We start from the raw sequence: 72,089 nt of genomic DNA, 5'->3' as shown, positions 1-72,089 counted from the left end.
AAAAGATGTTAATAATATGTTGCATTACCCTCTTTTACAAAAAGTGCTTAGTTTTAATGGGTAATTAACTTTTTTGTTTCAAAATTTCTTTACACTGTCCGCAAAGAATTGAACTATTTTAAATTTTGCGGAAAATTTTTCTAAAAAGATGTGTCAAAAGTTATGATTGTTTTTTTAAGCAAAATCCACCCTCGCGAGCCAGGGCCGATAAACGATTCTGCGACTTAAAGAGGCCAGTACCGTATAATTGGAGGAATCGTTTAGGGCCCTGGTACTTTAGAAGAGAAAATATCAAGAATCTTGATATTTTTCGACCTTTGGACTCTGGCAGCTTGAGTGTGGGCAATATGTTGCGAAGACAAGTACAGCCGAGCTGCGAGCACACTTACTAAAATAATTTATATCAAAATGCTGTAAATAGTTCTTCTCCGTATGACCATTTGGCATGGGAAAAGAAAATAATGTTGATTTGGACATTTGGAAGCGAAATGCAAGTAGAAAATGACTGTGTTTGTTGTTTTGAAATGAGAATGGCTTTCCTCTGTCTTTTAATGGTTTTTTACTGGCTCAAAATAATGCAATAAGTGCCTTGCAATAAGTCTCAACTTCCAATTACTGTTTTTTAAATTTGGCTCTCTGATATGGATATTTTTTGTGGTGAAGTTTTAGGGTTGGTGCAGAAAACTGCTGTGAACTGGTCTTAAAACAGTTAAAGCTATAAATTAACTGGCTTTAAACACACTCAGCTAATCTAAAGAAATTTCAACCTTGAAATTGTTGCTTTCTTTCTCACTTTTAGATATGTGAAAAATAAATAAAACATTTTCAACAGCTCTAATGCTTTGCTGCTGACTCTGGCTGATGCTGCTCATCCAAAAAGTAGCTGATAGAATTTTTATATCCAGCCTCAAGAACGTAAACTCCAATTATCCACCCATATCATGTCACCACAGCTGGGAACGATGAACGACAGTGACAGTAGCAGTAGGATGAATTCAATCAGATTTTTGTACAACAACATAATGTTTTTGTGTGTAAAAACATGAAAAGTATCATGTCCTCAACATCATCATTGCATCTTGCTTTTGTGACTAATTAGCTGATTGGAATAAGCATGAGCTATAAAAACTTTGAGAGATTGCACTATTTGTTAGCCCTGGTTTTCCAGGATGCTAAATAACTAAATGCATTGCTCAGTCATCAGTGTCAGTTGAAGTTAATTTTAAACATTTGGCCACTGTATGATGTTTAACTGGTTTAAATAATAAGAAAGAAAAAATTGATGGACACTTTATGGACTGTGTAACAATTAAGAGTGAAAATGCTTGATCTTTGTTACTTTCACTTCACTGAAAAACAATTATTTAACGAAAAGGGACAATTGGAGATAAAATGGTGAAATCAGCAAGAGGCAAAAATTGCGAAAAAATAAGAATTTGGGGAATACAATTACTTTGGAGAGAACTTATTTTGGTAAGGAGCTAAATAAAATAGAATTTTTTATACTGTAAATGTGGTTTGAAGAAAATCCAATTTTTAATTTTGGCAAAAACTAATTTGGCCAAATAGCACGTAGTATATAAAGTGGTTCTTTTATGTTAAAAATTAGTGTTTCAAATAGAACTTTGTTGTTACTAGGGGCCGTCCAATGACGTACCCACTAAATGTCAAAAATTGAGTAAGATATAACCCCTCCCGATAGGCAAGCAGATGCAAATAGCTATACCCCCTGGTGAGTCGTACTTTTTTCAATTCACCCCCCCCCTGGCTGAAAAAAAATCAATTCAAAAGGCTTGGGTTTTTCCCCTTTTTCTATGAGAGAGAAACAGCTGATATTTTGTAAGGAACAAGCGAATAATAATTCTCTTTTTATTCTCTTTCAACCAATTTTACAAGCAAAAAAAGGGGCTGTGAATCTTTTTTCTGCGTACTTACTTTTTCTTTTGACCCCTCCCCCTTCCCCTCTGTACGCAAGCATATGCTTTTGAGAAGACACCCCCTCTCCCCCTTAGTGTGTACGTACTATGTGGACGGCCCCTTAGGAAAATCACTGGAAATTTTAATTCTGGCAAGGACTTATTAGGGGCCCTTATTATGGTGAGGCAGGGTGAGGAAGCAATTCTTTCAATTTTGGCGACAACTAATTTTGGTGAATTTTGTTCTGTACTATATCATCATTCATAAGATTTATTTAGTTATTTAGAGAACACATTGATTATGTAAAATACCATTTTGAAATTTTATGAAAATTTAATGCTAGCTATGAATCATTGTGTAGAGTTTGAGTTAAATTCTAATTACAGTATATGAGTTTTCTGACTAGTAAAATGATTTGATATTCTTGTGTGAATCTTTATACGTGCCATTTTTAAGATTTTTCTTGTGAATCTTTAAACGATTTTCACTCAGGGTTTTGATAATAAAAACATGGCGTATAAGTTTTTTAGAGATTTGGCAGATGATCAAAAAAATCTGCAGGAATACATTTACATGAAACTTTAATAAACTTGGAACATTTCTTTTATTCAAGTAACAAAAAAAGTTAGAAATTTACTGGTCCTATGAAAAATTTCATGGGAAGGCTTGAAAATAATATTAGATTTTGTTGAATTTTCAATATTAAAAGAGGTGGTTGAACAGGCCTACCCTTAAAGAATAAATTATGACGGAATAATTTGGCGGATTTACCAGGATCCCCATACAAATTAAATTCCCTTCATTTAATTATCTCGTGTATTCTCCAAAGTTGCTTTTCAGGCCTTAAACAATTTTTGCTTATTTGGTAGAAAAAAGTTCCAAAAAATTATCTTGTTTATCAGTCCTTTCAGCTTCAAAGTATCAGATGCTTTAAATGAAACAGCTTTGCTCCAAAGAAAAGTACATTCAAAAAAAGAGATATGTATTCATTTTTTGTAGTAATTTTCAATCATTTTGTATCAAATAAGAGAACTTGAACTGAAAGACATATATAATCTTAAAGTTCTATCGGAATTTTTGACCAAAATGTAGTTGATTGCTATCTTTGACAAGTCCAGAAATATTCATCTATAAAATTGACACTTACCGCTATGAAAAAAAATCTGTCAATGTTACTTAGACTGATCCTATTGATTTTATCCTCAAAATAGGTTAAAAACTGAAGACTCTATGGAAAACTTTCCAAAAAATTTGTTATGTAGCAAATCAGCACATGATGACGACAGTGAAACATAATCTTTAGGTCAGAATAAATTCAACTGAAATCCAAAAAAGTCTAACATGTCATAATTGATAATCTAGGACAGATTTATTATTTATATGTTTGCATAAATTTTATCCCGATAAAAAAACTACTTCCAGCTTCAACATTTTTTCATTTTTTGTCAAATTCAGTCCAATATACACACTGTACCATACTAGTTTGTATACTTTTGACATTTACGGTGGTCAATATAAATAAATTTTCAGTCTGGTAATAGGATATGTTTAAAGAATTAATTCATGGTAAACATTAAAGAAACAGATTTATTTCTTTTTCAATACTTGAAGTTTCTTGCTTTTACACATTCATCAGTTGATTAGAATTGTTCACATAATTGTATAAACCATAACCAGAACATTTTTGCAGTGAGTTTGTATTGTACGTAGTCTCAAGTTTTTCTGAAAAAGCTTCTTCACCGATCAGTTCATTTTGACTACCAGTCAAGCAATCACTGGAGATGTATGCTTTTTTCTTTTTCATACTCCTGATGCCAATGGTCAAGATAGATGCCAAAATGTATAAACATCAGTCATTCATCACGAGTGATCAGATTATAAAGAAACATGCGAACATGCAAATTGCTGTTGGAAATCAGTTCAAGCAAAACAATTATATGTGGACAGCAGAGGGTCTTTTCGAGTGAATCTTTAAACTATTTTCCATAGTCATTTTGTCTTTCTGTAAAAAATCGTTTTACAAGCAGTTCCAGTTGCTTCAGGGATAGACCAGGAGACTGCTTATCAAGGTCTCGTAGTATCTTTCTCTGCCAATCAAGTTTCATTTAAATGAAATTTTCAATTTTTCAATTGATTGGTTGCCAAGAGTTCTTCATACTCAACTTTCATGTTGAGAATCTGTCTTGACTTTAAATGTATATTTCTTCCATTCATTCATATTTACTTGTTTTTTTTTATTTTTTCAAATTCTCGGAATTGTAAAATGGCGGATTTGCTAGACATACGTTTCGCTACATGCTAAAAGTCTTTCGTTTAAGGCACAGGCTTATATCCCCCGTCACGCGTCATCAGAATCATCAATAGCGTAGGGGGTTAGATAAGCCATGGAGGAGGGTGAGCAAAATCAGATGAAAAATTGATGAAAACCACTATTTTGAAGATTCGAGACAAAGAAGCTTCAAAAATTTTCCGCAAATTTTTATTGTTCGTAAAAGATACCCATCTATGCGAAATTCTTTCAAAAGTTTTTTCTCGCCGAAACTAAGCTCTTCAAGTTGAAATACGTTCCTCGCAAAGTCCTCATTTTCTCTTCATCAAATTTTGCAATGCATTTTGAATTTCAGATTCAGGAATAGTTGTCTCAAAATGTATAACATGCCATAGTTTTTGTTAGTACACAGTCAAAACCATTTTAAACATGGCAATTATGAAAAATTCACTATGGTCAGAGCCCTTAAATGAAAACTCTCCACCCAATCCAAGAGTGCTCAAACTACAAAAGCAGTGAGCCAATATACAATGTATAAAAATAAAAATAAAAGTATAATTTTACCTATAAAATCACCCAAAACAGGAGCAAAAACTATTACGCCTTGACAAAATTGCGAGATAGAAAATAAAACGGCACAAAATGGTCGAATTCATGGATTAACATAAAATGAACATAAAATTCCCAAAACATTTGAAACATTTTGAAACATTTGAAACTATACCAAAATCTTGAAAATGTAGGAGACTGTAAAGCAATGAAATTAAAATGTGCAACCAAAATGAATTTTATTTTCACTTCGTTTTTTTGAATTTCAGGGTTGGTCGGTCGGGCCAGTAAAACAACTAATCAAATTTAATCTCGCTCACTAACCTTTATACATCTCTCGACCATGCTACATCCACCATCTTTGATCGGAGTTTTTTTTGGAATTGATAACCGACAAGAAGCTACTGCAATGTTATAGATTACCGTCTAACGGCGCTACATCATTAAAGGTATTCGAGGAAAAGTAGATCTAGCGCTCTCGATGCATTTTCACCGCTATCGAGTAGTGCCGCCATTAGGGTACCGATCAAAGATTTTTGGTTGGCCGGGATTGAGTAACTTGGTCCAGGGATATATAAAGGTCAGTGGTCTCGCCTTACAGTAGGCGGTTTGAGAAAACATGTCTCGACTTTAACTAAACTTATAGCATTGAAATTAAATCCAAAACACTCTCAGAGGCTCATTTTTATGCCCTGCAATCTTTTCGAAATATTGAATCAGGGACAGTAAATAAATTTAAGTTAGACCTTCAAGTATGGGATATACAGTGTGATTCAATAAAAACCGTACCCCTATACTTTTCCACGTAATTATTTTTCGATATAAAGCTGAAATTTTACACACATATTATGAATTTAGTAGCAAAGGAAGCGTTTGAAATTTCATAGCTCTACACAATGAATCGAAAAATACACGTTTTTTTTTTTATTAGAACCTAGTTTATAAGAACATATAGGCTGAAATTCGTCGAAAAATTAAGAACATCTTTAGAACATGCCCAGCCTCAGTTTGGAAAAAAATGACAAGAAACTACAATTTTTTCCTCTTTTTAAGCAGTTTTAACCGAATTTAGGGATGGATCTTCAAAAGTCGAGAGTCAAATATTGTCAAAATTTTGCCAAATTTAAGTGCTCTTTATTTTGTATCATATTGTCGATTTAGAGTAGTCTGAAAAATTAAGAACGCATTTCAGAACATTTTAGGCTGAAAATTGCTAAAAAAAATAAGCACATCCAGGCTCAGCCAAATTTTAGGTGTTCTAATAAAAAAAAAACGTGTAATTACGTCAAAAAGTCTAGGTGTGCGGTTTTCTATTAACCTGTATTTAGAGATTTTTAGAGAGGGGAGGGTAAATGATTAGAAAGAAGCGACCGATTTGAGATTTTTTTGTGATTTTCTTGAAGAATCATAAAATAAGCAAAATATATAAAAAGATAAAAGAAAGAAATATTATTTACAAAAAATTAAAGGAATGAAGAATCAAAGTATTTATTTTTTCGGGGAACTGGGTATAATTGAAATAGCTGGATTAAATTGCCATTCTAAGCACAGGTTTCAAAGGCTCTTCTTGGTCTTTTGGTTGGCGTGATCGAAACGCCTCTCGATCGATGGGCGTTGCTGGGCGTGGATTAGGCTGCATTCTTTGCATTTCTGCTCGAATGCTGACATTCAAATTACGCTCCTTGATTTTCTATAATTTAGAATAAGAAAAAAGTTATGTGATTTAACAGGGTATAAAACTTTAGAAGTCTTAAAAATATTTAATCAGTTTAATCTGTACATTGTCTAACTTATATGTAAGTTTTATTTATGGAAACATTTGTCTTTTCCGAAATGAACTTTCCCTCCCAGTTTAATATGGACATATGAAAATCTCTTTTACCTTAACTTTATCATTTTGGAGTTGTATTTTGTTTCGGGCTGCTTTCTCACATTTACTTTCTCCGTAACTCTTTTGAATTTGTTGGTCCAGCAGTTTAGCGTTCTCAAGGGTCTTTCTGCTTCTATGGAAACGCTCCTTGCGTGCGGTGATTGGGCGCAATCTTTTTGTCTGACTCTCAGCTCGGCGGTCAATGGCCTTTGCTAATTTTTCTTTTAGCTCATCCCGAGTGAAATTTCGTTTGTCTTTATTTAACGAAGGTGTGTCAGGGCGGTCAGGGATAAGTCCGTTTTCAGATTTGATGTCAAATCGACCGAACCCCGCATTGTCTTCATAGACGGCACAGTTCAAGTCTTTCGAGTTTTCCAGTGTGAAGTATCTTTGTGATAATATTGGAGCTTTCAGTGCCGTCTCTTCGCATTTTGGTTGGCGTGATTTGAAGGCGCCCTCATCGAAGAAAGGGGTTGAAGGGCGTTTCAGGCCATCCTGACATTTCATTTCTGCTTGGACACTTATGTTTAAATTTCGTTGCCGTAATTTCTGTAAAGACAAACGAAAATTAAAAGAATTATTTTATTATTTCAAGTTTTGATTTCCGATTGGAAGGTTCGATACTGTAATGCCTCAATGGAAATATTCGATCAGAAGCGTGATTGATTTATTTTTGAAGGAGAAGTGCTTATACAATTTTTCTCACTTACTTTGGCTCTCTTCTCCAGTTTCTCATTCCGTCTTTGAGCAGCCAGGGTTGTTTTGTTGACAATATTTTGTTGTTTGTCGTTTTTAGCCAATTCCATATCAACGACCTTTTGGTTATGTCTTCTTTTTCGTTCTTCTTTTTTCTACCAAAAGAAAAAATAAATAATAAATACACAACTGTCTCTTAAATTCAGGATATGTAGCGCTTGGAATGTTTATATATAAGGTAGACGAAGACATTGAGCCCCCTCCGAATTTTTACCCGCCCGCGCGGACAAAATTCCCACCCAACTTTTTATTTCCCGCGCGGTCACTCTTCCTTTATACGTATATATAAGGTAACTGATTATAAAGAAATATGTTGTAATTGCTTACCTCAATTTTATCGGCTTTAAATTGTAATTTAGTATTCTCGACCTTTTCAGCCTTGTTTTCAATGTTGGATTTTTTATTATTTTTGGAGATTTTAAGTTTCGTCTTGCAGTGTTGAAAACGTTCTCTTCGGGCTGTAATTGGCCGCAAGCGTTGAGTTTGTGTCTCGACCCGCCTTTCGTTGGCTTTAATCATCTTTAGTTGTAGTTCACCGCCGGTAAGACCTCTTTTTGGTTTAGTGAGTGATGGCGTGCTTGGGCGTTCAGGAATGCAACCACCCTCTCTGTTAATGTCCATACGGGCGTAATCTTTCTTTGTGTAGATAATGCACTTTAATTTTTCGTTCTTTTCCTTGGCATTTGCGATTGGTGCAAGCTTGTTGGAAACATTGGAAGTAGCCACCTTGTCTTCCAACGTTTTGAAAAAGTCATCTTTTGAACCATGAATCGGTGCTAACTTTTTATTGATTGGACGATCTGCAAGTTTTTTATCAATTCTATTGAACATTTGACTGACTTCTTGCCCATCGATTTGATCATCACCGCCATTTGTGTCCGATGTTTCATTCTTTACGCTTTGGCAATCTATATCTTTGATGAAACTGGCACATCTCTTGTTATCAATGACCACAGCAAGCGGTTGAACCTTTCGATGTTTTCGTCTCTTCAAACTTTTGAAGAAATTGAAGAAATTCCCCAACCTTTTTTTAAGTCCAATGTTTTGTTTAACAGTATCAGGTGTTTCAATCGATTCATTTTTGACCAGTTTGGTGCGGAGCCGCAAGTTTTTGAAGATAGATTTGTCTTTGGTATCGACCTCTGTTAGTACATGAAAGAGTAAGAAAATATTAAATGGACGAACAAAAGAATTTTTATCAAGCTACAACAGTATATGGCTATAGGTGCTATGGTGTAAATGTCACCAATATGCTTATGCTGTCGAATCTTTTTCATAGTGATTCACTTGACAAAGTGAAGAAACCTTCGCCTGGGTCAACCCATAATGTCAGAGGGGAAAAGGGTAGTCAGCTCAAAGCACTGACGGACGCTAGCTGATAGCGTCTAAACTTGCGGACGATATGGCGCCTCAAAAATTTAGAAATAAATAAATTGATAAGAATTAATCATTATTTCACCTTTAGCGCGAGGGTCGAAATCCAAAGGCATAACTTTACTGTTTTTACGAAAAAAGAACACTTCTTTTCCTCTCTTATAAGAGAAAACCATATTGAATATATTATCAATAAACGTTATTTCAAAATATATCTGTAAATTTACAAAATTACCAGAGTGATAGTACCGCTGTACTACCGAATCTTCTACTGAGTTCTCAAAATTTCCACATGTTGGTTATTCGTTTGGAATATTTTTTATTTGACGTCAGAAAATTAGCAGATAACGTCAATAATTCAAAAAACTAACCATTTTGATATTGTTACATTGCCGTGTTACAAAAGAAAAGCCTGCTTTAATATTGACAGAGACTGTGTAATTTTTTATTCAGTTCTGTAGTTAACACTTAATTCTCACGTTTCTGCTCAACTTCGTTTTCGAAAATGTCTACGAATGGATCATTGTCTGCATTATTGATTTCGGCTGTACTATAGAGAGTGCTGGGAAAGCCGACCGATATAGTTATGATTTAGACTGGCCGTTAGGTATTGAAATGAAACTTTTCTGTGAGCGAGAAATGATGACGTAACCCCTCATTTAATGTGAAAATATGACAGGAAGATCATTCAAGTCGTTGTAGAGGACAACTGCGGTGGCAACATTGCATGACACGTTAAACTTTAATACCACAGCTTCCTCCGAATATAACTTCCGTTTTCGCTTTTTGGACCGACCTGGAGGTCCTATAAATTAACCGTTGTCCGTTCGTTCGTTCGTTCGTCCGTCCGTCCTTCCGTTCGTCCGCTACCAGCTTTTCTCGCGATTGGCTCATTAGTTTTTTCTGATTTTTGGCACAAAGATGCAAAATGGCAATGCCTAAAATGCGACGGAGCCCGAATTTCTGGCCGTAAATACCGGAAATATGTTTTTTTGGCATTTTCTCGAGATTTTATCATTAGTTTTTTCTTATTTTTTGCTCAAAGATGCGTATTAACAATGCCCAAAACATGGCCGAGTCCGATTTTTGAGAAGCCGGAAATCGTTGTTTTTCTGGATTTTCATTGGACTTTTTCCATACAATTGGTTGTTTTTTTCATTCAAAAACATTATTAATAGCAATGCCCACCATCAAGCATGTTTCAATTTTCAATAAAATTTATTTTTGAAGCCGGAACTATTTAAAAATCGCCGGAGCAACCTATTTTCGCCGGAAAGACAGTATTTCTTGAATTTCTCGAGCTGTACTTTAGATTTTTTTATGAAATATTGCACACTGATGCAAAATGACAATACTTAAAATGTGACGGAGCCCGATTTTCGAAAAACATTTTTTTCCGGTCGAAAATGCCGGAAGTATGCCGGAAAAACCGGTTTTTGACATTTTCTCGAATTTTCATCCTTAGTTTTTTCTGATTTTTTGCAGAAAGATGCGTATTAGCAATGCTCAAATTATGGCCGAGGCTGATGTTCGAGAAAAATTATTTTCCGGTCTGAAATTCCGGAAATATGCCGTTTTTGCTGATTTTCATTGGACTTTTTCCTGATATTTCATTGTTTTTTCATGCAAAAACATTATTGATAACAATGTCACCATCAAGCATGATTTTATTGTTAATAGAACTGATTTTTATAGCTGGGACTTTCTAAAAATTGCCAGAACAGCCGAGAATCGCCAGAAAAACAGTTTTTTTGAATTTTTCAAAACATGACTGAGTCTGATTTTTGAGAAGACCATCATTCATCATTCCTCCCCCCCCCATCAACAATCAATGATAAAATTTAAGGCGTTATGTCTTCGCTAAACGCTAAACTTATTGTTTTCATTTTTCTCCTTATTGCTATCTAACTTTCATCATCAGGTAGGTCCATTCAGCATCTAGCTTGTTTTCCTCTTTAGATGAAACTCGTCTTAGACCATAGTTTATCATTTTGTGTTAACGGGATGATTTTCATTTTTGTGTTGGATATATGATCGATACTTTGGACAACCCACTTGATTTAAACTTTTCGGAAGATTTGGACAACGACTAGGGGTGACAAGCATCAAGGTTATATTGTCAGTACAATCTTCTATTTTTCTTTCAATGCTCTAAGTCATAAACGTATGCAAAGTAATGTATCATACTGAAAAAAACACTTTTTGGCGATAATTTATATCATCGATAACTCAATTTGAGTCTATAAGGCTCGCAAAAATTAAGAAGAAAGTGTTAAAAAATTATGACTTTAAAAAAAAACAAGGCCTGAATTTCTTCGTTTCAAAATTTGACGTGTATTTATGAACGTTCTTATTGGTTCACTGGGCATGATGTAACAATACAATTATTCTATTATGTTAACTTTTCCCTCTCTTGACAAAGATACTGGTTCATTTCTCCGATGATCATGTTCACTAAAAAAGGATTGTGTAGATCTTCATTCCACGTTCGAATAACTCCACCCTCGAGCACTGGTGAATCTGAGATTCTATCATCAATGATCACCTTTATTGTTTTTCCATATCCTTCAAATAGAGCTTCTTGCCAATTCTTTCCTTTATGGTCTACTACGATATGTATTTGTTTACGATTGTTCAGATCGTCCAAAATGTTCGACACTTGAGTAGGTAATATTGCATTTTTTGCAATATTGAAATTATGACTGAAGAAATTCTTAGCAGAGCTTTGGAAAAAAACTTGTTCGTAATAAGAGATGATTAAATGAACATTTGCCGCTGTGAATTTGTTTTGCAATTGACTGGTCAGGAAAAAAGTTCTTGAGTATACATACTTATGATGACGCAATGATTGCCACACGAATATTTCCAAAACCTCTGCTTCATTGCAGTTCAAGTCATTATATTGTTGATAATAATCATACGAAATATTCTCAATCAAGCCTAAAAATATCTTATGTAGAAATGGATCGAAGTGTGGTTGAAAATGGGTAGAACCACAATTAATGATTTGACGTGCTGGCAGCCAATTTCTAGCTTCATTGCATGTTGTATGTCGATCAGCCGTCAGTGGTTCCCCACACCAAAGAATCACACCAATGTTCACTTTTTGCTTTATTTTCTTCAGTTCATCAGTGATTGAAGTCTGTTTCGAATCATTTTCGTTGAGTATGACCAGTAGTATTTGCTCGCTTGTATCGTCCACAGACTGAGCATAATCTGTTAGAAACTGGCGTATGTTACTCCTATCTTTTTTGAAAGACGATTCCATCAAAGTACCCATGAGATGAGTTAGTGATTCCTCTTCCAGACGGATTGAAATTTTCCTTGCGACTGAATACATCCATACAGAAATGCAAGGTGTTTCAAATAAACTTTTAACAAGGAACGTTAACTGGAGTGTTGAACTTTGAAAAAAGTTTGCATTGCTTGTAGGTTCCATGTTTCGAAGGATTGTAACATTTTTTGTACCATTGCAAGAAAAGAATTCGGAGAAAGATCCATCCACCGTAATACTGAGTAACAAGAATACTGCAACCGTCTCTATGATAAATCTTCTAGCCATTCTTTTGTGTTGTTTTGTTACAAAAATTAATCAATAATTTGCGCCCATCCTGACAAAAAACAACAACTCTCAGGCTCTGACTTTTTGCATCTAATCGATCCATACCAAAAATATTTCTCTCTTTCTTACAACAGTTAATCAGGTTTTAAGAACATACATCTCTCTATGAAATGATGATTGCCGTCGCCTTTTGATTTGTATCGCCTCAATTAAAGTTGCTTTTGAAATGCTTAATCCGCTTTTGAAGTCTACATAAAAACCATTTGATAGAGATATTTCATTTCTACTGAAAGTACAAAACCTCTACAACACTTAATCTCCCCACGTGAGTTTCATTGAAAAGTTCCATCAGTACACCCCCTTCTCACAGACCCGGTAGGTTTTTTTCAGCCAGTGGGGGTAAGAATCACGGACTGAAACTCGATGGGGATTTATATACCCACATTCAGAGTCAGAAAATCCAGTGGGGATGTGAAAAATAGCACACTATTTTGTAGTGAGGAATGGTTTATTGGATTATTTTCGATGGGTACTAAATTTGGAGGATAATTTTCCTTCGGGACGATATTTTGGCCAATTTTTCCAATGGGAAGGGGTGGTGTCTGTGAGAAGGGGGTGTATTATTGAAAATAATCTTCATATGAATCTAAACCAGTACAAAACCACATGTAAAGTCTTTTAAAAAGAAATTGACAATCCGATATATTATGCTTGAAGGACAAAAAGATATGATTAAAAACGATTACACCTCTTTTGATACATACTTTTGAGTGGATGGTTTTTGAAAATTTGAAAATGAGGACATAAAATGAAACCTAAGACATCATGTTGTTTAGTGAGGCGGCGGTATACCCAAAAAACGTAAAAATTACTACCACGAAGTACTGAAATACTAACAAGGTAATATCAGACAAAATTTTGAGAATTTTTTTAGTACTGGATTTAGGCAAAAAACCTGATAAAATTGATGAAAATATTGAACTTTATCTAAATCAGTCTCCTTTCCTCTCCCCTACCTAACAGAAATTTGCTTTGAAGTTAATTCTACAAGTATGCCCGAGGGGAGGGGGTGTGTGGATGTGGTTCGAAAAATGGACCCTACGTTGGACTCTTCTTTTTTGAAAAACAGTGACCCTGAATTGGACTGAAATTCCAAAATAGGTAAAAATGTACCCAGATTTTTCTATTTTGGTATTCTTGCGGCCTACCTGAGACTCATCGAGGTCAAAAAGTTTCCCTGATCAGCAGTACATCCTTGTACTATTTTTTTTGCCCATGGGCAAGTATGGGAGATGTCAAAGATGGAGCATAATAATTTCAAACTGAAGTTTTTACTGGCCTTGAATCCTCCTTCAGATTCCACTTGAGCATAATTATTAGCGAATGTGGGGTAGTATGATCATAGTATCAAAGCCGCGGCTTTCTTATACTATGGTATGATAAAGAAAAAACGAAGTGGAAATAATTACTGCTAGGCCAAAATAAAGAGACCCGTACAGTTTGAAATTTGTGATGACCTGGCCTGGTTAAAAAAATTTGAGTTTTTTTGAGCAACATAATGCCGACATAGCCAAGGACTATAATTTTGAGTTGAACATTGTAGAATAGTTATTTTTCAATATCGAAAAGTTTGTAACTATTCATTTTTTTTTCATTTCAAACTATCTAATGCAATGTCTCTGTAGAAAATTATAAATTTCTGGCAAATAGGTCGAGATTTCGCATGTCGTCGTTTGCCGATATCGGCAAAGAAATCGAAAATGCTTATGCCCAGTGGCGTTGTGGGATAAATTTTCTGGAGGGGCCAAAGTCAATTTTTTTAAAATGGTGCCCCCCAATTTTCCAAAGTGGCACCCCACCCACCAGTTTCAAAACCTTTACTAATTCATTTGCCTAGGCATAATGAGGAAGGGAATATTTAGTGGATGGGAGTAGATATATCTTTGATGAATGGAAAATGGGAAAACAGGCCCTGTTAATATTGCTACGCGGAAACTCCATGGAATGGGCATACCGGATAAGTGGGATGGGGGAACCCGGGAACCTAAAGTGGGAACCTAAATGAACACCTGAAAAGTGGGATGGGGGAACCTAAGTGGGAACCTAAATGGACACCTGAAAAGTGGGATGGGGGAACCTAAGTGGGAACCTAAATGAGTACCGGAAAAGTGGGATGGGGGAACCTAAGTGGGAACCTAAATGAACACCGGAAAAGTGGGATGGGGGAACCTAAGTGGGAACCTAAATGAACACCGGAAAAGTGGGATGGGGGAACCTAAGTGGGAACCTAAATGGACACCTGAAAAGTGGGATGGGGGAACCTAAGTGGGAACCTAAATGAACACCGGAAAAGTGGGATGGGGGAACCTAAATGAACACCGGAAAAGTGGGATGGGGGAACCTAAGTGGGAACCTAAATGAACACCGGAAAAGTGGGATGGGGGAACCTAAGTGGGAACCTAAATGAACACCGGAAAAGTGGGATGGGGGAACCTAAGTGGGAACCTAAATGAGTACCGGAAAAGTGGGATGGGGGAACCTAAGTGGGAACCTAAATGAACACCGGAAAAGTGGGATGGGGGAACCTAAGTGGGAACCTAAATGAACACCGGAAAAGTGGGATGGGGGAATCTAAGTGGGAACCTAAATGAGTACCGGAAAAGTGGGATGGGGGAACCTAAGTGGGAACCTAAATGAAAAATAAAAGGTATAGTATAGTAACTCCAAAAATGTTCATTCTGTATGCAATGAAAGAAAGACTTTCACAATAGATTACCAGTTTTCTTCGTACATTAAGGTCCGCAAAAACTATATTATCTCGCTAGTGTGTTTACCCTTTAACAAAGGGTTCTATTATACAATATAAATTAACAAAAGGACGATAACACTCGTGGAAGAAAAAACTGACGAAAAACTTTTGATTCGAATAGCGTAGTCGTTGTCTTATTACATTAATTTTCTTAAAACAAAAAAAACATTACATGATTGTGAAACGTTAGTCCTACTTTCCACTTTTCATTTATTCCTATTTAAAGTGATTATAGATCCCGGAATTGACCTTTAGACAGGGACCGGACCTTTTTAGGACAATCACTTTAATTTCTTTCGAAAAATGAATGAACTTGAACTGATTTAGGACCTCTCCACTTTAAGCCTTGGAAAAAGTTTGCGAGAGATTTATTTGTGTGGTTTACCCCTCACACCGTTTTAATTGTTTAGTAAAACCACGTTTTTAAAAGAAAGTGTCTGTCCCTTCGCCATCCATATTGTGTATGCTCAAGATTTAAAAGCGTCAAGGCATAGCCCATGCTCTATGATCCCGGGGGCAGGAGCACTCGATCCAAAAACGACCGTTCGTGCGGCCCAAAATCGTGAAATCGGACCCTTCAGTGCAGAGAAAATTTAGCCGAATTTGAGAAAAATTTGGACGAAAAATCGACACTTACGCAGTGCATTTTCTTGAAAATTTTGACCATTTTTGGTCTAAATTTGCCGTGATGATCAAAGTTCGTAATACTCACTGCGAAAGCAAATCGCAGTTATATTCAAGTGAAAACAAAGGTAACCATGGCAGCTAGTCCAGAAAGCTGGACTAATCAAAGTAGATATGTTTGAATTCCCGTAGTGGAATCAAGGACCATCAAGTAGCACAAAAAATTTGTTTTGTTCTCATGAATTTTTCTCAAGCTTTCATTCATCACGAGAGAGAGCCTGTTTTTTGAAAACATAGAATTGTTCTAGAAATAAAATGTGTCTTGATTTGACCGTGATAATTTTCATAAAAGAAAACTCAGCAATTATCGTATGTCACTTGATAATTGAATTTGAAATTTCTTTCCTATTAATCGTCAAAGGAATTGAAAAGAATTGTATTTTTTTTGCAATAGAAAATGATTATTTTTGAACAATAAAGGAACTTGCAAGATGCGATGTTTGTATTTTAATTTTTAAAAATGTAAAAGCTTTCGCTACTCCCATTAGCTTTAATGCAAATTGTCTCCTGGTCAAATGGAAATGGACGTTCTCCACAGGCACGACGGAAGCTTTTTATATCTGGTACGGCGAATGAGGAAATTTAAGCGATTTTATAGCGATTTGACCGACGAAGAGGAAAACTTCGGGTATTTTTGTGAAAATCTGGTACGGCGGCCGCCGTACCTGCCGTACCCGTTGCGTCGTGCCTGTTCTCCATCTTAGATGTTTTTGAAATTTGGTTAAGGTAATCACATTTAACACTGTTTGTAATTGCTGACAGTCTGCCTGAATGGAATTCTCCAGTTTGCTTTCACAGGTTATATGTATTTCACAGAAAGCCCAACCGAGACACTCACGGTAGGCTAAATATGGTCAGATTTTCCAAATTTTAGACCCTTAGAGTGCACTTATTCTCATTTTTGCTCATTTCCACCGTTACAGTGTACTTTGGGAAGCTTGGAAAAAAGGGCCTCACTTACGGTAGGTCGTTTACCTTGAGTGCCCCCCCCCCACATTGATCTAGGCTTATGTGTATTGGAACGTTGCTAGCCGTGCAATATGTTCTATTTTACTATCAAACATTTTTAATTAATGAAGTGTATTCACACGCTGTACTGTTTGGTTGGTACAGAAAGAAAAACGAGCTAGAATCCGTAGAATGTGAAGCAACCCCAGTACTGAGCCGAAAATTGGAGCTGCTTATAAAAAACAATGTGTATTGCATCAAGAGTGAACAAAAAAGAGATCGTAAATAATGTTTTACTAGATTCTGTATTTAAGCAAATTAGATCCGTGCAAAAGAAAGAAGAGGCTCTAAGTTATCCATCGAGCAATGAACGAACTTCTAATTCCTTCTAGATTTGAAGATATGACGGTTTAAAGTTTAAAGTCAATTAAGTCAATTTACTAAAAAGAACCTTTCAAAAAGATGCACTATAAAACTGCTGATAAATAAACATGCTTTTTTGAGCTAATTGAATAAATAAATTTCCTTTGTTTTATTTTCAACATTAATGTTTGCGAACCGTAATGTAAAAAGTAAATAACTGGTGTTCTTATTATGATAAAAGATTTTTTTCTTTCATTGCATATTTCTTATCTTTATGTATTTGTTTTTAAAGAAAAATATTTCAATTCTATTAATAATTAAACAACTTAGGTTCCCACTTAGGTTCCCCCATCCCACTTTTCCGGTAGTCATTTAGGTTCCCACTTAGGTTCCCCCATCCCACTTTTCAGGTGTTCATTTAGGTTCCCACTTAGGTTCCCCCATCCCACTTTTCCGGTGTTCATTTAGGTTCCCACTTAGGTTCCCCCATCCCATCCACTTTTCCGGTACTCATTTAGGTTCCCACTTAGGTTCCCCATCCCACTTTTCAGGTTTCATTTAGGTTCCCACTTAGGTTCCCCCATCCCACTTTTCCGGTGATCATTTAGGTTCCCACTTAGGTTCCCCCATCCCACTTTTCCGGTACTCATTTAGGTTCCCACTTAGGTTCCCCCATCCCACTTTTCAGGTGTTCATTTAGGTTCCCACTTTAGGTTCCCGGGTTCCCCCATCCCACTTATCCGGTATGCCCATGGAATGTGGAAACCTAAGAAAAAAGATCAATTGTGTTTACACAACACTTTCTTCCTTTTATAATGAAAAGTAAATAATACTCATGATTGATCACGAAACATAAAGGCCTATCTACACTAGTCAATTATAGATTGTTTTCTTCCTTTGTCGTTCACCCCTGTCTCAATAGTAAAATTTTGGTACATCACGAAAGACTTCTTTGAACGTTTTAGGGAGTAGAAATCTCGTGGCAATCATTGAAAAGTGGAGTGAAAATCGAATTATCAATATTTTAGTTTTCAGTAAATTTCTTAGGCCCCTTCTGAGAGATTTTTCAAGTTACAAGTCTCCTGTTTTTCCGTTGGAAAAATATGTGGATGGAAGTTTTTAACATCCCACATCTTAACAGGTCTGAATTTCTAAGCCACTCTCCTTTCCTCCTTCTATTCTGTAACGCGGAAACCATATTTCTAGACATTTCTAGACTATTCTGTTATACAGAAACCTTTTTTCTGAACATAATCTAAACATATTCTGTTATTCAAAAACGATTTTTTGAACATTTTCTAGCCTATTCAGATCATGTCTAGACTATTTATCTTACATCGAAACCATCTCTTTTGGCTTTTTCTATGCTATCCTGTAGAAACCGTTATTGTGCGTTATTCCAGGTACATATATGATGCGTAAGCCATTATTACAAGTATCTATGCTATTCTGTTACGCAGTAACCACTATTCCAGGTTATTCTGTTATGCGAAACCACTATTCCAGGTTATTCTGTTATAGGGAAACCACCATTCCAGGTTATTCTGTTATGCAGAAACCATCATTTCATATTATTGTTATGCGGAAACCACTATTCCAGGTTATTCTGTTATGCGGAAACCACTATTCCAGGTTATTCTGTTATGCGGAAACCATGATTCCAGATTATTCTGTTATGCGGAAACCATTTCAGGGTATTCTGTTATGCGGAAACCACTATTCCAGGCAATTTTGTAATGCGGAAACCATTATTCAACGTATATATGCTATTCTGTAATGCGGAAACCTTCATTCTAAGTGTTCGAATTAGAAGGAGTGGTCAATTGACAAAAAGAACCATTCAAACTAGTGAAAGAGAGAGAGAGAGAGAGAGAATAAAATCATTCGAATTAGAGAGAGCGATCAATAAAGAAAATCATTCGAATTAGAGAGAGAGAGAGAGAGTGATCGTTATTGTGATCTCAGGTTGGAAAATCTTAGCACTGAAAAAGTTAGAGAAAAGCCGTTTTAATCAATATTTCCTTTAGCAGGAGGAAAACATGAAACAAAAGTGGCGAGTGTGAAAAGAGCTTAAACCAACAATGTTTAAAGAGACTGGGAGAGAAAAAAGAAAAAGTATTAGACGGGGAGTTTCTAAACATCGACCAGAAATGGCGACCACGACCAGCGACCACGACCAGCGACCAGATAACTTTGGGTTATCGAGTTTTTCCTCTTTCTCCACCGTAGAGTCTTTCTCTTATGATCATTTATTTATCGAATTGAAGAGTAAAACTCACCCCTGTCTCACCTACAGTGATTATAAAGCCTCGTGTAAAACGTGCAGAGTAGCCATTTCAACGGTCTTGGAGCTTGAATAGAGTGTCAATTTATATCCTTTTGTATTTTTGGCATCAAATTAATTAGTGGCAAAATTTGTGCTGGAATTTATTTAGAAAGCTTTATATTTGATCATCAGATCATTATTTTGTCAAAATAAGTCATTTTGACAATGTAAGGAGAATAGAATAATTGATGAGATTGATATCTCTAAAACTGGCCTTCCCAGCTTTTTCCTACTGACAATTTCTATCTATTCATACTAAAGGCATCTCATTCGGTACAATTAAAATATTTGGTGTAGTAAAGTTTACAGGCCTTTACAGGCATCACACTTAATTGTCCTGTCGATATTTTTGTCAAAAAGTGTCACTTTGTCTAGAAAATGACTGGTAACGTCAAAAGTCACTTCTAGTATTCTCTAGCTAGAGTAATTCTCAGTCACGTGCTCAGTGGTTCATTTGAAAGCCACATCAGGGCTCGATTTGGATGTTCTCTACGGTGGAGAAAGCAGGTAAACTCGATAACCCAAATTTATCTGGTCGCCGGTCGTGGTCGCTTGTCGTGGTCGCCATTTCTGGTCGATGTTTAGAAACTCCCTATTAGACGATCATGTTTATTTAACGCATCAATAGCTCTATTTATTTGATTTGATCACGCTATGAATATTATAGTGGTTTCCACATTCCAAGACGTTTCCACATAGCGATATTAACAGGCCCCACCATGGGTTGGAGCCAACTAGAAAATTTTTGAAAATCGAATGCCAAGACACCCTAAGTCACTAAATAAAAATAGACAAATTTGACACTTGCTAGAGTGAAAAGAAACTTAAAGAAGCAATGTGTTATACGACCGGAGCGAGCGAAAAAATTGATGTTTTATAATTTCAATACACGCTTTTTTTTTTATAAGAATGGTGTTTTTTCATTTCATCATGGATATTCTTAACTTTTTGGCGAAAATCATCCAAAAATATTCTTACGGTATTCTTAGGTTAAGATCGAAATTGGCAATCTACAGGTTAAAATGCATTAAAAATGGCATTCTTAGGTTCAGTTGCTAAATTCCATGATGGCAATATTCTTACCATATTCTTAATTTTTTGGCCATTTTCATCATGGACATTCTTATAAAGTGTATTCTTATAAAAAAAAAAGCGTGTATTGTTGTCAGCAAATTAGTCTTGGGGTGCAGCTAGATTTTCATTTAATAATGCTATATTTTATGCAAGAAAAGCTTGTAAATTAGCTAGATTGCAAAGAAGTTACCAAGTAACTTTATTGCGAGCGAAGCGATCGAAAAAATTGCAAGCATTTTAAAATTATCTCAGTAAAATTGGTCCTGGGGCGCAGTTTAAGGCGCATAAAGTATGATTTTTAAGTATGAGGCGTTTAAAAAAAATCCCTTTTGGCACCCCTTGCTCTTCGGCGCCCCCCCCTGCCACAACGCCACTGCTCATGCCAACATCGGCAGTTAAAGTTTGTGGTCTCCTCTCGATCTCAACACGGACACTCTTGATTTAATTTTTTCAAATGAATACAATCTAGGGAAGTTATGCACAATTTTCAGATAGAGAAAACGCGACTTTTGATTCCAACTGTGTTTAATGACGTCACACATTGGAACTTCGATGGGGCGCCGTGATGCCTTGAATGAGGCGGCACTTAGAAATCTTTCATTGCGGTCCAAATAAAGAAACCACATTTTGAATTGGCCTGTTTTGAGAAAGGTCTTGAATGATTTATTAAAAATTTACAATGATTCTTTTTCTCGGGAACTTATAATCGTACCCAGGGCAAATCTCCCAAAATTACCTTCAGTTCGCTTTCAATTAAACAAAACAGTTCACTACCTTACGGTGAAATTCAGGTTTTTATTCCCAGAAAAATTTCCAATAAAATAATTTCCGGACTGATTCCAATAAAAGTTGGCCAAATGTAATTCTACTAAATTAGAAATTTTCTACAAACAAAAAATACTTTTCCCAAACGAGCAATTGATGAAATATTTGTGGATTTATGGGGTAGTAAATAATTGATTGGATTTTACCATTTTTGATTTATCAATTGAATTTGGAACTATGTAACGGTTTATAATATTATTTTGTGTAAACAAATGTCAATTTTATTCTAACCGGAGATTAAAGACAGTGTAGGCTCACGATGATGTCAAGTTGGGTGAAAGGTACAAATATACGAAAATTTCACACTTTTTATTTCATTTATTCATGACTCTTTTTGTCCAGTAAACTTTTTGGCCATGTCATGAAAGGATGTGGAAATATTCTTTGGAGGGTTTTGAGGAATATTTGCTGTGCATCTGGAAAGCATTAAGCATCTACCTTATTTTCAATCATTTTTCAGGAAAGATTATAAACTAGCGAGAATTAAGATGGAAGCTTAAAATTATATTATTGGGCGAATGATAAAAAATGTTTTGTTTCCGGAATGCGGGTGAAGGAAAAAAGTTATCATGCGGCCGGCCGGAAAATAATTTCTTTTTGCTATTTTTGATAATTTATGGCTCATTGAAATAGAGTTTAAGAATAACTTTTATGTATAAACACAGCATAAATTATGCCCTAAATTACAACAAGTACGGACTACTAACAAACGAAAGTTTGCGGCCGGGTCAGAAAAAAAAAATTTTTCACCCGGCCGGCTTCCGGAAGCAAGAAATTTTTTTTGTTTCGCCTTGCTTATTTTTTTTTTATTTTTTTTTTAAACATTATTATTTCCTTGATCTCCAAAAATATTGGTTCTTCTTACAAGAAAAGTGTTATATAATGTGTATGCTGTGTGTTATTTTAAAATAACTGATAATAGACAGACATTGCAGAGCCTGGTATGAAATATCTGCCGGGTATGAAATCGGATAGGCTATCGTAGTTGTGTAAAACTAAAATGAGTAACAAAATTATAGTACAGTGCAAATTATAGGTAATGTACTGAATCACCAGTAACGCGAGTTTCACAGTGTTGATAATTACGTTTCGTTATTGCAGATAGTCAGCGCCGAAAAAAGTCTCTATACTTTTGCGATCAAAAGTTCTAAGATTACATTTGAAGAGCATGCTCAATAGAAATAATAGCATCTTTAATTAAAAACCCTAACGAGCTCCACCTTCTTTCGCTTAATCATTCTTCACCACAAAGGAGGGACCTTTAGACCAGTAATTTATCCTTTACGATGGAGTGCTTTCCAACCATTTTTCGTGTAGATAAAAAGAAGATTTTACACTTCTCCGTTGAGATACCTTGAGTCAACAACATAATTTGTTTTTCTTACACACAATTCCCATTCTAATTTGTAACGTTTTAATCCGTGATACAGATTGGAGTGTTTCTTATGGAAGAAGACGGTCAATATTTTTCACAATAAGTAAAGTCAGTAGTCTGGACTCTTTCTAACCTATCATCCCTTTCATAAAACTTGAAAGTGATTATACTTATTCCAGTCGTCTGCAAAAATGTTCAATGACCTTGTTTAACGTTTTGTGCGATTAATCACACTTCCTCGTCAAGTTGACGAGATCTCAAGGCTCAATAGTCGCTGGTTTTCTGAAGACATGGTAGACAGCAAGTTGCAGTTGCTTTTTCTTCTGCTTAACTTCGACAGCTTCCAATTCAAGACCTTGTTTGACACACACACCGTTAGGCATTGATTTGGCATTGACCTTTTTGCTTTTTTTCAACATGAAGCTTCGCTAAACTTCTTAGTTGAAGGATGATCACGAATGGCCAATATTTACATGGATAAAGAAGAATGATTTCGCCGTGGCTTTAGATAGTTTTTGTTTTTCGATGAGACACTAGATCTTTTTTTTGTATCCATATTGTATGTCCGGATGAATAACATTTAGTGTTTCATTACAGAACTGGTGAGGGTATACGGAAAGGCCATCGATCCACTGAGTACGAGTCCATCAAGACCGGAGTCTGGGCTCTCAATGGAATTCTCTGACGATATACTTTCGTGCACAGAGGAAATGTTTGGTCACCCTTTCACCCGTAGCCCTCACCATAAATATTTTCTAGGGCATTGTTAAAAGATTTCTCTAAATGATCGTTCCAGGTTTCTTATGACTGATGCTGCATTCTTCTTCTTCTGGTCTCCTTCACAAGTTTCCGAATATCACTCAGACTTCATGGACTGTAGCTGGTTGTACAACATCGTCTGTACATACTTTTGTCTTCAATGTGAGAGAGAAACGTTTTGAAATACTTTCGAAGTTTTTGAAAAAATATAAACTACATAAGAAGTGTAAAAAACAAAGTGTATTGTAGGTTGGTAGGAAATTTGTAGTGCATATGTTTATTTGTGAGCAGATCTTTATTAGACAGCGCAAGACAAGCATTTTGCTCGAAAAGCTTCGGATCCGTGGGGTTGTACTCTTACGGTGTGACGGGATTGACCCTCTTTTAGTACGGTATTACGGGATTCGATGTGAAAAGAGATGGGAAAACAGTATTTTAAATCAGACGTTGATGGCAATTACTGTAGCCTTAGTTTTTGTCTGTATTCCAATATTTCATCCTGTTAAAACTGATATTATTTGCAAGGTATGTCTGGGATTCCGGAATCGGCCAAATTTTTGACGGGAAAACGGTATTTTGAACCCCTATAAACCCCCTTTCCGTAAGAGGATTTATCAAAGTCCATTGTTCTCTTTTAGTAATGTTTATCCAGATTGAGTTCTTTTTTACGGTCAGTATTTTTAAGTTACACCAATCATAATAAAAAGAACAATAGCATTGTTATGGTTAGCCAATCAGATGACAGTATTTGAAACGATTGATTCAGATTACGGAATTCCTTTTGTGTTGCGGTTTTACGAAAACTGAAATTTTCATGTTTTTTTTCTTCTTCTCTTTTCGGAAAGTCAATAATCAATACCTTCTCTATTTTTGCCTTGAATTTGTCAATGAAGAATAAACAAGCAAAAATAAGAGAAATGTGGCGAAATTTTCGTACAGTTATCCATTGATGAGAGGAAATATGTAACGGGCTCATTTTGTTTTATTCATACGAAAATATTTCATCAAGCATGGCATTGAAAAAAGGTTCGAAGTTTTCTGTTTTTGGAAATTCGGGAGATATCTTAGAGTCGCTTTATTCAATAATTCTTGTAATAAAAAAAAACGGCTTTAATGGAAACTTGACATAACCTACTGCTAATGTACTTCATAAATCGCGCTGCGCAGTTATAGAAATCTATTTCTTAGGATTATAAAATTTCAATCTACCAAGACATCCCTTATTAACTGTCACCACTCCACCATTCTGGGACTGAGTATTGCTGAACATTTGACAGGATATATTTTTTCAGATTCTTCTAATAGTAACCTTTCCTTCTTCAGGCGATGCTTCAAGTCGTGTCCGGGTTTACCTCCGGTTACGGCCGAATCCGGACGGAACATCATCTCCTTATAAAGTGTCTGCAGATGATAAAGAGGTATGTCACTTATTGTTTTTGTTTTTCCCTGTGTAATGTTATATGGTGTTGAAGGTTTTCGTCGTATCAGCGAAGTAAATAAAGTTTTTTACGTCTCAAAATTCTACATTATTCACTAAAATGTCAAGTATATATGTGTTAATTTGCTGGGTAAAATCCATTTTCAGTCTCATACGAAAGCCTTGTTTTGACCACTGTTATAGTTTATTATTTTGTTATTCTACAGCTGTTGTGCGTTAATGTGCTTGGGAACATTGATCGAAGCAGGAAATATACATTCGATCACATTTACAATGAAAAGTCCTCCAATAAACAGGTAGGTTACAACCTTGGATTATTTTTTACTGCTGATACTGCAACAACAAAATTTAGTTATCTTAACGCATTTTTTATGGCTTAAGAGTGGGTTGTAGATGACCCCTTAATATTAAAGCGACCTGTAGCATTTAGGGATATAAAGTGTTCTGAACTGAAATATGTTTAAGGTGACACATAGCACATAGAAGTTGTAGTCACGAGTAAATGTAAAGTAACTCCAAGATGTAGGTTGAAAAAATTAACTTGACCCCTCCCTATCAAGCGCGCCTTGGTCTCGAAAATCAGGTGCCACAGCGGAGGTTATTCCAACTATATTTTTATTTGGGACTATCTTACGCAAGCCTAGCACATTTTTAAACAACCGAAAAAAACACTTTTTTATTACTTAACACTCAGGTACAAGAGCAAACGACACACGACTTGGTTGACAATTCATTGCGTGGTTTCAATTGTGCTCTTTTCGCGTATGGGCAAACCTCCAGTGGTATGATCATTTCTTTTATTTGGAGACATATTGAAGCCACTCTCTAGTTGAAAATCCAGGATATGAAATCGTTACTAATCCATACTATACATCTATCAACCCTTAAAGGCGTGGTCAGCTTGTGCGGAGACTTGTTTTGGTGGGAATTTAATTGGTCTGATTTAGAGGCAGCCCAAAAATACCCCGTCTCGAGAAAAAAACTCAGTTCATCACCAGGCCCCTCAACAGCCTTTTCATAGAATTTTCGTCGTACACAACATCTTCTCGTTTTTTCTTCGTCTCAAACAATTTAATAGGGTATCACGGAAATGTTATCTATGAAATCTTTGTTCTTTAAATTCGAACCCCCTGTAATAAAGCAACGTTGTTTGGTTTTCATTCATCATATTGTATGACGAAGCGGTTTTAAAAGGACATTATTCAACATATCCCCTACTATTTGCTTACACAGTATTTAAAAAGAAGAAAGAATGGGTTTTTCCCATTACTCGACGCGCGAGCAGAAATCTTCAGACATTCTATGGTTCCGTTTTGTTAGCATGAGAAGAGGAGCGCCTCCTTTCTATACCATAAAAATATTTTTAATAGCCATTGGCTTTTCCAGAAAAAAACCGTATACCCCCCTCTTGAGGAGGTCGATTTCCGTTCCGGGTTATACGTTTTTTTTGACCTTTTGCTTGTTTTCAGGCAAAACACATACCTTGATGTCAAGTGATGGTATGACGGCTCATCTGGTCAGCAGATTGTTCGCTAAGATAACACGTGACAACAATAATACGTATGAGGTCAGTTTGATCCGTATCAACCAATCTTAAAGTACTGAATTTTCTTTTTCAATTTAAACATAAAGGATTGATATCAGCCGGACGGTTCTTGTGGTAAATTAGTATTTGGATTGATTTCAAAGCTCCGAAGGGGCTAGATCCGAAATTCTCGGGTGAGAAAAGAATGGCATTGAAAGTAAGATTCATCGCCAGATTTTGAAGAATATGTCGCTAGATAAAGTGCTATAGATTCAATCTATCATTCTAAATACGGTGTAGATCTTTAGGTTTCACTTTTTCTTGCACGGCAAAGGTTATAGATTCCTCTTTAGTTCCTTCAGGGCTTTAAACTCAATGAGTACTTGGTGCAGAAGACTACTTTTGATTTCTACTGTTCCAATCTTTCTATATTTCGAACTTATTACCAGTCGCCGTCAGGGAGAAACCGACTCAAAATACTTTCTATAATTTGAATATATCTGTAATTTGAACATAAGATTCCCCGTTCGATTTCGAATTAGAGAGTGTCAACTGTTTGTTTGATTTTCTCGATTCTTATTCGATTATTCCAGGTGACTTGTTCTTATCTTCAAATCTACAACGAACGGATTTACGATTTATTAAACTCCAATCCGAAACTGGAATTCCGATTGCGTGAAGATAAACAGCAAGGTGGGACGCTTTGTTTTAAAGTTTTCATCGTGTAAATATGATTTGTTCAGATTCAGATTATCCAGGTGGCGATGTATATTAGGCGTTCATGAGGTGCGATACTATGTATAGTATGTACTATGTAGGCAACATAATGCAACTTCAACCGACTTAGCCCATATGAAGCGAGGGGAACTGCATCGCATCGTCTACACAACACTAAGGGTCCTCATTTTGGAAAGGCGAAATTTTCAGTTCCTAAAATTCCAATTCTACCGAACCGCAGGTAGCATAAGGAGCACGAATCCGTTAGTGGATGGCAGCAACCTATTTTAAATAGCAGGACCAGTTCCCCGATATGAAGGGCCAATACCATCGTGTTATCAGATGATTCGGGAGCATTATAAGACGTCTTGGATTCTGAGCGCCTGTTCTATTGGACCTTCACTGTTTTGAAAGGACTTAAGTATATTATATTTTGTAGTGAACTGAGATAGTATTAAAACAAACAAACGAATGCTATTTTTTTGTTATAGGTATTTTCGTGGAAAACATATCAAGCTACAGGTGTTATGGTCCTAACGATGTCTACGAGTTGTTGAACATCGGGCGGAAGAGATTGAAGTTCGCCGAAACTAAAATGAATAGGCTATCAAGCAGGTAAGTCGATCCATAACCAGCTCATGGTAAAATTTGTTACAAAATTTTGGATGTAGCTGGATGTGGTCTGCATTTCCTTTTCCCAACAAAGGGAGAGAAAAATTAACATTAGGACAATAAGGACATTGAGATAGAGTTGTACAGAACTGCTCTCTGAGGCAATCTTTGTAATACTCCAGTATAATTTCGTTCCTGTTTTTATGCTTTCAGATCGCATGCAGTTTGTCAAATCTTCATCAAGAAATGTTCCAAAGATTACAGTAAGATCGCTTTCCTTATTGAGAGCTGTTCACCCAAAAGCTATCTGCTGTGACTTCATACATAGAACTTCTTTTCTGAAAAGACATTGCATAGGGTTCAGTTGAGCTTAGGTGGGCATATGCTTTAATTTTTATTGTTTTAGAGCAATAGATCTATCGTTCCAAGCTATGCTTATAAGCGTTATGTTTATAAATAAAAATCGTGTAGACTGTTAACACATTCCCTTTAGAACGATCACGAACATTATCAGAAGAGAGTGGTATTTCCTCCCCAACCATGTCACGCCCATCACTGTCCAAACAAAGTAGTTCAGGATCAATCACGCGAGAGTCCTCACGTCGTTCACGTTCCGGCACGTATAGCATGAACGGAGACGAAGACGTATTCCAACAAGGTGTTCTTGTCACGTCAGAATCTTACAAATCATCAAGAATACCTGTCACCACAGCTTCTACCGCCTCTCTCCGTCGCTGTAAAACGCCCGACGGGAGCACGCGAACACGAACGTTATCAGGTCATCGACCGCCATCGTCACATGATAATTATGATCATGGCGGGTTTTTGTCCGCCCGAACACCGAGAACTGGATCGAGTTTGAGCCGACGAAATAGTCGTCGCTCCAATCGGTCGGTCAGTACCGAAAGTTTGGCTGATAGCGTTTACGATGACATGAAATGGCAACTTGGCGAAAGCGACCTCGATATCTCGGTAGGCATTGATCTTCAAAAATTAACGTTCGTTATATCTCTGGTCAATAGAGAATTTTCATAAATTGTGTCAAGAGCAACCCTGACCTCATTTTAATAATAATTAATTCCCAAGAGAAGCTCATAAGAACTTTATAAAAATTTTAACACTCAAGGGATTCGATCACCTTAGAAATTGGGTGTAAGCTAGGCAGTTGTTCCACTGAAGTTTCTGATTTTAAACTTCTAACTAAGGATTTTTAGTTGCTGAGTTGTATCTTACTCCCGTTTGAGCCAAATCTTTTCTTTTTTACCTTTACACCTCAATAGAGATTTTATCTTTGTCCAACTAAAAAAATAACTTCCCTTCTACCTGCTATTTTTTTTTTAGATCCAAGATGGTTATCTCTCAGACGTAAGTTGTTTTGACTGCTTTCCCATTTCCAAAATTATTTGGTGTATTATAGCTTGGCTTGGACAGAAGAAAAGAACGAATCAAAACACTTGATAGGATAGGTTGTTCCCAGGCTACTTTTACATTTATAACTCTCATGACGTCCTATTGTCGAGTGTTTTGCGAATTTTTTTTCAGTCTAAAATCACGATTCTTGAGACGAGACCTCCAAAAAGTAGCGAATTATGATTTCTAATGTATTAAAATTACATTTTATGTTTTCCTCATTTGAATTCGCTATATACAAATTGATAAGATTTTCTTACACCTTTATCTCAGAATTTCGAAAAAAACGACCAAAGACCTTCTTCCGTTTCGAGAGTTTTGTAAAGCAAAACACAAATTTTGAGGGTTCAAAAAATAGATAGTAGTATGTTCTAAAATGAATTTCTTCTTTTAGGATTCTGCAATTGACCAACCGATACAAGCGGGATGCATTATTCACGGGAAGCTAAGCATGTGAGTCTTTGATTTATAGAACTTCTTTTTGAGGCAAGAAACTAATATCTCCAGTGTTGATTTATGATACTATAGTAAAGGAAAGACCACACCCTTCTATCTCTGGACATTAAATAATCGAAGTTTGTTTTCATTGGAAGTTTAAGACCAGTTAGTGATTCAAAAAAGATTCTTAGTTTGTTTAGAAGAGCCCGTGGCTATCAAATCTGCGTGGTACCTATGCCCTGGAAAAAATCAATTCAAAACTGAATTTGAGATCAGAATGGAAACTCTCTGTTTTTGATTGGATATTTTTTTGAGTGATTATATTTGGGCTGAGATTTTTTGTTCTTCTCAGGTTGATCATTTTTCCAGTTTGGTGATCAACATTTTAGGGCCCATTTACACTTTCATTTGCATAACTTTCCGTGAAAACTTCGACTTTTCTGTTTTAGGCTGTTTGTTAGTGTGAATATGGTCTAAACATTCCCCCCTTTAAAGCACACTTGTAAATTATTAAAAGAGTCCCTGAAATTTCTATTTCATCTTCAAATTTTATTCTTTTTTTCCTTTTCATCGTTTCCATTTTTTCTCCTTCGAAAAATTTTCCCATCTGCTCCTTACTTTTGAAAATATCTTGGAACTAATCTCTCTCTTTTTATGCCAACACATCATTTTCATAAATTTTTCTTGGGTTATTATTTTTTACAAATCATTTACAGTCAAAAGTATATCAATTTTGTTTCGCTATCGTGGTAATTTTGTTTCACAAATTTTGGTCATATTCCATCATTTTTGTATCTTGAAATAAAATATTTTGTCGTTTAGGATTGTGATGAAATAATGAAGGGTTTTTATGTTTATTAATATCTAAGATTAAAAAACTTTTGTTCGGGCAAGATAAATCTGTTAGGTTTATACGAATTTGTGACATCGTTGTGTTACCAGATTTTCGACAATTATTCAATTTGGCTATGGAAAAGACTCGGAAACTATTACAGCAGGATTGATTGATTGTAAATTTATTTAACTCTGAAATCATCTTTTTCCATCCAGTGTTGATCTAGCGGGCAGTGAACGAAGCTCTCGAACAAAGAGCGAAGGAAATACTCAACGAGAAGGAAAATTTATCAACGTATCACTCCTTGAATTAGGGTAAGTTGGGAAGAATTAGAATGATTTTATTTCAAGTACTTTTCATATACCCTCCCTATTCTGTTATCTGGGGTCATTTTGACTGAAATTTAAGATGTAACTTTTTCTTCCTCAATTTAATATCTGTAATACTCTTAGTAAGTAAGTTAAAGCTTCTGGGTATAGATTAATAGGACGTCCTATTTCTTTTCTCTATATTACTTCTACAAACAATAAATCTAAAAGTTAATCATCCCATTCTAAATCACCTCAGAAAATAAGTTACAAAGTTTTCCTTTGCAAATACATTTAATATCGACTTAAAAACGTTTAGGTTCATCTGAGAACCCAATGTACTTATTTTACGCCAGTGAGCTCTTCTGTTCTTAGTTGCCTGGTCCAGAAGTATCACCAAATTACACTTCAATAAATTTCGACTAAGTAGTTAACTGGAAATACTCTTGAAACCTTGGTTGATTTAAATGTGGATGGAAACAACACTCTCCTTTACTACAACACGGACTCTTTTCTTTCGACATTTTAACCTATAAGTGCTGTTGTCAGAATGATATTCTCAATGGTTATCTGACACCCAGATGGTGAAATTTTCATACGACACGCTAAAGCTCTGAAGGTCAGGAAAATTTCCAACATCTGGAAGGTTTAGATTACGGAATTTTGAAAGACCGCGTCAAGGATTTTGCAGTGGGAGGTCTGGTAGCCCAGCTCTCGTTTTCGGGAATTGGCGGGGCCAACCGCAATATTTTTAGCTTCAAAAAAACGACTGGGGGTGCGGTTCATCAAAGGCCGGACATTTTTCTCCAATGGGAAATTGGCCCGCTACTTTAGAGCTTTAGCATGGGCGGCCGCCAATCCGCCATCGGAATATCAGATAACCTCAATAGATATAAATTCAGGTGGAAGAGGACTTCATAGAGTGGACAGAGTTATGAGAATCTGTGTCATGTAGAAAAACATATTTATATCAATCAACCTGCTTAAAGGCTGCTTACGAATTACTGAATGTTTCGAGAAAATGTTTAATATTTTGTTTCGATTACTCGTTGAAAGGGAACTTGTGTTGAGTCATGTTAGTAAGAAAAACGAGTAACTGATACAATTTATTTGACGTTTCATCTTGATAGGAATGTAATATCGGCGTTAGCAGAGAAGAAAAAACATATTCCTTACCGAAACTCCAAATTGACAAGATTACTTCAAGACAGTTTGAGTGGGAACTGTAAAACGAATTTCATCGTAAGTAAAAATATCCTTTGAACCAAAATTATTTTGATGAATGAGAAGAACAAAACTTTAATACAATAATGACCGGTTAGTGAGGGCTGTACTAATACAATAATGACCGGTTAGTGAGGGCTGTACTGAGAAATATTGCCCGAGGTCAAGTAACGACCGAGCTTGCGAGGTTGTTGCGTTGACCGAGGGCAATATTTTCAGTACAGCCCGAAAAAAACCGGTCATTATTGTATTTGTTAACCGTTTCCTTCAACTTTGATTGATTTTTAGCGCTTTATCCAGGAAAAATAGCGAAATAAAGCAGAAAAACAAGCGAAAAGAGATAAAAAATTGCTATAATTTCTGACGTCAGAAATAAAAAATGAGAGAAATGATGTCAACGCATTGTTCATTTTCCTTTGAAAAAGTGACGTCACAATGAATTTTCCTAACGACGGGCAACTCTGGACAATGTAGGCCCGTCGTCATGCGAAAAGAACCAATTGCATTGCGCAAAAAGCCATGTAGCCCGCTTCGAAAAAGTAACCGGTTAACAATAGTGTTTAGAATTATAATTTAATTCATAAACCTCATAGAACTTTTATCAGACCATTCCAGTTTCGAGATTTAAATCTTTCTCCAGATTCTCTTATTTGAAAAAGTGAATTTGAAAATGAGAAATGTTATAAAATTTCTTTAATCCATTTGTAACACCCCTGTTTCAGTAACCCGGTAGAGTTTAAAATCTCACCGGGGTGGCTAAAAAAATAACAGGATTTCACCAGGGTAGATTTTTTGACTGAATAAATTCGCCGGGCACTGGGATACTCACCGGGGTGGATCTGACCGGGCCACTGACTCAGGGGTGTTTTGTTACTTACTAATCCTTTACTAATGACCAAGAAGAGATCTTTGAATGAAACCTTCACCATTTCCAACCAATCTTCATTCTCTTGACTTCAGTTATGTGTATCACCTTCACTTTCGGACATCCACGAAACTGAAAACACGTTAGTTTTCGGACAACGGTTGCAAAGAGTCACAACAAAACCTGTTGTTAATATCGAGGTTCGTATTTACGATATCTAAAGACCCTTGTAAAGTAAATTGTAAAACTAATCACCCGCCCTGGCGGGACGCCTGATACACCCCAACAATGACACAGTCGAATAACCTCTGTCGCCCTTGACGGACGGAAGCTCATTAGTGAAGTGATTACGTAAATCTGTTTCGTTTTGTTAAAACGTTATCGAAATAATTAAATGTTTTCTAATGACAGAACTACTACGCATTGCCACTCAATTATAACAAATTGGTTTGTGGTGCGGTAGTTATCTTCGAAAATTTTTTTGTTACAAGTTCTCTCTCTTGTAATAGAAAGTCTCTATATTATGTTGAATACGGATGGGATCGATTTATTGTCCGCTTATTGAGCTTGTCCGATTGTTAATATGCATTTTATTTTGTGGTATTTTTTAGCCTGATTACAAACAACTGGTCGAAGAATTGAGATCTAAAATGAAAGAAACAGGTATGTAATTATTAAGTAAACATTTGAGAAAAACATATATTTTCCGAGAATGAATACATCCCTGCCCTGTCCTCACAGCCCCAGGATGAAAATTTCTACCGTTATCGAAATCCCAATAGATAGAAATTCTTTTTTCCCTAGGTCAAAAAATCCAGTGGGTAGGGGTCCCACCGGGTTTATGACACAGGGGTGTCTGAACTGGAAATCAAGAAATCCAAACTTTGTTTTTAACTACGTATAGAATCTTTTGATTATGTGAATTGGCAGTCATTATTTGATCACATTGCCATTCTAACTTCCTTTTATAAGTTATACCTACTTCATTCAAATGAAACTCTATGATATCTATGAACTCCTAATAATATTGCATAGAACGAACCTTAAAACATCATAGCTGTGTAGGCATGCATTTATATAGAGATAAACAAGACATTACAACCGTGCAATATTTGATAATTTTTCTCATCACTGTGAAAGACCAGCTTGACCGTCTTAATAAGTTTTGTGAAATACAAGTTATGTTTTAAAGCTATACCGCAAAAATGTAATGAGTCGACTTGTCTGCCATTATGTATGAATTTCCAATGAATTGACATAAATTCTTGACATATTTAATTGTCATTTTAAAAGTCTAACTGGATTAATTTCTGTAAAATATGATCAGAATTTTATGTAAGAAGACTTCTTAATGACTGATAAGATGGATAGAGATATTTGTTTGAGTTTTTCTAATGATGAAGTTTTTGGGGAGTTCACATTAGCGTTACTTTGATACTGTACTGGTGATTCTTTTTGGCAATATGGAAATTGCTTACGGTACGTGTTTTTGTTGGCTAGTAATGTTAGTGAGAGTATATAAGATCTTATAGGATCTTTAAGACATAAGATCTTATAGGATCTTTAAGACAAGTGCGTATTTCGTTGTGAATTTTCTCGTAGACACCCCATAAGAATTATGTGAGTAAATTGGAGCAAAAAGGTAATCCAAAACTACAGTCAACGCTCTTTGATTCGACTTTCTACTTTTCGATACGCTCCATTATTCGATAATATTAAAAGTCCCCGTCAACAAGATACTCTCATAAACGACGCTCTTCTATTTGGTAAGCTTCATTATTCAATGAAAATCCAATTTCCCTTGGAAATCGAATTAGGGAGCGTCAACTGTATATCAATTCCTGAGTTCTCTCTAGATGGCCAGCCAAATCATTGGAGATTTTCTAAATAAGTTAGTCTTCACATTTTCATTTCAGAATTCAATTTCGAAGTGAAATCGAGAGAATATGAATCAAAGTTGAAAATTCTTCGAAACGAGTTGAACAGAACTGAGGAGGAGCTGGATCATTCTCATCAAATGTCCATTCTTGCCAAAGATGAATGCGATTCTTCAAAATTTAAGGTTCGACATTTTTATGAGTTCTTCTATTTAAAATGGAGCTAGTAAAGAAACTGATGAACAGAAAGAAGCTGGAAAATTCATGGTAGACTTGCTGATTCGAACTTCTATTATCCGAGGAATCTTTCTATAATTCTCTTTCTTCTTCCATAATTCGAATCTCTCTGTAGTTCGAATAATGTGTGCTAGTTCGAATGAGCGAGAAGCAGCTGTAACAGAGAATTTGCCTTTTAATAATCTTTCAAAACCAAATTGACAATTTTTGTTTTTCCGAAATATGCCAATTTATCTGGGTCAACTCAAAACAGTAGTTTTGGGGAGAAATTCTTATTTTCAAATTATAACGGATTTCATGACTATGTGAGTTATTTTCGACCATAGCATTTAGATTTACGACGAGAACTGGAGTTGACCAAAATTCATCTAAATGAAACGTCATCCGAACTTGAACAAAAGAATCATGAAAACTTGTTGCTAAGGAACCAGACACGTGATATTAACTCTACTGCTATACAAAAGGTGTGGTTGTCTCGTATAAATTACCCCTCCCCCTAGAAGTCTCTCTCACTCATTGTTCCAAGATTCTCTATTTGTGGATGATGTGACTATCTGTATTTTAGGACAATGTTATTTTTCTAGTCAGATTCACATAACCAGTTAAGGGAACTATCTTTCCCGTTTTTGAGAATTCTTCCCCTCTATAAATTTCCTGTCTTATTGCTTTTTTCTACAGTATAACGATATGAAAGAAGAAAGAGACAAAACGGAACGAAAGTTAAACGAAGTCAATCTCTTAGTAGAACAAAAGGAAACAGAAATTTCCATCTTGAAAGAACGAAATCAGGATAATGATTTTTTTGCAAAGGAAAAGGTACAGTCAGATGCACGTTTTTTTAATAAAATAATTTTTTCTAATTTTAATAAATAAATTTTTGAAGCCTTCGGATGTTCTTAATTTGTTCCTATTTTCCCAATTTTGTGGGTACATTTGTCTATTTTCCTATGAAGTTTGGTGTGTTAGAGTCCTGAAAACCTTAAAATGCTCCTTAGCTTGTTCATGATATTTTGGCCATCGAAAGCTTATGTTCTTATATAGGTTGTTCTTCCTATCCCCCGACTTTTCAAGGGCCTTAGTCAGCACTGTGCTCCACAAGAAGAACATGGCTTTAAGTACACCAGAGTGTATTTTCACTGAAATTCAAATATTTCAATTTTAGTATTATGAAGTTGAAAGGGAACTGGAATCTTCAAAGAAGAAAATGAAAGACATGACAAACATATTGGAAGAGAGGAATCGAGACATTACATCCTTACGCACGCAAAATCGTGAAAATTTGTCTGCATACGATAAGGTACATCCTTTTTTCAAATCGGAGTCCTCCTAGTTGTGAAGGTTTAAAGATGTCTATAATGTCCAAAATGCCGTAGTTTATGTATAACAACTTCAAACTCTCATAGGGGTTGTTCATATGGAGGTGGTCGGGCCCGGCTAGGTGGGGTTGGATAGATTTTCGAAAGTCACGTGATCTATTTTTAGCCATTTGATTCGTCAGAAAATGTTACTTAGCGTTGAATTCTAACTCACCATAGTTGAACGATGTCAATACTAAAGTTTCTATATCAAAGGACATCATTTAAAGTCTCTCTTACTACATCGCAAAAGATTGAACTTTTTCTCCCACCCGCGCCGTGGAAGCACAAGTTTTACTCCAATTAGTGGATTCTATCGGGGTGTAGGGTTAGTGTCCGCTAATTATAAGTGTCTGCCTTTTTAGAAATTTTTCGATTCTGTGCTCTAATTTTGGTATAAGGTACTATTAAGGGATTAAGTATGTAAAATGTTCGTCCGAAGTGCTTTTCTAGAGATACTAGGACATGGGAAAACAAGAGAATGATTATTCAAATGCAACAATTTAGTTTTTATGAATCATAGTATTCTTGAGGTCCCTGTAATTGATCATTTTTATGACGGGAGTTTACTGTATTCAACTCTGGTAAATTCGGACCCCAATCCCCATGTGGTTTTAAAGATAATAGGTGTATTAGTGAACCTTCCACATTTCAGCAACACAATTTGAAGAATGAGCTTGATATGATGAAACACAAATTAAAAGAAACCATGACAACCAACGAAAAACAAGATGGCGAATTACAAACATTGAAAATGAAATTGAAAGAATACACAAATGTTCATCAAGAAAATGTAAGAAGTGTTTTTTTTGTTATTTAATAACGGTTGTTTTGAAAAAGTTCTAAAAAACCGTAATGACCAAATCAATTTTAAAGTTGAAAGAACAGAAGTGAAAACTCATGTACTTAACAGGCTGGACTTTTACTTTTCTTGTTTCTATGAAGACGCACGTTTGTACCTATAGTTTAACCTAAAAGTTATGTGATTTAGAATTTCAGGTTTCTTAAACTGTTTGACTTTTAGAGTGCTTTAGTGGACGACTTGAAGTTTGATTTGAAAGAAAAGAAGATGGAGTTGAACCACAGAGAACAAGAAATCACCAAACTGAAGAAAAGAAACTGCGACCTCTCACAGAATGATAAAAAGGTAACTCATCCAAATTCAAAAATATCATATTTGTAGGGTTTGTATTCTTTCTTTGGAAGCAAATAACCACGTTAAAAGGAATTCGACTTCTGGCATGAGCATCTTTCACCCTGTTTCGTCATTGTTCAGGAGGATGGGATTCTTCAGTAGAAAATGAATCTGGCGATGAGAATTTCCCCTTTTCATAAGTCTTCCAGACAGATGCTAGAAGCACAGAAATCTTTATGTATGCTTCATAGTATGAATAATATCTTCTATTTTACAGTGTGATAGCATCAAATTCGATTTGGACGAACTCAAAACTTCGCTTTTGGAAACCGCCATGTTACTCGAGGAGAGGGAACGAGAAATCGACGTCTTGCAGTACCAAAACAAAAAGCTATCTAAAGAATGTGACCAGTTAGAGAAACGGAACAAGCATCTCCAAGACAACGCGACTTACTACTATCCTTCAAAACCCCATACATTTGAATCGAGCACTAATACACTAATAACAAAAACAGCGGAAAAGGGTTGTTCCGTATCGTTCCATACATTTTGCTGTGATGAAAAAATGGTAGCGCATAAAGACCGAGTTATACAACAAAAGAGTTCTGAACTCGAAGATGTTTATGTCGAGTACCAACTCTTGCTGAAGGAAAACGAGTGTTTGAGAAAGAATCATAAGTTACCACCGCGAGAACGTAAACAGCTGAGGCGGTCGCGTCTTATTGCCGATAAGGTTGACTCATCCACTTCTACTGACCAACCGTTAAGTCATGACGTCGGAACAAACACTATACGGACCTCTATGCCCGGGCTAGCTGTTCATCAGAAATGTTCGGAACGGGAGTTCGAAAAAATACGAAACTTTCTTTTAGCAGAAGTCATGTCTTTACAACTATTATATAGCATGTTCGATTTGAAAACAAAATCACAGCTAGAAAAGGAAAACAAACTAGACCCTGATCACTTAGTTGGCTCATCATCAATCTCAACAACGCCTTCAGGCTATGAGACCGGATCCGAAATTACGGTAGACGAACGGACACATTCTAAAGAGAAGAAAACTCGTACTAAAACGAGTAAAGCGAAGAAGTTCACACTCAATAAAACATATAATTTAAAAGATAAAAGCAACAGTACTTCACATATTGAGCGTGCGGTTCCTAAAACGGGGAATTCCATTGAAGAAATAATCGAGGCTCAACGTTCAGGCTCTTACTTATTAACCAACCCATCAGAGATCAAGGACTTGGCTATCGAGACACGTGTTGCGCTTTTGAAGAAAGAAATTTGTCAACAGAAGAAAAAGATGGATGAAGAATTATCGAAAGTGGCAATCCAACAATTCGGTATCGTGGAACCTGGTAAGTTTCTCCATCTATCTCTTCGTACCCACGCAGTAATGCAATAGAGGAGTTAGTAATGAGGTGATGATATGGTTTGACGGGTTTGGCACTGAGGAACTAGGCGGAACTAGGAACTAGACGTAGTGGTATACAGTAGTGGTTATCGTGCTTGACTTCTGTCCAGGAGGCCCGAGTTCGATACCCACCGTGGCACTACGATTCACTTGGCAAGTGAATGCTCCTTCGCCCGGGTCAACCCATGCCATGTGAGGGGAATTTGGTACCATAACTCTGATACAAGAGTATGGGTAGATATTCCAGACATTGTGGTGTGCTGAGACACTTAGGAGGTTCTACACCTGCGAGGACATCCGTTCTCCCGTGTAGCTCGAGTGTCATGGTATTATACACCATGGCTCGGCAGCTCGCATCTGCAGGGTTGCAATGTCTGCTTGCGCTGTGATTTCTACTCCATCGTGGGTAGGACCCATTCCGATGCATTGGAGGGCATATCTATCTATCTATATACACAGAGGAACTGAAAGTATTTTGCAAGAATGAAGATGTGGCACCCCCTGGATGTAGCAGTAGTGGGTTATCCTTGATTTCCTTACTGTAAGTTGGAGGGTCTGAAAACGGTTCAGTTCTATTACTTGGCAAGTGAATATATCTTCGTCCTGTCTTTACTGTGTCATGTGGAAAGAATTTTGGGTGCCCTTTCTCTGATGCAAGTAATTTTACTGCCCTAAAATCAGAGCTTTTGATATGCGAATGAAAAAATAAATCCGGCGAATTCTTAGACTTCTTAGCAGGTCCAGTGTATTGATTAGCGTGAATACAGTTGAACTCATGTAATTCGAATTCTCAAGGGACCGAGAATTTTGTTCGAATTACATGAGTTTTGAACTAGATGAGTTTTCGTATTTTTGACCTAATTCGGTGAAAAAAGTCTTTCCCTTTTACTTTTGAACAATTTTTTTTATTTTCGAGATACTAAATTCATAATTTTTCAAAAAAGTTTTTGATTGTTGATTGTTTCATTTTCTGCTCTCGTTTCTTGGAAATCCCTTCAGAGATCTTCTGTGAGATCAGTGGGATGACGTTTAATGATTCGAAAAAGGTCATCTTTTTGAGAGTACTTATCGCTCGATTGACAAAATATCGAGTTTGTTAGCTTCAAAACTCAAAAAATTCGAATTACATGATTAAAATTTCTTGATGGGACCGGAAAATCTAGTACTAAATAAGCTGCTCGAATAGTAGGCTTCTGCTCATCCTCTAGCGAAAAAAGTTTCTTATAGAAAGTATATAGGAAGTATAGGTCTGCGAATCAGACTACTCGAATAGCGGATGATTACCAGGAGAGGGTCTGTCTTCATCATCAATATTGTTGGCTTGCCAATTATTTTAATCCGATATGCAATTTCGAGGCTTTGTCCATAGTAACATGCTTAGATGCATAATTTTTTTGTGCACACGATTCAAAAGAGAAAAGGTTTCGAAATTCTTTTCAGAGGGTAATGATTGTTTGTTGTAACGCAATGCTTTGTTGATTTTACGTCACCTTGCCGACGCGTCGCCAATAATTTTCCTGTATTTGCATTATTTCTCCATTCTCTTACTTATTTCTGCTCTGTGATAACACATTGGCAAGTCTTGTTAGTTCTTTCTGCTTCTGTTTTTATCCTTTCAGTAAACCATAGCTGTTCATATTCATTTTATTTCACCCTTCTTCATCTCGTAAATACCTGTTACCACATGTTTTGAACGATCTTGCAATATCCACTATCAGACTATTGAAGCCCATAATTCTAGTTTGCACCAAACTATGGTGTATACATCTCTGCATCTCAAAACACACCGAAAGATAAAGTGTTAAAATCTCCCTTAAACATATTGTATCATCGGCTGCTTTTGCAATAACTGGTCTCTATAGAAACTCTATGGTTGAAATTCCACCACCTTAGCTCTTAAAACCGCAAAACCCCGCCACTTTACATCGTCGCCATGCGATTACCAACCACCAACCCTTTATTGACCAATCTCAAGCAAACAAACCATCGGAAGAAATTCACCGCAGAAATACTTTGCCCTAATACGGTTCGTGGCGCACCATTAGCCATTGCATTTGTGAAATAAACTCCTTTTGTTGTCTTTAATTTAGACGTTATAAACAAATAACAGATTTGAAGTAGCCTCCAAAATGGAGAGCGGATTTGACTTATTTGCTTAGGAAATAGCTTGAAACCCCACTCATCCGCAGAGTGGAGAGGCAGGCATTTTAACGTTCAATGGCTCTTAACGCTTGTTTTTCTTTCCGGCTTACTGTCGTTCGTGCCCGATCAAAGTCCGATTTTTTTAGTTTTGTTGTTAAATCGGGATTATTTTTTCACGTTTTGATTTTGCTGTGTTGTTGTGAAACTTACTCATTGTCATACCTCTATAAGTTTCCTGCGGGCAGGAACGAAAAAATTCGTTTGTAAAAGAGCCAAAGAAATCTCTTCATAAAGGGTACGTATTTAATAGAATTTATATATAAAAAAGGTTACACTCAACTTTTCTTGATGTTTCATCTAGGGTGGTATTTTGTGGGTGTATTTTAGAGGTGCCAGTTTGCGTATTTGATATTTCTTTACTTTGACTTTGTTTTTTAATTGTTTCTATGGTATTAACTTGTAAACAAAGTCATATTACTCAAGGTGAAACTGATATTAAGTCATGTTTTTCTACCATGAAAGGCTAAAGTAAGCAATAAGATCACAGGTTTGCAAACTCAAAGCTCAAATTTCCTCAATATTGACTTTTTAGCAGTTATTGGTATTTGAACATTATGTCATACTTCCAAATCCTATTTTCCAAATATATTTTCCCTGTAAAATCACTTCATCAAATTAAAGCCAAGAATATTTAAATAGGTGTTTGAGAAGTGAACTTGACAAGAGAAATTCCTTCTTGTGAGAAAATGTTCCCTCAAACTTAAGATGTTGAGTAGACTGTAAGTCAATTGCTTTTTCTTGATTATGATGATTTTAATGTCTGCTGTGCTGGTCTGTTCCTTTTAGTTTAAAGGCGACTTGTCTTGACTTGAAATTAAAGAGTAGACGTCCGCCATTTTGTATATCAATTTATATATCTAATGTTTGAGGTGACAGGCCCATAAATCTGCTTTGTTTGAGTTTAGAGTTAGTTTTGATTTTACGAGAATCGTTATGAAATGTTCAAATAAGGAGGGGCTTGCAAATTCTTATTTGACTAATTCTGTCCCTCTACAAGATAAGATGATAGCTTTTCCTTTCATCTTATTCATTTCACAAGCTTTTAGGATTGCTCGACGATCAAAATTAAGTTTTATAACAATCATTTTGAAAATAATCAAATTTTGATACACTTTCATGGAAGCGGGTCTGTTTTTCAACGCGAGGCGGAGTATCATTTTTCATTGATAAAGTGCACTGAAGTTCTTTCGCTGTTCTGACGCCATTTATATAACTTTCGTCAAAATACTTTCCATATTTACGAAGAAAACTACACAAAAGGTTTGCAAAAAGCTCTCAGGGGATACCAGACAGTTTGATAACCTCACAATCTTTTCGGTAACTTTTTTATCCCTGATAACGAATTTTATGGACGTCTCTTGAAAATAAATGTTTAAGATTTCACGATCTGTATCATGGGTGTAGGATCGTATACATATTAGATAGTCGCTCGTTATATTCACGTATTGGGCAAGATTGTTCACGTGTGCAATAACGTACCTAAAGTCTGTCCAGATATAATTGGCAGTGGAAACAAGAATGCCTGTAACTTTTGATAGTCAAATATGATTATGGAAATTCTTTTTGCTTGTTTTAGAGAATGAAAAGCGCTATATTTGAATGTATTTTTGGTTGAAAAATTCGCGATCTTTAGCGGTTAAATTTGCGATTGTAAAAATTGAGCTTTTTTCTACTTATGCTATAACGTTCATTTTTACACCAGTGGTAGTTCAGCCTTAGGTTAAGAAGTTTGTTAAATTTCAAGGCAAACAGAAAAGTCCTTCGGAAGATATGGGACCCGAAATACCCCTTAGTAGCACTTTTCTGTGAAATATCAAATCTCCAACTTATTACTAAAAACGGGGGTAGTGATATGATTGATAAAACAGTTTTTCGATCATAACACATTTTACGATCTCTTTAATGGCTGCGTTTAGACCAGCCTGGCATTTGTAATTGCTTGCAGTATTCTTTTGAATTCTATTGTTCCGCGCAATTGTTCGGTTTGTCAAATGCCTAATGATGCCAGCGTGTTGCATTTCGTTGGCATTTGAAATGCCATTTTGAGCAAAGGAATCCCCTTTTCTGGCATTTCAAATCAAACGAAGGAGCCAAAACAAAGAGAAAAAATGACATTTTTTTTATATTTGCACGTTTTTTATTCAGTTCTTTCTATAGATTGTAAAATTTGCAAGATTTGCCATAGCCTAGCCCTACGGCAAAAAGTTTCAGTCTTAATGACTGCAGTTTTTGAGAAATTCCATGCTTTTCATCGTTTGATCTGTCAAAGTTGAACTTGAGGGAATCACCTTTTCAGTAATGACTCTAAAAAGACGATTCCTTAAATGCCATGACAGAAAATACAATGGAAAAGCTATTAAAATCGAATCCCTCATGAGCCAATGCCAAATTACAAATGCCAGTTGGTCTAAACGCAGCCAATGACCTCATAGCCAAACTGTGTTTAGTGTTTTGGGAATTAGCAAAGTTCTTTAATGACTTAAGAATAACAAAGGCAATATAAGTTCATGCTATACAGGGTGTCCCTAATTAAAGTATCGAGTCGAAACACAACTATGGTCGTGTTCAGACCAAGGTTTAAAGCAATTAGGTCAACATGTTTCTTTTATATTCCTTTTGTATTTAACGGCACGCTCCTCATTAGTTAAACCAAAGTTTAAAAAGGAATCACCCTCTGGTTTAAAAAAAAAGTTTTTACGATTTCGTTACAGTTTTCTGAATAGACGAAATCAGAATTCGCAAGTGAAAAGCATGCTCCCTTTGTAAATGAAGAAAAAAGAACGTGAAATTTATGACTTAGAGACGCTCGGAGCATCTCTAGCAGTAATGGCTTCAACGAACACGAATTAGTGTTTTGCAGAGGGATTCCCTGAAATCTTTTTTGTTTCAAAGTATCTCAAGAGAGAAGATGACATGATTTCAAGTTAGGAAAGGAGATTCCTCGAGATCGCCAATCGATGACGACACAAGAAAAGTGATTATAATTGAATTCCCATATCAACAAGGTACTACTTAAACCTTAAACTTAAACTTTCAGGTCTGAACACGACCTATAAGTAGAAAGTTTTATGTGCGTGTTCACAAAATTGTATTTTAAGCTCTCCCTCTTTTTTCTTTGTCATTACGATTAATTTATACGTTGTAACTACCTTTTGTAATAAGCCTGTGTGATGGAGAACGTTCTTATATTTTAGCGATAACACACACAAACTTTTCTACTCAATCGCATGTTCAAACTCGATACTTTAATTAGGGACACCCTGTATCTTTCTAAGGACTTTTCTGTTCGCCTTGAAGTTTAACAAACTTCTTAACCTAAGGTTGGACTACCACTGGTGTAAAAATTAACGTTATGGCATAAGTAGAAAAACAGCTCAATTTTTACAATTGCAAATTTAACCGCTAAAAATCGCGAATTTTTCAACCAAAAATACATTCAAATATAGCGCTTTTGATTCTCTAAAACAAGCAAAAAAATTTTCCATAATCATATTTGACTATCAAAAGTTACAGGCATCTTTGTTTCCACTGCCAATTATATCTGGACAGACTTTAGTTTATGGTTTATTATAGACATTGATTTGAAACCCCAGAAAGCTTATAAAGCTTATTTTTGATGGCCGCAATCAGTTATTAACGTCTAATGTATTTGACCGTTTCATGACAAAAAGGAAAAACTTTTCAAACATTTGGTTGACATTTTGCTGTCGATATCAATTATTTCTTTCTTCTAAGGTTCACTTTTTGGACTTTTCTGAGTTTGACATCGTGTGCTATTATTACAGGGGACCATTTTGATCGTCATTGTTGACAAATTGGTTGCGAAATTAAAGGGTACGTAATATTGAATTTCAAGACAGGAGGGGAATTGCTGTTATTTTTAAGAACAGTTTCATAACAAGAAACAGTAGCATAACATTCTGTTTTTCTAAGTTTCTTGGTTTTTCATTAAACCTAAGACCTGAATTCCTTTTTGTTTAAAAATAGTCAGAAAGTAAATGAAATTATCCTGAAAAATCTCAAAGAAAAACTCACAAGCTAAATATATCAAGCTCACTGAATGTTTTGCTTCTGATGCGAAAAGATTGTATTGCAATTTAATGCCGACATTTGAGACAAGTGCAGTTCTTAAGTTCAAAAGAGAGGTTGAAACATAACAGTTCTCAAATGATGTTTGTTTCATCACAACAATTTTAAAATTCTTTTCAAACTTGGATGTGTCGTTACTAGTGGGAGGAGGTATGAGAAATATTTTTACTTTCTTTTAAATTTTTAAATTACATATCGAAAATTGACTTTTAAAATAATTTACCAAATTAAGATTGACGAATTTAGGCTTCATACTTCACCAAAATCTAACATATTTGTTTAGGTTGATTCTATCCATCTTAATACATGCTTAAAACTCTCTTTCGAAAAGATTCAACGGAAACTTGACTGAATCTTTCTTCTTTTCAATCCATGTTTAAATTATGCGTCCTGGTTAAAGTTGTGTTTCTTCTAATCCACTTTCTATCAGACCAAACATGCAGTATCCGCGTGCTCATACACAACTGTTTTCATTTGTCTTTATCCGTCATTGTTGTACCTCAAAGACATGCTTTAAACTCTTATTGTTCAGAAATTTAAAAAATGTTTTACTTTATGCTTAACGCACTAGAAGTTGACACAAAACTTTTATAAAATCCATACTATGTTGCATTTAGAGAAACTATGACACAATTTCATGTACAATTTGGCGCTTTCAGTACGCGTTCCTTATACGAAATACCAACCAATTTCCAGTAGAAGTTACTGGGGGCATACCTATTCAAAATGGGTGCTAAACGTTTTCCGTCTACTTGGCTGAGGTGCTCCCAGCCAGTATCATTTATAACAGAATTAAGATAAAGACATTTGACTGCCATTAACTTTCTAAAATCTTGAAATTTTGTTTCAAGAAAAACATGTGATGAAACATGATTGACTTAATCATCACATGTTTGGATTCTGTAAGAATTTATATTACTGTAGCGGCATCATCTTTCTTCCTTTTGTTTTGAAATTCAATCTACCACCCTGTAGTGTATTGGAAAGAACCCCCGCTGTGTGGATCAAATACCACCTTTTGCTGAGCAGAAGGAAAATCTCTAATTGACTCTTCACGTGAAACACAGCTTGAATACTTTTGTCTTCTATTGTTTATCACTGTTTGGAAGCCATCTTTGTTGTCAGAAATAGCTCGATCTCTGCTGTTACCATACGTTATTTCTAAAGAAAAATGAAAAATTTGGCTGATGAAAAATCTCAAAATAGTTGGTTTGAATATCATTGCTAATCAGCTTCGCATACAAGTGATTGGTGTTCTTAGGAGGGGATTACTGCTTTTCATTTAAGGATTAATCTCGTGGAGTGAGCTACAAATTCGATGCCGTACGCTGCACTGCAAAGCTACGAACTAAAAAAGTGAACCATCGAGGATCTGGAGCGCTCCTGGTAATTAGGTGCTCGCTTTTAGTTTTTTTTACATGGCATCAACTTGATCGGAACAAGACTAACTGTATGTTAGTAACCTTGTTTATCTGTAGGAGACACATTTAGAGACTGCTGTTTAGATTGCTGTACACGTTTTTTTTTATAAAAACGTCAAAAATTTTCGAAGCCTTCGGATGTTCTTAGTTTTTTGGATTTGAAGCCTAAAAATGTTCTTAAAATGTTCTTATTTTCAGCATTTTTTGTGCATTTTGATGTAATTTCTTAAGAAAATGCATGTTTTTAAGTCTCCAAAGCCTTAGAATGTTCTTATAATGTTCTTAACATTTCGGCCCTCGAAGCCTTATGTTCTTATATAGTTTGTTCTTATAAAAGAAAAAACGTGTATTTGTCGTTCTTGTGGACCTGTTTTGTTGTTGGGCGGATGTAGATTGTGTCAAACTGTGGCCTTCTTTAAAAATATCAACAAAGGAGTGCTCTGAATACTCCCCTCTTCCCTGAGTTTGTATATTTTGCACTCCTCCTTTGAGCATTCACTTTCCATGTACAAGCTTTGACCTAAAAGAGACAACATTTTATCACTTCCCAGCGTTCTGTTTACACGTTCTTGCGTTAAGCCGAAAAGCTGATTTTTTTCTTCTACAAAATAGAAATTGCTACACATTTTTTGAGGTTAGATCTATTGTTATGAAGACTTTCAGTTATTTTTTGTTTGAAAAGCTTACATTTTAAGAACCTTAGATTTACGTAATTCGAAGTTAGGACGTGTACCACGACTGAGCTTTCAAAAGAGACTTAATTATTCTCTCATACAAATGTAGCTTCTTTACTATCTCTGCAAATTACGCCTGGCGATATTTTAACAAGCTTAAAATCAGCTGGTTTCTATTTAATCGTTAACAAGTAAAAACCAGGTTCTTTGTTGCCAAGCAAACTGCTTACGAAATGGTTTCTATTGACCCGTACTTGAGAAATAACGTTTTATTGTTTTGTTTTTCAGGAGGTCGTTTACATAAACGAGAAATCTACACCGGACTTGTCAGTCGTCTTCAAGACAAAGAATTTTACACAGAATACACTCTTGATTCGTTGGAACAAATCTTGAATTTGGTTTTAGTTGATCATTCATTAACTGGTTCACTCTTGGCTTTGTCGCATAAAACTAAAAAAGTAAGTACTTATCTCGGGATCTCTTCTTTCAAATTATAGACTCGCCACGGCGTCACGAGGTTTTATCTTAAAGAGTTAAAAAGTTATGATAAAGTAGCGATATTAAAACCCTGTCTCACAGCCCCTGTGAAACTTGTTCCCACAGCGGGGATAAGATTTTCCTTGTAATCCCAATGGTGGGGATAGCTTGTTCCAAGCTTAAAGAATCCAGTGGGGATGGTTTTGGAGTGCAATTTTTCACCATGAAATTTGAGTTCCAGCGGGTCTGTGACACAGGGGTGTGGTATTCTTTTCCACATATTTTCCACTCTCTTTCGGAGGACAAAACGACATCAATTTTTGGCTTTTTGTAGTATAGTTTTTGACAGATAGTGTTATCTTACATTCAGATTCAAAGATAAAGGATAAAACCTGGGTTCATACTCCATAGTTATCTGCGACCTATATTAGATATCTGCTACTGCAGTAATATCTCAACCTTAATTTTTCGCAATTACTGTTAATTAAGGGATGCACAGCTTGATTAATCAGTTTTAATTACGTATTATGCATTAAAATCTGATGCGGAAAATTAAGCTTTGCTGTCCCTGCGATAAAATACAAGCTGTTAAAATTGAATTTAAAAACCAGCTGTCGAAGGTACTTTTTCGCATGAACTTTTTTGAAATGAGGAAAGTCAGTCTAATAGAGTAGTTAGTAGGAGCCAGACTTTCTTCTGGTTGGCCCATGTCTCTGATGTAATATCGCTTCAACGCACATTTGTAAAGATTTATTTGTTTTCGTTTTAAGATAGGATTTATTTTGTTTGATGATGTATTTTCCTGTGCCATCTTGTTTTTCCTATTTACCTTACTTCAGAGAGCAAAAGAAAAATTGCTTTTTCTTTCAAATATCTTTATTTCATCATGATATTGTCAAGACATTTAATTGAATACCAGAAGATATATAAAGAGGAATTTATTTATTAGCCGTTGGTTTTACTTTGAATCTTTCAAATGGCAATGTTTGAAGCGGAGAGTGTTAGTAATAAGGCTGTTAGTCAGTAAAAGCAAAGAATAGATTACCACTTTTGAAAAAAATTGACTATGATTGTAATGAAATCAATCTAATAATTTGTAAAACCAGTTTAAAGGAAGTCTGGAAACTGAGTAAATTATAAAGCATTTCATCGAAAAGGTTTTCAATTTTTTCAAACAAAAATATAGAAATCCTTAAGAATACGTCGCTTTTGGTCAAACCATTGGTAATTTCAAGGCCTTCAATTATGCAACACTGTTATAAACCCTCCTTAAATTTTCTAAGCTTATAAACAAATTGGAGGTATTTTTAGTATTTCATATTTAACTTTTGTGTCCATTATTTTTACAGAGTACGCTCAACATGATTCGAAGACTTTCAAATTTCAAATCATCCACAAACCAAAACAAATCATTATTAGATTATTCATACTTCGATCACGAATTATACGGTTACGAAAATGAAGGCTGTATCGCGTTCAACACAACTGAAGTTGACGGTGATGATTTACCTGAGCCTTTCACCGATATGATTAACAATGAACAGTATGGCAACACAGATGTCTTCGAAGACTCGTTAGACACACACCGTCAAAACACGAATGAGAAAAGTTTCGGTGTTTTAGCATTAGACTCTGATAGTTCTGACAGTGATTCTGGAAGCCCTGTTCCACAGAAAAAAGGCTTACGAAGATTTTTTTGCATGCCAAAGAAATCTACTTTTAAAGGATCCAATATGCCATCTGCCAACTCTTTACGTCGCTCGCTGAGACGTCCTAAAAAGAAAGACACGTCATTGATTGAAAGTGACGCATAATTGGTATGACATATCCGAATGGTGGATTGGATTGATTGAATTTATTAAAAATGAAAACTACTTTTCTTTGACGCGTGTGTATAGAGATTTATTTTGGACATGTATTTTTTTGAGGGATGCTGGAATATTTTCATCCTTTCTTCACAATGAAGTCGTACGTCCAGGAATAGGGAGGGAGAGAAAAGACGAACACAGTTTCAGCCTTTTCTCCATTGTAATCACAGTGTTGCATGGATAGAAATGTTAAAATTGCTAAGGTGGTCAAAAAACGAGGCTAGTCAGATTTCAAAATTTTAGTTCGGTTAGGACTGTTCTAAAACTTGTTACTTTTTGCTTCTAAACTTTTTCGGATGATGATAGTATTCTAAGTCACTCTAGGACGGGTTAATGTAATTTTATGAAAATTTAAAATTTAACTTTTAATATAAGGCTTCTTTTATGGGAGCTGGTTATCTAAGCAAAGCAGTTTTTGTAAACAATTTTGATTTATTGAATTATTTGTAAAGAAGGAAAGAAGTCGTGCATTTTTTTATGTTTGATATTTTCTTTCTCATGAAATAATATGAGTCAATAAATTATAACAAGTAATATAATTTTATAACTAAAACATTCTTCTACTAATTGGTTTGTATCCATATTCACTTTAGACTTACTACTTCTGGATGAACCATTGAGTTTCAAGCCCGAAGGGCTAGAGGCGAGATTCCTGGATGGGAAATGAACCACCTATTTCCCATCCAGAACGCCTGCGCGTAGTTTTTACACAAACGCTGGATTGAAACTAAAATCTATCGCTAGATTTCAAAAATTCAATCCTCCAAAACAAAGGAACCGCTAGATACAACCCGTCGTCATGATTACGGCACGTTCTAGGCGCGTTTTGGATGGGAATAAATAGCTTCAATTTCTCTTGCCTGAGAAGGGTTAAAGTTTCGTCTGTAGCCCTTCGGGCTTGAAACTTAATGGACTGAACTTTGCTTTCTGAAAATTTTGATTGCGCTGAGCCACTTGACGAGGTCTCCATTTTGAAAGAAAAACATAAAAATTCCAAATAATGAAAAAACTACTTGAAGTTAAATGCTGCAATCAAAGATTGGAAACAAATATGGAAAACAGACTTACAATACCTTATCGGCCAAAACTTAGTCGGCCCTTAGTGACTAGATGTTGGCTTGGTGATTAAAATTTGGGCCGACTAAAAATTTTGGTCAAATTAAAAGTTTATGATTAAGCTTTCCTTAACCCACTTTTCATATCGGTATTACTTTAACAAAGAATTTACGAATTAAGTTTATAAAGGTTTTTATAATTTCATGGTTTATATACCCGCCAGAAAATGACCTGTTCGTAATATCTTGAAAATAAGAAACTAAAAAAGATATTTTCGGAATTTAGAAATGGCATGGCCGAAATTTTTAGTTGGTCTTAATCATTAGTCGGCCCTTTAGTGACTAAATTTTGACGAGGTGACTAAAATTAGGGCCGACTAATAATTAAGGCCGACTAAGTTTTGGACGATATTTTAAAATAAAAATATCTTATTTTTACCTTCCAAAATCAATTAAAATTTTGGGTACTGTTTCATACAGTCAACCTTAGCATAAGTGACCATTTTGAATTTTTCATATTTGCCATTTACAAAGTATAGATTTCTGCCTGATGTAGCCAAACAAAACTTTGTCATGTTATTTTCTGTTAGGCCAACTATTCCTGAGTCTGAAAATTTAAAAATCACAGTAAAAAAAATTGATGAAGAAGAAAATGAAGATTTTTACAAAGGAGCGTATTTCAACTTTTAACACCTTATTTTCGGCAAAGAAAAAACATTTTGAAAATTTTTTGGCGTTGTAGATGCTGTATGATTTTCACATAATTTTTGTAAAAGCTTTTGTGTCTCAAAATCTTGAAAATTACAGTTTTTGATCAAATTTTTCATCCAAATCCTTCGTAGAAAAATAGTTATAATTTTTGATACGTCAATTTAGAAAGTTTTTCCGAAAATTCTCAAATCGATCAATTCTTTGCAGAAAATTAAAAAAAAAAGTTCGAAAGAAAAACGTTAATTACCACTTGAAACTTGGCATTTTTGGAAAAGAGGGTAATATGTATATGTAATCACATTATAACGAGTGCAATTCGAATATAATTGCACGAGTGATTTTTTTGTTATTAATTTTCCGAGTCCGAAAGGACGAGGAAAATTCGAAACAAAAAAATCACGACTGCAATTTTCGAATTGTACGAGTTATTATGTGATTACGAGCTAATCGCACAATGGCTTTCACTACTTTTTCCAAGTTAGGAAAGTAAATTACAGAAATTACACTGAGAGTTTTATATTTTTCTCTTCTCTTTATGTCTTTCTTTTATTGTTGTTTATTGGTCAGCCTAAGCTGAGCATTCAAATCCGTAAAATTCATTTCTTCTTCCATCATCATAAGACGGCAAAAAAAAAATCCGATTTCCCGATCTCACTTTGATTTTTAAACTTTCTTCCGATCGGGTTAACTTTTTGGGTACTTTTAGCGTGCGTTGTTTTTACAGATCATAATGTGGTGTTTCAAGATGGCGGCTCAAGCGATAAGTCAGATGTGATAAGTCAGTGTTGTTCCGATCGGGTTAACTTTTTGGGTACTTTTAGCGTGCGTTTTTTTACAGATCATAATGTGGTGTTTCAAGATGGCGGCTCAAGCGATAAGTCAGATGTGATAAGTCAGTGTTGTACCAAAGTATTTCCAGTGTAAATCTGTTGCAAGCTTCAATTTCTGTCATTCATTTTTTTAACTCGGCAAATCAAACACATGATTTTCATCAAGGGGATTCTTTTTCTACACCTTTTGAAGGTTTAAAGCCGTTTGCTCAAGTTTTTGTCTATGTTGAATTTTCTGATACTTTTTATTGCTGCTTTTTATTAGTTTTTGCAATAAAAACATATTTTTCTTGTTTGCCTCTAGGTGGGATTGATGGTGTTATAATGTTATTGGAATTTGATAAAGTTTACAAAAGTACAGCTACTGTCTAAATTTGATAGAGACTGGATGCAATCGTGCTTTTTTGGACTTGGTTTGCTTGGACGTGTTTGATAAGACGAATCGCAAAAAATTGTTTGGTTCCCGTCATTTCTACTTTAAAAAGTGGGGGTCAGTTTGTCGAAAATATTTTTCTTTCAAGAAGCAGCTATATACATCTTGTTGAAAGGGAATCCGTACCCGTGTGGACTGAGCTGAATTAAGAAATTGAGAAACCGTGGATAAACTGGTTTTCGGTTTACTCTCCATTAGCATGCGGCTCGCTACGAAAACTTGTAAACACAGAGCGTGCAGAGGTCGACAGTGGAAATCCAGCAAAGCAGCGGAAAAGCTTTCCGACTCTCCAACTCTACCTGCTGACCGTAAATCAGGGGCGGTCAGATGACGGGAACCAAATGATGACATCACATCTCCTATTATTGAACTTGCAAAATTATGACAAATGGTCTTTGGAATTTGATCAATTATATTAATATTAATATATACAGTTCTTGTTGAAATTGATCAAACTATTTTTCACGCAGTTCCGGACGCAGATAGTGTTTTTCTAACCTTTTCTAACCTTGGCACACGTTTTGACTGAATGATGGAATGGAATGAATGGCGATAACAGTTTATACATATCTCTTATCAGACTTGCAGAAAGCGGACTGCAGAAAGTTATGAAAAATGGTTTCTAGAATTTAATGAATTATACCGTCAAGTTACACAACATGCACACTCTCGTCACAACTTGCACAGTCATAACAAACAGATCCATCTGGTCTTCATTTAACATTGTTTTAAAGTTTAAAAAACACTACCAGTGCTTGGCACAGAAGAGAGGAATCCCAGTTGAAATTAATTGCTACTCCGTTGCCCTGTTGAATTTATTTATTATGGTCGTGTGTTTATTCCGCCAAGGCGGTAAAGCGATCGCCCAAATTCATAGACCATTCAAAAGGGAGTTTAAAGCAAAATAGGGGGAAAATGAGCTTCCCTGCATAGTTATGAATTTTAAGTTTTGCTTTCGATTATCATTTGCGACCAGCAAAGTCTTCAAGATGGTTGTGTGCATGTTGTGTAACTTGACGGTACTAAACTACAAAATTTATTTACGAAGACTGGATGTAAATTATGTTTTTCTGACCTTGCCAAATTTTGGCTTTCACTGAATAGCAGTCAGTTTTACGTACCTCATTGGCCTTGCAGACAACTGACAAATGGTTTCTGTAATTTGACCAAGTCTACCAAAATACAGTTCCTGTTGAAATGTTATAAAAATGAACTACGTTTTGCAAAGATTTTGATGCAAATTGTGTTTTTCTGGAGTTTGCGCTTTGTGACTTAAAGTTTGTAGCTTGTTAGTTTAAAGTGTTATTGGAGTTTTATCAAGTAAAACAAAAAGTACAGTTTCTATGTATATTTGATGGATATCTTTATTTTGGTTCTGACGTTTTGGCAATTTTCTTATTTATTTCTACTAGATAACACTTTGTATATCTGACATATGGATATTGTCTCCATACTTTGATCTTCTCGTGGGGGGGGGCTTGGAGGAGCTCTCAGGCTTGTTTTGAATAATTTTAAATCAAGTTATCAAATGTTTCACATTTTGTACATTATTCAACATTTTTAGTCTACTCTGTTTCAGTACATCTCTTACATCTGTTAACCCACTTATTAAAGCTATCTAGCTAAGCTCTATTGGCTGACCTTCCAGCCTCGGCTGGTTTATTGATTTTCTTTCTCACAAAATAAATTTCGAATGCAATTAAAACGTTCGATGCAAAAAAAAAAATGTAAGAAAAAACATTAAAATCAATTTTGTAAAGATTGGCGCCGCATCGGAGAGTGTGATTAACGATTAATTGCTCTCTACAGGATGCAATTAACGATTAATTGCTCTCTTTGAGGGCGTGCCAAATAAAAAAAATAACCCATCGTGTGATTAAACATTTTAATAACATCTTTTTAAAATTCATAGCCATGTTGACATTAAGCTTAGTGTTGACTCTCCGAAAAAGAACCTGCACTGAAGTGGTCCTGGACTAAAGCCATTCAAGAATTAAGCCTCAAAGTAGTTGCAATTGGCACCAAAATAGTTGGCACCACAAGTGATTTTTAAGTGCTTTGAAGTACAATTCAGAAGTAGAGTTTTAACTCTGAGTTTTAACATAGGACTTATGACTTATGAACTTAGGATCGCAGGATCTAAAAGCTCAAAGATGTTACAAAAAGGCTAAGAATATAGCCTGGAGGCCACTGAAAATCTCTCATACCGAAAAATCCACTGAAAAAAGTGAAAGTACCGAAACTGGAACTTTTACCCATTCTTTAAATTTTGATAAAATTGCCAATATATTTCGGCACTGATTTTAGATTACAGATGCACGCCACAGCACCCAGTGATTTAAAAAAGATCTGATCGTTTATTTGAACTTGACATCTTTTAGATTAATTGATGCAAATAGAGTTAAGAGTTGAAATCTGAATAAAGATCTTCGTTCGACTGTATTGTTCAAGCTACAGCACAACGCCTACTCACAAGCGCTATCCCACTACTGCTCATTGTGAGAACTTTTGCCTGCTGCGTTTCCGCCCTGGGCCAATGCGTTCTTCATTATCGAACCTGGTGTATCTTGCATTCCTACATGATAACCATGTTGACATTGAGCTTAGTGTGGACACTCGTTCGACATAGGAGACTGCACTGCAGTGGTCCCGAACTCAAGCCATTCGAGAGATCAGCCTCCAAGTAGCTAGATTACAGATGCACGCCACAGCACCCAGCGATTTAAAAAAGATCTGATCGTTTATTTGGAACTTGACATCTTTTAGATTAATTGATGCAAATAGAGTTAAGAGTTGAAATCTGAATAAAGATCTTCGTTCGACTGTATTGTTCAAGCTACAGCACAACGCCTACTCACAAGCGCTATCCCACTACTGCTCATTGTGAGAACTTTTGCCTGCTGCGTTTCCGCCCTGGGCCAATGCGTTCTTCATTATCGAACCTGGTGTATCTTGCATTCCTACATGATAACCATGTTGACATTGAGCTTAGTGTGGACGCTCGTTCGACATAGGAGACTGCACTGCAGTGGTCCCGAACTCAAGCCATTCGAGAGATCAGCCTCCAAGTAGCTAGATTACAGATGCACGCCACAGCACCCAGCGATTTAAAAAAGATCTGATCGTTTATTTGGAACTTGACATCTTTAAGATTAATTGATGCAAATAGAGTTAAGAGTTGAAATCTGAATAAAGATCTTCGTTCGACTGTATTGTTCAAGCTACAGCACAACGCCTACTCACAAGCGCTATCCCACTACTGCTCATTGTGAGAACTTTTGCCTGCTGCGTTTCCGCCCTGGGCCAATGCGTTCTTCATTATCGAACCTGGTGTATCTTGCATTCCTACATGATAACCATGTTGACATTGAGCTTAGTGTGGACGCTCGTTCGACATAGGAGACTGCACTGCAGTGGTCCCGAACTCAAGCCATTCGAGAGATCAGCCTCCAAGTAGCTAGATTACAGATGCACGCCACAGCACCCAGCGATTTAAAAAAGATCTGATCGTTTATTTGGAACTTGACATCTTTAAGATTAATTGATGCAAATAGAGTTAAGAGTTGAAATCTGAATAAAGATCTTCGTTCGACTGTATTGTTCAAGCTACAGCACAACGCCTACTCACAAGCGCTATCCCACTACTGCTCATTGTGAGAACTTTTGCCTGCTGCGTTTCCGCCCTGGGCCAATGCGTTCTTCATTATCGAACCTGGTGTATCTTGCATTCCTACATGATAACCATGTTGACATTGAGCTTAGTGTGGACGCTCGTTCGACATAGGAGACTGCACTGCAGTGGTCCCGAACTCAAGCCATTCGAGAGATCAGCCTCCAAGTAGCTAGATTACAGATGCACGCCACAGCACCCAGCGATTTAAAAAAGATCTGATCGTTTATTTGGAACTTGACATCTTTAAGATTAATTGATGCAAATAGAGTTAAGAGTTGAAATCTGAATAAAGATCTTCGTTCGACTGTATTGTTCAAGCTACAGCACAACGCCTACTCACAAGCGCTATCCCACTACTGCTCATTGTGAGAACTTTTGCCTGCTGCGTTTCCGCCCTGGGCCAATGCGTTCTTCATTATCGAACCTGGTGTATCTTGCATTCCTACATGATAACCATGTTGACATTGAGCTTAGTGTGGACGCTCGTTCGACATAGGAGACTGCACTGCAGTGGTCCCGAACTCAAGCCATTCGAGAGATCAGCCTCCAAGTAGCTAGATTACAGATGCACGCCACAGCACCCAGCGATTTAAAAAAGATCTGATCGTTTATTTGGAACTTGACATCTTTAAGATTAATTGATGCAAATAGAGTTAAGAGTTGAAATCTGAATAAAGATCTTCGTTCGACTGTATTGTTCAAGCTACAGCACAACGCCTACTCACAAGCGCTATCCCACTACTGCTCATTGTGAGAACTTTTGCCTGCTGCGTTTCCGCCCTGGGCCAATGCGTTCTTCATTATCGAACCTGGTGTATCTTGCATTCCTACATGATAACCATGTTGACATTGAGCTTAGTGTGGACGCTCGTTCGACATAGGAGACTGCACTGCAGTGGTCCCGAACTCAAGCCATTCGAGAGATCAGCCTCCAAGTAGCTAGATTACAGATGCACGCCACAGCACCCAGCGATTTAAAAAAGATCTGATCGTTTATTTGGAACTTGACATCTTTAAGATTAATTGATGCAAATAGAGTTAAGAGTTGAAATCTGAATAAAGATCTTCGTTCGACTGTATTGTTCAAGCTACAGCACAACGCCTACTCACAAGCGCTATCCCACTACTGCTCATTGTGAGAACTTTTGCCTGCTGCGTTTCCGCCCTGGGCCAATGCGTTCTTCATTATCGAACCTGGTGTATCTTGCATTCCTACATGATAACCATGTTGACATTGAGCTTAGTGTGGACGCTCGTTCGACATAGGAGACTGCACTGCAGTGGTCCCGAACTCAAGCCATTCGAGAGATCAGCCTCCAAGTAGCTAGATTACAGATGCACGCCACAGCACCCAGCGATTTAAAAAAGATCTGATCGTTTATTTGGAACTTGACATCTTTAAGATTAATTGATGCAAATAGAGTTAAGAGTTGAAATCTGAATAAAGATCTTCGTTCGACTGTATTGTTCAAGCTACAGCACAACGCCTACTCACAAGCGCTATCCCACTACTGCTCATTGTGAGAACTTTTGCCTGCTGCGTTTCCGCCCTGGGCCAATGCGTTCTTCATTATCGAACCTGGTGTATCTTGCATTCCTACATGATAACCATGTTGACATTGAGCTTAGTGTGGACGCTCGTTCGACATAGGAGACTGCACTGCAGTGGTCCCGAACTCAAGCCATTCGAGAGATCAGCCTCCAAGTAGCTAGATTACAGATGCACGCCACAGCACCCAGCGATTTAAAAAAGATCTGATCGTTTATTTGGAACTTGACATCTTTAAGATTAATTGATGCAAATAGAGTTAAGAGTTGAAATCTGAATAAAGATCTTCGTTCGACTGTATTGTTCAAGCTACAGCACAACGCCTACTCACAAGCGCTATCCCACTACTGCTCATTGTGAGAACTTTTGCCTGCTGCGTTTCCGCCCTGGGCCAATGCGTTCTTCATTATCGAACCTGGTGTATCTTGCATTCCTACATGATAACCATGTTGACATTGAGCTTAGTGTGGACGCTCGTTCGACATAGGAGACTGCACTGCAGTGGTCCCGAACTCAAGCCATTCGAGAGATCAGCCTCCAAGTAGCTAGATTACAGATGCACGCCACAGCACCCAGCGATTTAAAAAAGATCTGATCGTTTATTTGGAACTTGACATCTTTAAGATTAATTGATGCAAATAGAGTTAAGAGTTGAAATCTGAATAAAGATCTTCGTTCGACTGTATTGTTCAAGCTACAGCACAACGCCTACTCACAAGCGCTATCCCACTACTGCTCATTGTGAGAACTTTTGCCTGCTGCGTTTCCGCCCTGGGCCAATGCGTTCTTCATTATCGAACCTGGTGTATCTTGCATTCCTACATGATAACCATGTTGACATTGAGCTTAGTGTGGACGCTCGTTCGACATAGGAGACTGCACTGCAGTGGTCCCGAACTCAAGCCATTCGAGAGATCAGCCTCCAAGTAGCTAGATTACAGATGCACGCCACAGCACCCAGCGATTTAAAAAAGATCTGATCGTTTATTTGGAACTTGACATCTTTAAGATTAATTGATGCAAATAGAGTTAAGAGTTGAAATCTGAATAAAGATCTTCGTTCGACTGTATTGTTCAAGCTACAGCACAACGCCTACTCACAAGCGCTATCCCACTACTGCTCATTGTGAGAACTTTTGCCTGCTGCGTTTCCGCCCTGGGCCAATGCGTTCTTCATTATCGAACCTGGTGTATCTTGCATTCCTACATGATAACCATGTTGACATTGAGCTTAGTGTGGACGCTCGTTCGACATAGGAGACTGCACTGCAGTGGTCCCGAACTCAAGCCATTCGAGAGATCAGCCTCCAAGTAGCTAGATTACAGATGCACGCCACAGCACCCAGCGATTTAAAAAAGATCTGATCGTTTATTTGGAACTTGACATCTTTAGATTAATTGATGCAAATAGAGTTAAGAGTTGAAATCTGAATAAAGATCTTCGTTCGACTGTATTGTTCAAGCTACAGCACAACGCCTACTCACAAGCGCTATCCCACTACTGCTCATTGTGAGAACTTTTGCCTGCTGCGTTTCCGCCCTGGGCCAATGCGTTCTTCATTATCGAACCTGGTGTATCTTGCATTCCTACATGATAACCATGTTGACATTGAGCTTAGTGTGGACGCTCGTTCGACATAGGAGACTGCACTGCAGTGGTCCCGAACTCAAGCCATTCGAGAGATCAGCCTCCAAGTAGCTAGATTACAGATGCACGCCACAGCACCCAGCGATTTAAAAAAGATCTGATCGTTTATTTGGAACTTGACATCTTTAAGATTAATTGATGCAAATAGAGTTAAGAGTTGAAATCTGAATAAAGATCTTCGTTCGACTGTATTGTTCAAGCTACAGCACAACGCCTACTCACAAGCGCTATCCCACTACTGCTCATTGTGAGAACTTTTGCCTGCTGCGTTTCCGCCCTGGGCCAATGCGTTCTTCATTATCGAACCTGGTGTATCTTGCATTCCTACATGATAACCATGTTGACATTGAGCTTAGTGTGGACGCTCGTTCGACATAGGAGACTGCACTGCAGTGGTCCCGAACTCAAGCCATTCGAGAGATCAGCCTCCAAGTAGCTAGATTACAGATGCACGCCACAGCACCCAGCGATTTAAAAAAGATCTGATCGTTTATTTGGAACTTGACATCTTTAAGATTAATTGATGCAAATAGAGTTAAGAGTTGAAATCTGAATAAAGATCTTCGTTCGACTGTATTGTTCAAGCTACAGCACAACGCCTACTCACAAGCGCTATCCCACTACTGCTCATTGTGAGAACTTTTGCCTGCTGCGTTTCCGCCCTGGGCCAATGCGTTCTTCATTATCGAACCTGGTGTATCTTGCATTCCTACATGATAACCATGTTGACATTGAGCTTAGTGTGGACGCTCGTTCGACATAGGAGACTGCACTGCAGTGGTCCCGAACTCAAGCCATTCGAGAGATCAGCCTCCAAGTAGCTAGATTACAGATGCACGCCACAGCACCCAGCGATTTAAAAAAGATCTGATCGTTTATTTGGAACTTGACATCTTTAAGATTAATTGATGCAAATAGAGTTAAGAGTTGAAATCTGAATAAAGATCTTCGTTCGACTGTATTGTTCAAGCTACAGCACAACGCCTACTCACAAGCGCTATCCCACTACTGCTCATTGTGAGAACTTTTGCCTGCTGCGTTTCCGCCCTGGGCCAATGCGTTCTTCATTATCGAACCTGGTGTATCTTGCATTCCTACATGATAACCATGTTGACATTGAGCTTAGTGTGGACGCTCGTTCGACATAGGAGACTGCACTGCAGTGGTCCCGAACTCAAGCCATTCGAGAGATCAGCCTCCAAGTAGCTAGATTACAGATGCACGCCACAGCACCCAGCGATTTAAAAAAGATCTGATCGTTTATTTGGAACTTGACATCTTTTAGATTAATTGATGCAAATAGAGTTAAGAGTTGAAATCTGAATAAAGATCTTCGTTCGACTGTATTGTTCAAGCTACAGCACAACGCCTACTCACAAGCGCTATCCCACTACTGCTCATTGTGAGAACTTTTGCCTGCTGCGTTTCCGCCCTGGGCCAATGCGTTCTTCATTATCGAACCTGGTGTATCTTGCATTCCTACATGATAACCATGTTGACATTGAGCTTAGTGTGGACACTCGTTCGACATAGGAGACTGCACTGCAGTGGTCCCGAACTCAAGCCATTCGAGAGATCAGCCTCCAAGTAGCTAGATTACAGATGCACGCCACAGCACCCAGCGATTTAAAAAAGATCTGATCGTTTATTTGGAACTTGACATCTTTAAGATTAATTGATGCAAATAGAGTTAAGAGTTGAAATCTGAATAAAGATCTTCGTTCGACTGTATTGTTCAAGCTACAGCACAACGCCTACTCACAAGCGCTATCCCACTACTGCTCATTGTGAGAACTTTTGCCTGCTGCGTTTCCGCCCTGGGCCAATGCGTTCTTCATTATCGAACCTGGTGTATCTTGCATTCCTACATGATAACCATGTTGACATTGAGCTTAGTGTGGACACTCGTTCGACATAGGAGACTGCACTGCAGTGGTCCCGAACTCAAGCCATTCGAGAGATCAGCCTCCAAGTAGCTAGATTACAGATGCACGCCACAGCACCCAGCGATTTAAAAAAGATCTGATCGTTTATTTGGAACTTGACATCTTTAAGATTAATTGATGCAAATAGAGTTAAGAGTTGAAATCTGAATAAAGATCTTCGTTCGACTGTATTGTTCAAGCTACAGCACAACGCCTACTCACAAGCGCTATCCCACTACTGCTCATTGTGAGAACTTTTGCCTGCTGCGTTTCCGCCCTGGGCCAATGCGTTCTTCATTATCGAACCTGGTGTATCTTGCATTCCTACATGATAACCATGTTGACATTGAGCTTAGTGTGGACGCTCGTTCGACATAGGAGACTGCACTGCAGTGGTCCCGAACTCAAGCCATTCGAGAGATCAGCCTCCAAGTAGCTAGATTACAGATGCACGCCACAGCACCCAGCGATTTAAAAAAGATCTGATCGTTTATTTGGAACTTGACATCTTTAAGATTAATTGATGCAAATAGAGTTAAGAGTTGAAATCTGAATAAAGATCTTCGTTCGACTGTATTGTTCAAGCTACAGCACAACGCCTACTCACAAGCGCTATCCCACTACTGCTCATTGTGAGAACTTTTGCCTGCTGCGTTTCCGCCCTGGGCCAATGCGTTCTTCATTATCGAACCTGGTGTATCTTGCATTCCTACATGATAACCATGTTGACATTGAGCTTAGTGTGGACGCTCGTTCGACATAGGAGACTGCACTGCAGTGGTCCCGAACTCAAGCCATTCGAGAGATCAGCCTCCAAGTAGCTAGATTACAGATGCACGCCACAGCACCCAGCGATTTAAAAAAGATCTGATCGTTTATTTGGAACTTGACATCTTTAAGATTAATTGATGCAAATAGAGTTAAGAGTTGAAATCTGAATAAAGATCTTCGTTCGACTGTATTGTTCAAGCTACAGCACAACGCCTACTCACAAGCGCTATCCCACTACTGCTCATTGTGAGAACTTTTGCCTGCTGCGTTTCCGCCCTGGGCCAATGCGTTCTTCATTATCGAACCTGGTGTATCTTGCATTCCTACATGATAACCATGTTGACATTGAGCTTAGTGTGGACACTCGTTCGACATAGGAGACTGCACTGCAGTGGTCCCGAACTCAAGCCATTCGAGAGATCAGCCTCCAAGTAGCTAGATTACAGATGCACGCCACAGCACCCAGCGATTTAAAAAAGATCTGATCGTTTATTTGGAACTTGACATCTTTTAGATTAATTGATGCAAATAGAGTTAAGAGTTGAAATCTGAATAAAGATCTTCGTTCGACTGTATTGTTCAAGCTACAGCACAACGCCTACTCACAAGCGCTATCCCACTACTGCTCATTGTGAGAACTTTTGCCTGCTGCGTTTCCGCCCTGGGCCAATGCGTTCTTCATTATCGAACCTGGTGTATCTTGCATTCCTACATGATAACCATGTTGACATTGAGCTTAGTGTGGACACTCGTTCGACATAGGAGACTGCACTGCAGTGGTCCCGAACTCAAGCCATTCGAGAGATCAGCCTCCAAGTAGCTAGATTACAGATGCACGCCACAGCACCCAGCGATTTAAAAAAGATCTGATCGTTTATTTGGAACTTGACATCTTTAGATTAATTGATGCAAATAGAGTTAAGAGTTGAAATCTGAATAAAGATCTTCGTTCGACTGTATTGTTCAAGCTACAGCACAACGCCTACTCACAAGCGCTATCCCACTACTGCTCATTGTGAGAACTTTTGCCTGCTGCGTTTCCGCCCTGGGCCAATGCGTTCTTCATTATCGAACCTGGTGTATCTTGCATTCCTACATGATAACCATGTTGACATTGAGCTTAGTGTGGACACTCGTTCGACATAGGAGACTGCACTGCAGTGGTCCCGAACTCAAGCCATTCGAGAGATCAGCCTCCAAGTAGCTAGATTACAGATGCACGCCACAGCACCCAGCGATTTAAAAAAGATCTGATCGTTTATTTGGAACTTGACATCTTTTAGATTAATTGATGCAAATAGAGTTAAGAGTTGAAATCTGAATAAAGATCTTCGTTCGACTGTATTGTTCAAGCTACAGCACAACGCCTACTCACAAGCGCTATCCCACTACTGCTCATTGTGAGAACTTTTGCCTGCTGCGTTTCCGCCCTGGGCCAATGCGTTCTTCATTATCGAACCTGGTGTATCTTGCATTCCTACATGATAACCATGTTGACATTGAGCTTAGTGTGGACACTCGTTCGACATAGGAGACTGCACTGCAGTGGTCCCGAACTCAAGCCATTCGAGAGATCAGCCTCCAAGTAGCTAGATTACAGATGCACGCCACAGCACCCAGCGATTTAAAAAAGATCTGATCGTTTATTTGGAACTTGACATCTTTTAGATTAATTGATGCAAATAGAGTTAAGAGTTGAAATCTGAATAAAGATCTTCGTTCGACTGTATTGTTCAAGCTACAGCACAACGCCTACTCACAAGCGCTATCCCACTACTGCTCATTGTGAGAACTTTTGCCTGCTGCGTTTCCGCCCTGGGCCAATGCGTTCTTCATTATCGAACCTGGTGTATCTTGCATTCCTACATGATAACCATGTTGACATTGAGCTTAGTGTGGACACTCGTTCGACATAGGAGACTGCACTGCAGTGGTCCCGAACTCAAGCCATTCGAGAGATCAGCCTCCAAGTAGCTAGATTACAGATGCACGCCACAGCACCCAGCGATTTAAAAAAGATCTGATCGTTTATTTGGAACTTGACATCTTTTAGATTAATTGATGCAAATAGAGTTAAGAGTTGAAATCTGAATAAAGATCTTCGTTCGACTGTATTGTTCAAGCTACAGCACAACGCCTACTCACAAGCGCTATCCCACTACTGCTCATTGTGAGAACTTTTGCCTGCTGCGTTTCCGCCCTGGGCCAATGCGTTCTTCATTATCGAACCTGGTGTATCTTGCATTCCTACATGATAACCATGTTGACATTGAGCTTAGTGTGGACACTCGTTCGACATAGGAGACTGCACTGCAGTGGTCCCGAACTCAAGCCATTCGAGAGATCAGCCTCCAAGTAGCTAGATTACAGATGCACGCCACAGCACCCAGCGATTTAAAAAAGATCTGATCGTTTATTTGGAACTTGACATCTTTTAGATTAATTGATGCAAATAGAGTTAAGAGTTGAAATCTGAATAAAGATCTTCGTTCGACTGTATTGTTCAAGCTACAGCACAACGCCTACTCACAAGCGCTATCCCACTACTGCTCATTGTGAGAACTTTTGCCTGCTGCGTTTCCGCCCTGGGCCAATGCGTTCTTCATTATCGAACCTGGTGTATCTTGCATTCCTACATGATAACCATGTTGACATTGAGCTTAGTGTGGACACTCGTTCGACATAGGAGACTGCACTGCAGTGGTCCCGAACTCAAGCCATTCGAGAGATCAGCCTCCAAGTAGCTAGATTACAGATGCACGCCACAGCACCCAGCGATTTAAAAAAGATCTGATCGTTTATTTGGAACTTGACATCTTTTAGATTAATTGATGCAAATAGAGTTAAGAGTTGAAATCTGAATAAAGATCTTCGTTCGACTGTATTGTTCAAGCTACAGCACAACGCCTACTCACAAGCGCTATCCCACTACTGCTCATTGTGAGAACTTTTGCCTGCTGCGTTTCCGCCCTGGGCCAATGCGTTCTTCATTATCGAACCTGGTGTATCTTGCATTCCTACATGATAACCATGTTGACATTGAGCTTAGTGTGGACACTCGTTCGACATAGGAGACTGCACTGCAGTGGTCCCGAACTCAAGCCATTCGAGAGATCAGCCTCCAAGTAGCTAGATTACAGATGCACGCCACAGCACCCAGCGATTTAAAAAAGATCTGATCGTTTATTTGGAACTTGACATCTTTAGATTAATTGATGCAAATAGAGTTAAGAGTTGAAATCTGAATAAAGATCTTCGTTCGACTGTATTGTTCAAGCTACAGCACAACGCCTACTCACAAGCGCTATCCCACTACTGCTCATTGTGAGAACTTTTGCCTGCTGCGTTTCCGCCCTGGGCCAATGCGTTCTTCATTATCGAACCTGGTGTATCTTGCATTCCTACATGATAACCATGTTGACATTGAGCTTAGTGTGGACACTCGTTCGACATAGGAGACTGCACTGCAGTGGTCCCGAACTCAAGCCATTCGAGAGATCAGCCTCCAAGTAGCTAGATTACAGATGCACGCCACAGCACCCAGCGATTTAAAAAAGATCTGATCGTTTATTTGGAACTTGACATCTTTAAGATTAATTGATGCAAATAGAGTTAAGAGTTGAAATCTGAATAAAGATCTTCGTTCGACTGTATTGTTCAAGCTACAGCACAACGCCTACTCACAAGCGCTATCCCACTACTGCTCATTGTGAGAACTTTTGCCTGCTGCGTTTCCGCCCTGGGCCAATGCGTTCTTCATTATCGAACCTGGTGTATCTTGCATTCCTACATGATAACCATGTTGACATTGAGCTTAGTGTGGACGCTCGTTCGACATAGGAGACTGCACTGCAGTGGTCCCGAACTCAAGCCATTCGAGAGATCAGCCTCCAAGTAGCTAGATTACAGATGCACGCCACAGCACCCAGCGATTTAAAAAAGATCTGATCGTTTATTTGGAACTTGACATCTTTTAGATTAATTGATGCAAATAGAGTTAAGAGTTGAAATCTGAATAAAGATCTTCGTTCGACTGTATTGTTCAAGCTACAGCACAACGCCTACTCACAAGCGCTATCCCACTACTGCTCATTGTGAGAACTTTTGCCTGCTGCGTTTCCGCCCTGGGCCAATGCGTTCTTCATTATCGAACCTGGTGTATCTTGCATTCCTACATGATAACCATGTTGACATTGAGCTTAGTGTGGACGCTCGTTCGACATAGGAGACTGCACTGCAGTGGTCCCGAACTCAAGCCATTCGAGAGATCAGCCTCCAAGTAGCTAGATTACAGATGCACGCCACAGCACCCAGCGATTTAAAAAAGATCTGATCGTTTATTTGGAACTTGACATCTTTAAGATTAATTGATGCAAATAGAGTTAAGAGTTGAAATCTGAATAAAGATCTTCGTTCGACTGTATTGTTCAAGCTACAGCACAACGCCTACTCACAAGCGCTATCCCACTACTGCTCATTGTGAGAACTTTTGCCTGCTGCGTTTCCGCCCTGGGCCAATGCGTTCTTCATTATCGAACCTGGTGTATCTTGCATTCCTACATGATAACCATGTTGACATTGAGCTTAGTGTGGACACTCGTTCGACATAGGAGACTGCACTGCAGTGGTCCCGAACTCAAGCCATTCGAGAGATCAGCCTCCAAGTAGCTAGATTACAGATGCACGCCACAGCACCCAGCGATTTAAAAAAGATCTGATCGTTTATTTGGAACTTGACATCTTTAAGATTAATTGATGCAAATAGAGTTAAGAGTTGAAATCTGAATAAAGATCTTCGTTCGACTGTATTGTTCAAGCTACAGCACAACGCCTACTCACAAGCGCTATCCCACTACTGCTCATTGTGAGAACTTTTGCCTGCTGCGTTTCCGCCCTGGGCCAATGCGTTCTTCATTATCGAACCTGGTGTATCTTGCATTCCTACATGATAACCATGTTGACATTGAGCTTAGTGTGGACGCTCGTTCGACATAGGAGACTGCACTGCAGTGGTCCCGAACTCAAGCCATTCGAGAGATCAGCCTCCAAGTAGCTAGATTACAGATGCACGCCACAGCACCCAGCGATTTAAAAAAGATCTGATCGTTTATTTGGAACTTGACATCTTTTAGATTAATTGATGCAAATAGAGTTAAGAGTTGAAATCTGAATAAAGATCTTCGTTCGACTGTATTGTTCAAGCTACAGCACAACGCCTACTCACAAGCGCTATCCCACTACTGCTCATTGTGAGAACTTTTGCCTGCTGCGTTTCCGCCCTGGGCCAATGCGTTCTTCATTATCGAACCTGGTGTATCTTGCATTCCTACATGATAACCATGTTGACATTGAGCTTAGTGTGGACACTCGTTCGACATAGGAGACTGCACTGCAGTGGTCCCGAACTCAAGCCATTCGAGAGATCAGCCTCCAAGTAGCTAGATTACAGATGCACGCCACAGCACCCAGCGATTTAAAAAAGATCTGATCGTTTATTTGGAACTTGACATCTTTAAGATTAATTGATGCAAATAGAGTTAAGAGTTGAAATCTGAATAAAGATCTTCGTTCGACTGTATTGTTCAAGCTACAGCACAACGCCTACTCACAAGCGCTATCCCACTACTGCTCATTGTGAGAACTTTTGCCTGCTGCGTTTCCGCCCTGGGCCAATGCGTTCTTCATTATCGAACCTGGTGTATCTTGCATTCCTACATGATAACCATGTTGACATTGAGCTTAGTGTGGACACTCGTTCGACATAGGAGACTGCACTGCAGTGGTCCCGAACTCAAGCCATTCGAGAGATCAGCCTCCAAGTAGCTAGATTACAGATGCACGCCACAGCACCCAGCGATTTAAAAAAGATCTGATCGTTTATTTGGAACTTGACATCTTTAAGATTAATTGATGCAAATAGAGTTAAGAGTTGAAATCTGAATAAAGATCTTCGTTCGACTGTATTGTTCAAGCTACAGCACAACGCCTACTCACAAGCGCTATCCCACTACTGCTCATTGTGAGAACTTTTGCCTGCTGCGTTTCCGCCCTGGGCCAATGCGTTCTTCATTATCGAACCTGGTGTATCTTGCATTCCTACATGATAACCATGTTGACATTGAGCTTAGTGTGGACGCTCGTTCGACATAGGAGACTGCACTGCAGTGGTCCCGAACTCAAGCCATTCGAGAGATCAGCCTCCAAGTAGCTAGATTACAGATGCACGCCACAGCACCCAGCGATTTAAAAAAGATCTGATCGTTTATTTGGAACTTGACATCTTTAAGATTAATTGATGCAAATAGAGTTAAGAGTTGAAATCTGAATAAAGATCTTCGTTCGACTGTATTGTTCAAGCTACAGCACAACGCCTACTCACAAGCGCTATCCCACTACTGCTCATTGTGAGAACTTTTGCCTGCTGCGTTTCCGCCCTGGGCCAATGCGTTCTTCATTATCGAACCTGGTGTATCTTGCATTCCTACATGATAACCATGTTGACATTGAGCTTAGTGTGGACACTCGTTCGACATAGGAGACTGCACTGCAGTGGTCCCGAACTCAAGCCATTCGAGAGATCAGCCTCCAAGTAGCTAGATTACAGATGCACGCCACAGCACCCAGCGATTTAAAAAAGATCTGATCGTTTATTTGGAACTTGACATCTTTAGATTAATTGATGCAAATAGAGTTAAGAGTTGAAATCTGAATAAAGATCTTCGTTCGACTGTATTGTTCAAGCTACAGCACAACGCCTACTCACAAGCGCTATCCCACTACTGCTCATTGTGAGAACTTTTGCCTGCTGCGTTTCCGCCCTGGGCCAATGCGTTCTTCATTATCGAACCTGGTGTATCTTGCATTCCTACATGATAACCATGTTGACATTGAGCTTAGTGTGGACACTCGTTCGACATAGGAGACTGCACTGCAGTGGTCCCGAACTCAAGCCATTCGAGAGATCAGCCTCCAAGTAGCTAGATTACAGATGCACGCCACAGCACCCAGCGATTTAAAAAAGATCTGATCGTTTATTTGGAACTTGACATCTTTTAGATTAATTGATGCAAATAGAGTTAAGAGTTGAAATCTGAATAAAGATCTTCGTTCGACTGTATTGTTCAAGCTACAGCACAACGCCTACTCACAAGCGCTATCCCACTACTGCTCATTGTGAGAACTTTTGCCTGCTGCGTTTCCGCCCTGGGCCAATGCGTTCTTCATTATCGAACCTGGTGTATCTTGCATTCCTACATGATAACCATGTTGACATTGAGCTTAGTGTGGACACTCGTTCGACATAGGAGACTGCACTGCAGTGGTCCCGAACTCAAGCCATTCGAGAGATCAGCCTCCAAGTAGCTAGATTACAGATGCACGCCACAGCACCCAGCGATTTAAAAAAGATCTGATCGTTTATTTGGAACTTGACATCTTTAAGATTAATTGATGCAAATAGAGTTAAGAGTTGAAATCTGAATAAAGATCTTCGTTCGACTGTATTGTTCAAGCTACAGCACAACGCCTACTCACAAGCGCTATCCCACTACTGCTCATTGTGAGAACTTTTGCCTGCTGCGTTTCCGCCCTGGGCCAATGCGTTCTTCATTATCGAACCTGGTGTATCTTGCATTCCTACATGATAACCATGTTGACATTGAGCTTAGTGTGGACACTCGTTCGACATAGGAGACTGCACTGCAGTGGTCCCGAACTCAAGCCATTCGAGAGATCAGCCTCCAAGTAGCTAGATTACAGATGCACGCCACAGCACCCAGCGATTTAAAAAAGATCTGATCGTTTATTTGGAACTTGACATCTTTAGATTAATTGATGCAAATAGAGTTAAGAGTTGAAATCTGAATAAAGATCTTCGTTCGACTGTATTGTTCAAGCTACAGCACAACGCCTACTCACAAGCGCTATCCCACTACTGCTCATTGTGAGAACTTTTGCCTGCTGCGTTTCCGCCCTGGGCCAATGCGTTCTTCATTATCGAACCTGGTGTATCTTGCATTCCTACATGATAACCATGTTGACATTGAGCTTAGTGTGGACACTCGTTCGACATAGGAGACTGCACTGCAGTGGTCCCGAACTCAAGCCATTCGAGAGATCAGCCTCCAAGTAGCTAGATTACAGATGCACGCCACAGCACCCAGCGATTTAAAAAAGATCTGATCGTTTATTTGGAACTTGACATCTTTTAGATTAATTGATGCAAATAGAGTTAAGAGTTGAAATCTGAATAAAGATCTTCGTTCGACTGTATTGTTCAAGCTACAGCACAACGCCTACTCACAAGCGCTATCCCACTACTGCTCATTGTGAGAACTTTTGCCTGCTGCGTTTCCGCCCTGGGCCAATGCGTTCTTCATTATCGAACCTGGTGTATCTTGCATTCCTACATGATAACCATGTTGACATTGAGCTTAGTGTGGACACTCGTTCGACATAGGAGACTGCACTGCAGTGGTCCCGAACTCAAGCCATTCGAGAGATCAGCCTCCAAGTAGCTAGATTACAGATGCACGCCACAGCACCCAGCGATTTAAAAAAGATCTGATCGTTTATTTGGAACTTGACATCTTTAGATTAATTGATGCAAATAGAGTTAAGAGTTGAAATCTGAATAAAGATCTTCGTTCGACTGTATTGTTCAAGCTACAGCACAACGCCTACTCACAAGCGCTATCCCACTACTGCTCATTGTGAGAACTTTTGCCTGCTGCGTTTCCGCCCTGGGCCAATGCGTTCTTCATTATCGAACCTGGTGTATCTTGCATTCCTACATGATAACCATGTTGACATTGAGCTTAGTGTGGACACTCGTTCGACATAGGAGACTGCACTGCAGTGGTCCCGAACTCAAGCCATTCGAGAGATCAGCCTCCAAGTAGCTAGATTACAGATGCACGCCACAGCACCCAGCGATTTAAAAAAGATCTGATCGTTTATTTGGAACTTGACATCTTTTAGATTAATTGATGCAAATAGAGTTAAGAGTTGAAATCTGAATAAAGATCTTCGTTCGACTGTATTGTTCAAGCTACAGCACAACGCCTACTCACAAGCGCTATCCCACTACTGCTCATTGTGAGAACTTTTGCCTGCTGCGTTTCCGCCCTGGGCCAATGCGTTCTTCATTATCGAACCTGGTGTATCTTGCATTCCTACATGATAACCATGTTGACATTGAGCTTAGTGTGGACACTCGTTCGACATAGGAGACTGCACTGCAGTGGTCCCGAACTCAAGCCATTCGAGAGATCAGCCTCCAAGTAGCTAGATTACAGATGCACGCCACAGCACCCAGCGATTTAAAAAAGATCTGATCGTTTATTTGGAACTTGACATCTTTTAGATTAATTGATGCAAATAGAGTTAAGAGTTGAAATCTGAATAAAGATCTTCGTTCGACTGTATTGTTCAAGCTACAGCACAACGCCTACTCACAAGCGCTATCCCACTACTGCTCATTGTGAGAACTTTTGCCTGCTGCGTTTCCGCCCTGGGCCAATGCGTTCTTCATTATCGAACCTGGTGTATCTTGCATTCCTACATGATAACCATGTTGACATTGAGCTTAGTGTGGACACTCGTTCGACATAGGAGACTGCACTGCAGTGGTCCCGAACTCAAGCCATTCGAGAGATCAGCCTCCAAGTAGCTAGATTACAGATGCACGCCACAGCACCCAGCGATTTAAAAAAGATCTGATCGTTTATTTGGAACTTGACATCTTTAGATTAATTGATGCAAATAGAGTTAAGAGTTGAAATCTGAATAAAGATCTTCGTTCGACTGTATTGTTCAAGCTACAGCACAACGCCTACTCACAAGCGCTATCCCACTACTGCTCATTGTGAGAACTTTTGCCTGCTGCGTTTCCGCCCTGGGCCAATGCGTT

General features: G+C 37.6%; 2 protein-coding genes across 2 annotated transcripts; one reads left to right on the top strand and one right to left on the bottom strand.

Moving 5' to 3' along the window:
- Nucleotides 1-6,237: 6,237 nt before the first annotated feature.
- On the bottom strand, nt 6,238-8,981 carry LOC136799381 (calponin homology domain-containing protein DDB_G0272472-like). Its single transcript, XM_067056094.1, has 5 exons — nt 8,821-8,981; nt 7,689-8,503; nt 7,316-7,456; nt 6,618-7,154; nt 6,238-6,425 (listed from the first exon to the last, which is right to left on the bottom strand). The coding sequence occupies exons 1-5, from the start codon at nt 8,909-8,911 to the stop codon at nt 6,264-6,266; spliced, it is 1,746 nt and encodes a 581-aa protein (XP_066912195.1). The 5' UTR covers nt 8,912-8,981; the 3' UTR covers nt 6,238-6,263.
- A 12,551-nt stretch (nt 8,982-21,532) lies between these two features.
- LOC136799383 (kinesin-1 heavy chain-like) lies at nt 21,533-50,069 on the top strand. The gene is made up of 24 exons (XM_067056096.1): nt 21,533-21,607; nt 24,784-24,878; nt 25,105-25,194; nt 25,593-25,680; nt 26,368-26,465; nt 27,017-27,116; nt 27,632-27,755; nt 27,966-28,015; nt 28,246-28,724; nt 29,094-29,117; nt 29,557-29,615; nt 30,651-30,749; nt 31,874-31,985; nt 32,928-33,032; nt 33,444-33,495; nt 34,749-34,894; nt 35,273-35,410; nt 35,625-35,762; nt 36,109-36,243; nt 36,957-37,094; nt 37,326-37,448; nt 37,714-38,797; nt 47,528-47,697; nt 49,066-50,069. The coding sequence occupies exons 1-24, from the start codon at nt 21,586-21,588 to the stop codon at nt 49,528-49,530; spliced, it is 4,134 nt and encodes a 1,377-aa protein (XP_066912197.1). The 5' UTR covers nt 21,533-21,585; the 3' UTR covers nt 49,531-50,069.
- Nucleotides 50,070-72,089: the final 22,020 nt, after the last annotated feature.

This window comes from Clytia hemisphaerica, unplaced genomic scaffold, assembly GCF_902728285.1.
Source record: "Clytia hemisphaerica strain Z4C2 unplaced genomic scaffold, Clytia hemisphaerica genome assembly, whole genome shotgun sequence".
Lineage (NCBI taxonomy): Eukaryota > Metazoa > Cnidaria > Hydrozoa > Leptothecata > Clytiidae > Clytia > Clytia hemisphaerica.
This window is presented reverse-complemented; position numbering and strand designations above follow the sequence as displayed.

Excerpts from the sequence above, each read along its gene's own strand:
- LOC136799381 (XM_067056094.1), bottom strand. The coding sequence starts at position 8,911 with ATGGTTTTCTCTTATAAGAGAGGAAAAGAAGTGTTCTTTTTTCGTAAA. Across the intron at positions 8,504-8,820 it reads TTTCGACCCTCGCGCTAAAG|AGGTCGATACCAAAGACAAA; the intron begins GTGAAATAATGA and ends ATGTACTAACAG. Across the intron at positions 7,155-7,315 it reads AACTGGAGAAGAGAGCCAAA|AAATTACGGCAACGAAATTT; the intron begins GTAAGTGAGAAA and ends TTGTCTTTACAG.
- LOC136799383 (XM_067056096.1), top strand. The coding sequence starts at position 21,586 with ATGATGTCAAGTTGGGTGAAAG. Across the intron at positions 28,725-29,093 it reads AAAGCGACCTCGATATCTCG|ATCCAAGATGGTTATCTCTC; the intron begins GTAGGCATTGAT and ends TTTTTTTTTTAG. Across the intron at positions 29,118-29,556 it reads AAGATGGTTATCTCTCAGAC|GATTCTGCAATTGACCAACC; the intron begins GTAAGTTGTTTT and ends TTCTTCTTTTAG.